We start from the raw sequence: 72089 nt of genomic DNA, 5'->3' as shown, positions 1-72089 counted from the left end.
GAAAGCCCAAGAGACGGGAGGACTTCGATGGCTCTGAGAGGAGAGAATGAACATCAGAGACAGGCATTGGCATAACATGACACAGCAGAATAATGTTGGTCAGCAACCTGTATTCCTAAGAGTGGATTTACACTTTCATTTCGTGGTTATCACCACGGTTTGGGTTTTAGTTTTTGATTCAGTGTTTCGTTATGTCGCCCAGACTAGTCTGGAATGTGCCTTCCTTTGCCTGTGTCTGCCAACAGAGTGGGCCACAGTAGCAGTTTCTGGCGTTGTTCTAAAACACTCCAACACAAAATCAGCTTAGATAAGAAAGGGTTTATTTGGCACAGGCTTCCAAGTCACAGTTCATCACTGGGGAAATCGGGGCAGGAACTCAAGGCAAGAACCTGGAGGAAGGAAGCCTGGAAGGAAGAGTGGACTCCAGCGTCCAAACACCGAGGAGGAGTCGCCGCCAGAGACCACCTCTCACACCATAGCTGAAGCAAAGGCATGAGGATTTTATTAATTCTGTCATGACAGGGTCCCTCAGCATTCAGGAAGCCGAGAGACCTCGAATAGTGTGCACAGGCTACTTTTAAAGGAGAAGGCCACAGAATCAAGGGGGGTTGTGAATGGCTCATTCAGAAGGGCTATTACCAATAATTGACTAGAGAGCTGTTGCCAGATCAGATGAGGTCAGAGGTCATTTTGACCCCGTTTCCCAGGGGACTGAATCAAAACGTACGTATATGGGTAATTGTTCAGGAACTGAGTACCTGCGTGTGTAGCTATAAGGTCCTTAGTTCCCAGGGGAGGAGGGGAAGCACTATGGCACGGAGGCTGAGAGGATTTAGAATAGTCAGAAATGGCTTCAGGATTGTCTTAAAGTCTTACATTAGCTAGTCCCTTCTCTGGCTTGCCCATAGGCTCGTGCTTCGCTGGTACTTTTATCTAACCTAGAGCCTCCTCCCTAGGAATGGTATTGCCTACAGCGGACCGGGACCTCTTTTGTGAATTAATAATCAGGGAAACCACACACACATGTGTCCAAAGACCAACCTCTTCATCTGATGTAGGCAGTTTCTCATTAGAGGCTTCCCTCTCAGTTGACACTGTGGTAGGTCGACATTAACACAAGGACAGCCACCATGTCTGTGAGGCTTCCATTTCTGGAGGGAGCTTTTATAAAATGAACAATATACAACATGAAGAACTTGATGTTCTCTGCAACCTTGATGGAGGTGATGTACTTCAGAAAAGAACTTCTCATGGTCTTCCCAAAGGTGACTCCATTGAGATAAAGACAGTAGGGAAGGATGCAACACACTAACGTTTTATTTTACCCTAGAAGTATAAATGATTCCTCAACACAAATATATGTCTTACAAAAAGCCATGGGAACCACTGCTGTATGAATTAGTGTCTTCGTGGGAGACACTAATGGACAATGGTAAAGAGTAATGGTAAAAGATAAGGATATCTGAATAAACCATGGATTTAGTAATTAGGAATGCCTTGATTGGCTCAACAATTGTGACACATCCACTCAAAATCGTAACAAAAGAATCAACCAGGTTCAGGGCATTTGGGAATATTCTGTCTTATTTTTGCAACTTTTTCGTAAAATAAATCTCTAAAATTAAAAAAAAATTCTTCAAAGCAAGTGGCCTTAATGGTGGTTTGGGGCTCTTAATGCAGGGTATGTGTCACGCTGAAGATTATGGATGGCCCATATATGAGATTTAAGGGTGTCTGGTTTATCCCCCACTTGGGAATATGCTGTATTAGTTTTAAATTGTAATCACTATGGTCAAAATCAAATTGAAAGGCTTTATTTAAGTTTCCAGTTTTAGTCCATCATGTAAGGAAATCAAGGAAGGAATCTCGAAGCAGAAATCAAAGCAGAGGTGTAGCAGAATCATAAAAACCCAGAGGCAGGTATTGGGGTCCAAGCTGAAGATCAGAAATACAAAGCAGCCAACCACTAGAGAGACCTTTGACCTCTACCAAGTCTTCAGACTCAAGGTGATGATCCTGTCTCCACAAATTATCAGACTCCACACTCCTGAGTTCCTGTCTCTCCCCCTTTATATTCCTCTCTCTGCTCTTCATATTGCTCCTGTCTCCCCTTCTCCAGTACTGGGATTAAACATGTGTGATTCCCAAACACTGATATCTGTTTCTGGATCAATCTTGTATAGCCCAGAATAGCCTTGAACTCAGAGACTTGCCTGCCTCTGCCTCCTGAGCACTGGGATTAAAGTTTTGCTCCCCCCACCCCACCGCGGTCCTGTATAGCTGAGGAGTGTGGCTGCTTTGCCCGCTTATTTTCAGGCAAGCTTTATTCATTTTAACACAAATATACCAGTATACAGAGGCCATGGCAGGAATGCTGCTTACAGGCTTGCTTTCCACGACTTACTGAGCTTCCTTGTTACACACCCTACCACCACCGGCCTGCTGATGGTTCTTTATACAAGGGCATTTAACCTGGAGTGGGAGTTATTAGACTCTCACCTGAGATTCCAGCTCTCCTCGAAGTATTTCCTTGTCATCTGTGTGTGATTCTGACCCAGTTACTTGTGTTTCTGTAGCCTCTGGAGACACTGGAGTACTGAGAGTGTGAACGGTCGACTGACGGGCAGGCACTTCCATCTATCTGGCTACAGAGAAGGAATCTTTCCTTGCTGCAGTCAGACTTTCTGTGGTGTCGCTGCTTTGCTCCTGTAAGTAACTCCTCATCTGTTAGCTGTAAGTTTTAAACTCTTTGGCTCACCAACTTGGGTTTTGGTGGAATAATACCTTGGTCTTTTGGAGCCCTAGCTGATTTGGAAAACACTTAGAACTCAGGATCAAAGTCAATGTTTTCAGAATACACCCCACCCACCTTTTTTAAAAAAAATAAATCCACTTTTTAAAAACCACATTTCTAACTGATTATTTTGTATCCCAATTAAAACTTCATCCTAGGATTTGAGGGGAAAGCTCAATTAACAAGGTGCTTGATTTGCAATCCCCAGAATGTACATAAAACTCCAGTTGTGGAATCCCAGCACAAAACTGTGGATACGTAATGTTCCTGGGGTTTACTGCTCAGACAGCTTACCCTATTTTGTGAGCTTCAGGCCAATGAAAGACTCTGTCTCAGAAAAAAAGTGGACAAGACACGAGAAAACACACTCAAACCTGTATATAGGCATCAACCTCAAATGTGCAGAGACACGCGTGACTGTGCACAGACACACGTACACACACACATTTGATCATCTGGTGTGGAGGTTCTCCTTCCTGGACACATCAGGAAATCATACTAGGAGCTTACATACCACACACACCACTACAACCTCACAATACCCCCACCCACACCCACACACACAAACACACAGAGCGAGGGAGAGAGAGTGAGTGAATTTTGGATCTTATGCTCAAATGCTAATTTGATTTGCCTGAAAGGAGGTTCAGGTATCAGTGCTAAGAAATCAGGTGATACTACCCTATCTAATTCAGGTATCAGTGCGAAGAAATCAGGTGATACTACCCTATTTAATTCCTGTCTCCTGACCCTACTTCCAGTTACCTCACTGGTTTTTCTTATGAAGCAGAGAGGATCTCTGTTTTTCTCTGGTCTTGACCTTAGCAGCACTCTTTCTTCCTTTCTTCTTTTTGTCTGTCTTTCCTTCATTCATTTCTTCATTTGATCCTTCTTCTTTTCGAAAGGGAAGAATTCCAATAGGATGCAGTAGTTGGTCAAGTACTCAAGAGTGTAAGCAGAGCAATCAAAGAGGCAAGTAATATAGCCAATTCGACATGCAGCAACCTAGATCCTGGTAGGCACAGGCCCTAAATTTCTCTTCTCACTGTCCATCTCTCCTTTGTGCTCTCCCTAGAATGGATACTTTTAGGAAAAGGCTGTGCTTCCTCAGAAGCCCAGGTTACCTATAATTCAATCTGTTATAAGTAAGTAGGTGTATAAGATGCAAGAATATGTAAAGAAGTTTAAGAAACAGCTGAAGTTTGTTAGGCATGGTGGTGCATTCCTTTAATCCCAGAACTCTGGAGGCAGAGGGAGATGAATCTCTGAGTTCTTGGCCAATCTGGTTTATAGAGAAAGTTCCAGATCAGCCAGGGATACACAGAAAAACTCAGATAAACAAGAATGAAGGAAGGAAGGGATGAAGGAAAGAAGGAAGGAAGGAAGAAAGAAAGGAAGGAAGGAAGAAAGGAAGAAGGAAGAAAGAAACATAGAAAGAAGGAAAGAAAGAAAGAAAGAAAGAAAAAATAAAGAAAGAAAGAAAGAGAAAGAAAGAAAGAAAAGACAAAGCTAACTTGAAAGTTTACTGGGGAAAGGGAAAGAGGAAGTCTTGAGGCTGTTTTAATCTGATCCAGCTAATATGTTCCACCGTCCCCCATTGTTGGTCACTTCCTGTTTGGAAGGTCCTGAGCTGGGCCTTCCAGAGTCTCCCACTGCCATCTCCTTCTCTCTTGATCTCAGGGAGGCCAACACCATTATCTTTATGCCATTTCAGGACCTTACCCTGCCTACCCATTGTTCTATGGCCTGTCTTTTGTGGTCTGTTGTTCTCTGCTAGAGCTCACCTTATGCCTAACAGCTTCACTGGCAACTGCCATCATACTCCAAATCCTAGGTCTTTTAGTCTCTTTAGTTCAGCACAATTGTGACTGGTTGGTGTCCGGACATCTGGCTCAGATCTTCGTTATTCCTCAGCTCATTTGGGGCAGTGCACCAGCTCTCAGAGAAGAAAGCAGCCAGTGACAACCAGCACAGGCTACCCAGAATCATGCTGAGTGGAAAGAGATGATGAAACAAGTACACCAGTCAGTGTGAGTCTAGCCATCTGGAAGTTTCTTTCTTGCTCATGTTTCAGGCCTGACCAACAATAATGCCCTTTAAGCAAGAATGGGCAATTCAGCCTACCTGGGACCGTGGAGACAGAGCGAGTTGATTTGGTCGTGACGTGAAGGGCACTGAAGCCGACTGCAGTAGTAGATGGATGGCTTCAGCCTGGGGAGGAGGCAGAATCCTCAGACCTTAAACCTGGAAGGTAAGAATGAGGGGTTATTCAGGCTGAGAAGGGCCCCAGGGATGCTGAACAGAGGGGAGAGCAGCAGGGTGTATTGCCAGTCCCTTCTGGCCAAGGAAAGGAGATGGTCCCTACAGAGCAGGTCCTGTCAGGTTCTCTGACTCCCAGGGGTGCCCATCTCTTGCCAGGAAGCCCTCCAGAATAGGAAGCAGGAAGCACAGGGCTAAGGCCCTTCCTGTGGTTCCTATCTCCTCAAGACTATGGCTAGATGGGTGGAGACTTGGTCTCAACCCGGAACACATGAATTCATGGATCCAGCACTGGTCTTCAGGAGCTTTGTGACATCAGTTTTATGCATCATAGCGCCCACTGTGGATAACGTGACAACAATTGCCAGGAAACGTATCTGAGCAGCTCCTCACAGTGACTGGGTGTCTTGTTCTCACATTCCTGGCTCTTCTCCTTTTCTGCTCATGGTCCTTACTGTCCTCACTCCCGGGCCCCACATGCACATTCCGTGTGTCATTCACATCCTCGAGCACCTGATGAAAATAGAGATCCTGGCGAGAAGCTTTTCTGTTCTTTTCAGGCTGGGTCAAGATTTCCAAGCACAGGTAGACTGTGTACTGGTCCACTGCAGGAAATTAGGGAGGCAGACAAACAATTTTCCGTGCACTTTCCCCTCACACACTCATATAATCTCTTTCATATACCCCTTCCAGTGAATAAAGTCTGAGAACCAGTACCTGGCACACCTGGGATCCCCTGCCTCGACTTTCTGATCCTTTTCCAAATCATAGAGCTGAGAGCAAGCAGTTGTCAGAGTCTAGGACATGAGCCGTGAATGTGCCATCTTGGGTGTTTCTCAGTTTCCTGTATCTACTGCCTCCTTCATATGGTTAAACACTGAGGGCCCAGGTTGCCTCCTGACCTCACAATGATCAGGATGACTAGGAGGCATGACTTAAACATGGGTAACATCTTAGTTGCTCTATGACTTGGGAGCTACTTCTTCAGTCTCTCTGGGCGTTTCGTTTCTTGTGTACAATGTGGATGGTAACAATACCTATGATATGGAATCACTATAATGGTGAAGTAAATATATAAATGTACAGACTATGTGGAGAACGTGTGTGTGTGTGTTTGTGTTTGTGCGTATATATGTCTTACTATGTAACACGGGTTGAATAGCCCAGGGTGGCCTCAGAGTGACAGATGGCTTTTCGTAGGTTCTTCAAACTGAACTCAGGTCTCTAGCTAATGGCACTATCCAGATCAACAGATATATCTTATTATTATTTCAGATTTTGTTTTTTTTTTAAATTTTAAGTGTGCAGATATTTTCCCTGCGTGTGTGTCTGTGAATATGCCCACTGAGGACATAATATGCTGTCATATGCCATGGAACTGGAATAACAGGCAGTTGTGAGCCACCATTTGGGGTCTTGGGACTGAAGTCAGGTCCTCTGCAAGAGCCATCTCCTCAGCACCTCGTCATCATATATATTTTACTTTTAATTTTTCCTTATTTTTAAATTTTACCTTTATTTCTATCATATTTTCCCCCTTCCCCAACTCCTCCCAACTTGACATCATGCTCTTTCTCTTGCTTAAAACAAACAAAACAGTCTGTTTATAAGTCAAAAACAAAATCATGAAGTCCTATTTATACTAGAAACTACTGGGCATGGGGCCTGTCCTGGGCTGTGTTTGCCATACCCAGTGTAACTCCATTGAGAAAATTGTTTTCATTCTCCAAGCAGCTATCAATCACAAATAGCCACTTGGCTAGGTGTAGGGCTTTGTGACCAGTTCCCCTCCTCCATGCTGAGATTTTATCTGGCTTGAGCTCCTGCAGATCTCTTTAGTGATGTCACAGTCTCTGTGAGGTCCTATGTGCATCAGCTCTGTTGGGTCTGGAGAACAATGTTGCTTTGGAGTCATCCACCTCCTCCGGAGATTCAGATAGATGCAGATTCCATGAGTCTTCACCCATGAGAGAGTGGGCTTTTAGTGGTGCAAGTGCTTTAGAATCACCCCTGTTCATGTAAAATCCTCACCCACAATTTGGTCTGACATGGGTTCCCTGCCCAGGAAAAGTGTCACCAATGCCATCACGGTGCTGTTAATGGGGACCACGGCACATGGTGGAGACTCCTCATGTGGCAATGGACAGGATACAAAGCTTACAGATCAGATTCAGTGAGTGGTAAGTGTAACAGCCTTCAAAGGCCCTGCCCTCGTGCTACAGGCCTGGGATGCTCCACACACTCCTCCAACAGTGCGACCTGCTGGGAGCTAAGTGCTCAAGCAGCAGACTTGCAAACTCCACCAACAATCTAAGTAGACTAAACTGAACTGAGGGCAGCAGCTATTCCCAGCAACTAGCAATAAATGAGTCTAAAGGCAGTGATAGATTCACCACTGTCGCCAGCATCTTTTTCTTCAACTTTAAAGAGAATTACTTATTTTTATTTTACGTGTGTTTGTGTTTGACCTGCATGATATAGGCCTGTGTGAGGGTGCCAGGTCCCCTGGAATTGTAGTGACATAAAGCTGTGAGGTGCCATGTGGGTGCTGGGAATTGAACCCGGGTCCTCTGGAAGAGCAGTCAGTGATGCTAACTGCTGTGCCATCCTCCCAGCCCTCAAACACACTTCTTAAACTCTCTATCTTACTGATAAGGTATTAATGTTCAGAAAATATTCCTCCTTCATTTGCAGTGTTTGATGCATTAACAGCTAACGTATCTGTTGTGACGTTCTAATCTTTATCATTTGCACTCTTATTTCCCTCATATTTTGTTTCTCCAATTCTTATTTTTAACTTGATATGTTTTAGTGATTATAAATTATATGTCCTTAGTATTTTATATTCTACCCAGTATTGCTTTTTGTCCCCTTTTTCCAGAAAGTAAATCTTGATGTTAGGTGTGGTGCCTCACACCTGTAATCCCAGGATCAAGATGGTTTCATATAAGATTGAGGCCAGGCCGTGCCATATAGTGAGGTTCAGTCCAGTATGGGATACAGGGTGAGATCATATGTCAATAGCAAAACTTTTTAACAATAGAAATTCATTTGCCATTTTCTAGTGTTCTTTATTATACAATACACTATAGTTAATTCATGTGCATATGTGTTAAACATTCCTAAAATATCATAATTTTCTTTTAAACATTCACATATATTTTACATTTTGTGCACATGTTTTTATGCATGTGTGTCACAATATACACATGGAGGTAGCGGGCAAATTTTAGGAGTCAGTTCTCCCTTTTCAGTGTACCAGGGAGGCAAACTCAGGCCATCTTGGTCCCTGCAAACATCTGTAGGCGCTGGGTCATCCTGCCAGGCCCTGTGTGTATTTTAAAGGAAAAAAAGTGGAAATAGGGAACTTTGTATTAAGATGACATTCAAGCCCTCTGATGGTCTTTATTTGTTGTTTCTGGTATTCTTTTCCTTCAGCCTGAAGAATTTCTGATTGTTTATATTTGTGTATTTCTGCTTTTTCTTGGAACTCTTACTTTTCTTTCTTTCCTAAAATATCTATGTCACCTTCAGGCATGAAGAATGTTTTCAATGGATAAGAGACTGATTTAACTTTTTCTGTCATCACCCTTTAGAGGAAGTTGCTATCTTGATGGGGAAGCTCAGCCAATCACTTTTATCTAGGGTGTGGCTGCTTGGGGCCAGGGAAGAAAACCTGGGAATCTGGGTGAGTTTGCTCTCTTTGGCTCCATTTGCATGGTGTTCTCCAGACCTGTTTTGGACATGGGAAACTTTACCCCAGTCGTGTGAGTTTTCCCGTTTTCAATTATTAAATTATATCTGTTGTTTTCAACTGGTTTGCTTAATTCTAGCATACTGGTCGAACAGAACACCACTTCCTTCTAGTCTCCAGGTCACTGATTAGAAAGTCACAGGTTTTTGAACAAAACATGTCATGCTTGATATGCGAACACCTCAAGTGTTGCCATCTTTTCAGTATGTGGTCTTGGGATTGCCGGCTATCCATGTATACAAATGAGGCTTTCCTCCTCTCTCACTCAACACACCCTAAGAAAGCAGGGCTCCCTCCCTACCTCCCTCAGTTCCTCCCTCTCACCAAGCCATAATTGTCGCAGCCCCTTGGCCCACATAGTCCTTTCACTGATCAGTCAGACACACTCTTTTTTTATTTTTGAATTGTGGGTGAAGTCAATTAATTGAGCTCTTAGATTATTATTATTATTAGTTTATTTGTGTGTGTGTGTGTGTGTGTGTGTGTTTTTTACATAGAGTTTCCCTGTGTCCCTGGAACTTACTTTGTAGACAAGGCTGGCCTCAGACTCACAGAGATCTAGCTGCCCCTGCCTCTACCTCTGCTTCCTAATGCCGGAATTAAAGGCCTGTACTAAACACACTTCCCCCCCCTAAGACAGGGTTTCTCTGTGTCTGTCGCTTTGCCTGTCCTGAAACTCACACTGCAGAACAAGGTGGCCTCAAACTCACAGCGATTTGCCTGTTTCTGCCTCTCCTGATTTCTGAGGGCTGAGAACTGAGAATAAAGAAATGTGCTGCCCTAAATATACTGCTGCTGCTGCTGCTGCAATTAAAAAAATAAATTAAAATAAAATAACCTGAGATAAACAAAGAAAAAATGAAAACACCTGTTTTTTCCTTCCTTCCTTTCTTTTTCCTTACTTGTTTTTTTCTGTTTTCTTCTTTTATTATTATTATTATTATTTTTGGTGCAGGGTTTCTCTATATAATACCTTTCACTCACTATATAAACCAGGCTGTCATCTTGGTAACATTATGGTTTTGTATTATGGTTTTGTTTTTTCTTATTTCTTGTCTGTAAATCAACAAATCAACATTTCTTCTCTCTCTCTCTCTCTCTCTCTCTCTCTCTCTCTCTCTCATTTAATTTATGTTTAATTTTATTTTTGGTTTGTGTTCTTGTTTTTATTTTCAAGGAAGGGTTTCTCTGTTGCTTTGGAGCCTGTCTTTGGAACTAGCTCTTGTCAACCAGGCTGGCTGGCCTCAAACTCCCAGAGATCCACCTGCCTCTCTGCCAGATATGGAACCAGTCATCTTGGTTAGTTCAAAAGCCACCCCATAAACACAGATACACAACACACACACACACACACACACACACACACACACACACACACACACGGAGGCACATCCAGAGAAACATAATTTTTTTTTTTTTGGTTTTTCGAGACAGGGTTTCTCTGTGGCTTAGGAGCCTGTCCTGGAACTAGCTCCACAGACCAGGCTGGTCTCGAACTCAGAGATTCGCCTGCCTCTGCTTCCCGAGTGCTGGGATTAAAGGCTTGCGCCACCACCACCCTGCGATGCCCCGACTATAAAAATGGGTTTCAGAAACCGGCCTTTTGCCACAGTGTCTGAAGCCCAAACTCTGCCTGTGGTCTCAGCTAGCTGATAAGCTTCTGTGACTCGCAGTGTGTTTTTATTTTTAAGTTTGTTTTTGGTTTATTAGACTTGGTGGTGTTCTCATCTTTGCATGACCCCCCCCCCCTCGACCCAACATTTAAGTGTCTTTCAACCATTTTAGATCCCTCTGTTGAGAGTTCTCTGTTTAGGTCTGTACTCCATTTTTTAAAATTGGATTATTTGTTCTTTGGATGACCAATTTCTCGAGTTCTTTGTGTATTTTGGAGATTAGTGAAGATCTTTTCCCATTCTGTAAGGCCGTCCTTTTGTCTTGTTGGCCATGTCCTTTGCTTTACAGAAGAAGCTTTTCAGTTTCAGGAGGTCCCATTGATTTATTTTGTTTCTCTCAGAGTCTGTGCTACTGGAGTTAGATTTAGGAAGTGGTCTCCTGTGCTGATGCATTCAAATGCTTTTTTTTAAAAAATAAATATTTGTTTATTATGTATACAATATTCTTTCTGTGTGTATGTCTGAAGGCCAGAAGAGAGCACCAGACCCTATTACAGATGGTTGTGAGCCACCATGTGGTTGCCTGGAATGGAACTCAGGACCTTTGGATGAGCAGGCAATGCTCTTAACTGCTGAGCCATCTCTCCAGCCCCCGTTCAAATGCTTTTGATATTTTTATTTTTATATTTTTTTATTGTGAATGAGGTCAATTATTTGAACTCTCAAATATTTTTATTGTTATTATCTGTTTGTTTATTTGTGGTTTTGCAACATGGGGTTTCCTTGTGTATCCTTGTATGCCCTGGGACTCACTTTGTAAACAAGACTGGCCTCAGATTCACAGAGATCCGCCTGCCTCTGCCTTCTAGTGATGGCATTAAAGGCTTACACTAAACACATTTTTTTTGAAAACAGGGTTTTTTTCTGTGTCACTTTGCCTGTCCTGAATCTCAATCTGCAGAACAAAGTAGCCTTAAACTCACAGTGATCTGCCTGCTTTGGTCTCCCTGATCTTGGAGGTGTTTTATCATCTATCTATCTATCTATCTATCTATCTATCTATCTATCTATCTATCTATCTATCTATCTATCTATCCATTCCTTTATTAGTTTATTTATTTCTTTGTTTTCTGAAACAGGGTTTCTCTCTAGCTTTCCTTCTTGCTTGCTTGCTTGATTTTTTTGCTTTCTTGCTCTTTTCCTTTTTCCCCCCTTCTTTTATTAGTTAGTTCTTGAGGCACGGTTTCTCTGTGTAACAGCCCTAGCTGTTCTCTCTCTCTCTCTCTCTCTCTCTCTCTCTCTCTCTCTCTCTCTCTCTCCCTCTCTCTCTCTCTCTCTCTCTCTCTCTCTCTCTCTCTCTCTCTCTCAAATAGGTTTGGTTTTGTGTTTTGCTTTATGAGACAGGGTTTCTGTGCTGCTTTGGAGACTGTTGTTAAAACTAGCTCCTTTCTTGTAGACCAGGCTGTCCTAAAACTCCCAATGATCCTGTTTCTGTTAAATATGGAGCCAGTGCTCTTGAATGCCTTTGTCTGGTGAGGTCAAAAGCCACCCCACCACAACCCTCCCCCCATAACACACACACACAAACTAAACACAGGCACAGGCACAGGCACACCCGAGACACATAAATAAACTTTTAAATTAAGAAGAGCCTGGAGAGCTAGTTTCGCGGCTCTTCCAGAGAAATTGGGTTCAATTCCCAGCACCTGCATGGCAGCTCATAGTGATTGTAAATTCAGTTTCTGGGTGATCTGACATCTTCAGACATTTGCACATAAAATAAAGTTAAGAAAATCATAAAAAAATTCCTTAAGAAATTGAAATTTAACTAAGCCCTACACAATTGGAAACACTCTCAAATAAAAGTAAAATAAATGGAAAAGAATGCAGTGCTAAGTGCAGTTATGAAAATGTTTTGAAATGTGATACCTTCCCTGTCTCCCCCACATACACAAGCCACACTGAGAGATTTAAATAAAATCTGGGTAATCATTTATGTACCTGGCCTATGTCAGAGGGGCAGGGGAAGCTGAAGCCTTGTCCTTTGGGCTCTAGGTTCTCAGTACTGCATCAAAAACTCGAGTGTATAGTGAGCCCATGTCTGTCCTGTCGGCAGCACTCAGGAACTGGGAATACAAGGATCAGGAGATCATCTTCAACAACCCAGCAAGTGCAAACCATCCTGGTGGGAAAGAGACCCTCAAAAAGAAATCAATAAATTGACATATTTATTTTTTTCTGTCGGAAGTGAAAATGTTCCAAATAATTCACTGCATCAGTATTCCTGGAAATGATATCAAAGTCAGAATTTTTTTTTAACATTTTATTTTATTCTTATTATTTTCATTTTTATTTTTTTGCTTTTTCGAGACAGGGTTTCTCTGTGGTTTTGGAGCCTGTCCTGGAACTAGCTCTTGTAGACCAGGCTGGTCTCGAAATCACAGAGATCTGCCTGCCTCTGCTTCCCAAGTGCTGGGATTAAAGGCGTGCGCCACCACCGCCTGGCGTAAATCAGAATTTTTCATGTTATTCCATGGCTGTTGTAATTTTCTCTGTGGCAGAAAGAGGCAAGCAGATCTCTGTGAGTTTGAGGCCAGCCTGGTCGTCTACAGTTCCAGGACAGGTGCCAGACCTACAGAGAATCCTTGTCTCAGAAAACCAAAAAAAAAAAAAAAATTTTCTCTGCGTCTCACGTGTGGTGTGTCTTTCTCTAAGCAGGCCCAGGAATCCTAAGCGCCTGTAGGTGATCTAGGAAATCTCCTGTAGCAGGGGCCCTGGCCTCCACTCCTGGCCCCTGAGGGCACCTGGTAAAAGTGAGAAGGCAGATTTCAGAGACTAGTAAAGTTCAAGGTCACCAGCCCTTCCCAACAGCTAGAACCTTTAAAGGGTGAGGCTACAACTTAATTGGCCTGCTTAGGTATGGGTATTTTTGTTGTGGTTGTTGTTTTACAGGGCAGGAACAGACATCCAAGTGGGAATTTTTCCACGGCTGTTTTAATTTTCTCAGACTCGGTATTTAGTATGAGAAGTGGGGTGTGGGATTGTACAAACACAACTACTGAAAAAGAACCCTAAGAAAGCAGGCCTCCCTCCCTCCCTCCCTCAGTTCCTCCCTCTCACCAAGCCATAATTGTGGCATCCCCTTGGCCCACATAGTCCTTTCACTCATCAGTCAGACATACTCTTTTTTTATTTTTGAATTGTGGGTGAAGTCAATTAATTGAGCTCTTAGATTATTATTAGTAGTAGTTTATTTGTGTGTTTTGTTTTTTTTTTTTTTACATAGAGGTTCCCTGTGTCCCTGGAACTCACTTTGTAGACAAGGCTGGCCTCAGACTCACAGAGATCTAGCTGCCCCTGCCTCTACCTCTGCTTCCTAGTGCCGGAATTAAAGGCCTGTACTAAACACACTTTTCCCCCCTAAGACAGGGTTTCTCTGTGTCTGTCGCTTTGCCTGTCCTGAAACTCACACTGCAGAACAAGGTGGCCTCAAACTCACAGCGATTTGACTGTTTCTGCCTCTCCTGATTTCTGAGGGCTGAGAACTGAGAATAAAGAAATGTGCTGCCCAAAATATACTGCTGCTGCTGCTGCTGCAATTAAAAAAATAAATTAAAATAAAATAACCTGAGATAAACAAAGAAAAAAAGGAAAACACCTGTTTTTTCCTTCCTTCCTTTCTTTTTCCTTACTTGTTTTTTTCTGTTTTCTTCTTCTTTTATTATTATTATTATTAATTTTTGGTGCAGGGTTTCTCTGTATAATACCTTTAACTCACTATATAAACCAGGCTGTCATCTTGGTAACATTATGGTTTTGTATTATGGTTTTGTTTTTTCTTATTTCTTGTCTGTAAATCAACAAATCAACATTTCTTTTCTCTCTCTCTCTCTCTCTCTCTCTCTCTCTCTCTCTCTCTCTCTCATTTAATTTATGTTTTATTTTATTTTTGGTTTGTGTTCTTGTTTTTATTTTCAAGGAAGGGTTTCTCTGTTGCTTTGGAGCCTGTCTTTGGAACTAGCTCTGGTCAACCAGGCTGGCTGGCCTCAAACTCCAGAGATCCACATGCCTCTTGGCCAGATATGGAACCAGTCATTTTGGTTAGTTCAAAAGCCACCCAATAAACACACACACACAACACACACACACACAGAGGCACACCCAGAGAAACATAATTTTTTTTTTTTTTTTTTTTTCGAGACAGGGTTTCTCTGTGGTTTGGAGCCTGTCCTGGAACTAGCTCTGTAGACCAGGCTGGTCTCGAACTCAGAGATCCGCCTGCCTCTGCCTCCTAGAGTGCTGGGATTAAAGGCTTGCACCACCACCGCCCTGTGATACCCCACCTATAAAAATGAGTTTCAGAAACCGGCCTTTTGCCACAGTGTCAGAAGCCCAAACTCTGCCTGTGGTCTCAGCTAGCTGATAAGCTTCTGTGACTCGCGGTGTGATTTTATTTTTAAGTTTGTTTTTTGTTTATTAGACTTGGTGGTGTTCTCATCTTTGCATGACCCACCCCCCTCTCGACCCAACATTTAAGTGTCTTTCAACCATTTTAGATCCCTCTGTTGAGAGTTCTCTGTTTAGGTCTGTACTCCATTTTTTAAAATTGGATTATTTGTTCTTTGGATGACCAATTTCTCGAGTTCTTTGTGTATTTTGGAGATTAGTGAAGATCTTTTCCCATTCTGTAAGGCCGTCGTTTTGTCTTGTTGGCCATGTTCTTTGCTTTACAGAAGCTTTTCAGTTTCAGGAGGTCTCACTTATTAATTGTTTCTCTCAGTGTCCTTTACATATTTACCTAAACGTGGTATTGCTGGGTCTTGAGGAAGGTTGTTTCCTAATTTTCTGAGAAATCGCCACACTGACATCCAAAGGGGGCTGTACCAGCTTGCATTCCCACCAGCGATGCAGGAGTGTTCCCTTTTCCCCACATTCTCTCCAGCATAAGTTGTCATCAGTGTTTTAGATCTTGGCCATTCTTACAGGTATAAAGTGGAATCTCAGAGCTGTTTTGATTTACATATCTCTGATGACTAAGGGTGTTGAACATTTCCTTAAGTGTCTTTCAGCCATTTTAGATTTTTCGGTTGAGAGTTCTCTGTTTAGGTCTGTACCTCCATGTTGTGAATTGGATTATTTGTTCTTGAGATGACCAATGTCTTGAGTTCTTTGTATATTTTGGAGATCAGACCTCTGTCTGATGTGGGGTTAGTGAAGATCTTTGCCCATTCTGTAAGGCCGTCGTTTTGTCTTGTTGACCATGTCCTTTGCTTTACAGAAGAAGCTTTTCAGTTTCAGGAGGTCCCATTGATTAATTTTGTTTCTCTCAGAGTCTGTGCTACTGGAGTTAGATTTAGGAAGCGGTCTCCTGTGCCTATGCGTTCAAATGTTTTTTTTTAAATAAATATTTATTTATTATGTATACAATATTCTTTCTGTGTGTATGTCTGAAGGCCAGAAGAGAGCACCAGACCCTATTTCAGATGGTTGTGAGCCACCATGTGGTTGCTGGGAATTGAACTCAGGACCTTTGGAAGAGCAGGCAATGCTCTTAACCGCTGAGCCATCTCTCCAGCCCCCGTTCAAATGCTTTTGATATTTTTATTTTTATATTTTTTTATTGTGGATGAGGTCAATTATTTGAACTCTCAAATATTTTTATTGTTATTATCTGTTTATTTGTGGTTTTGCAACACGGGGTTTCGTTGTGTATCCTTGTATGCCCTGGGACTCACTTTGTAAACAAGACTGACCTCAGATTCACAGAGATCCGCCTGCCTCTGCCTTCTAGTGATGGCATTAAAGGCTTACACTAAACACATTTTTTTTGAAAACAAGTTTTTCCTGTGTCACTTTGCCTGTCCTGAATCTCAATCTGCAGGACAAAGTAGCCTTAAACTCACAGTGATCTGCCTGCTTTGGTCTCCCTGATCTTGGAGGTGTTTTATCATCTATCTATCTATCTATCTATCCATTCATTTATTAGTTTATTTATTTATTTTTTGTTTTCTGAGACAGGGTTTCAGTCTAGCTTTCCTTCTTGCTTGCTTGCTTGATTTTTTTGCTTTCTTGCTCTCTTGCTTTTGTCCCCCTTCTTTTATTAGTTAGTTCTTGAGGCACGGTTTCTCTGTGTAACAGCCCTAGCTGTTCTCTCTCTCTCTCTCTCTCTCTCTCTCTCTCTCTCTCTCTCTCTCTCAAATAGGTTTGGTTTTGTGTTTTGCTTTATGAGACAGGGTTTCTGTGCTGCTTTGGAGACTGTTGTTAAAACTAGCTCCTTTCTTGTAGACCAGGCTGTCCTAAAACTCCCAATGATCCTGTTTCTGTTAAATATGGAGCCAGTGCTCTTGAATGCCTTTGTCTGGTGAGGCCAAAAGCCACCACCCACACAACCCCTCCCCACAACACACACACACAAAACAAACACAGGCACAGGCACACCCAGAGACACATAAATAAACTTTTAAATTAAGAAGAGCCTGGAGAGCTAGTTTCGCGGCTCTTCCAGAGAAATTGGGTTCAATTCCCAGCACCTGCATGGCAGCTCATAGTGATTGTAAATTCAGTTTCTGGGTGATCTGACATCTTCAGACATTTGCACATAAAATAAAGTTAAGAAAATCATAAAAAAATTCCTTAAGAAATTGAAATTTAACTAAGCCCTACACAATTGGAAACACTCTCAAATAAAAGTAAAATAAATGAAAAGAATGCAGTGCTAAGAGCAGTTATGAAAATGTTTTGAAATGTGATACCTTCCCTGTCTCCCCCACATACACAAGCCACACTGAGAGATTTAAATAAAATCTGGGTAATCATTTATGTATCTGGCCTATGTCAGAGGGGCAGGGGAAGCTGAAGCCTTGTCCTTTGGGCTCCAGGTTCTCAGTACTGCATCAAAAACTCGAGTGTAGCCGGGCAGTGGTGGCGCACGCCTTTAATCCCAGCACTCGGGAGGCAGAGGCAGGTGGATCTCTGTGAGTTCGAGACCAGCCTGGTCTACAAGAGCTAGTTCCAGGACAGGCTCCAAAGCTACAGAGAAACCCTGTCTCGAAAAACAAAAAACAAAAAAAAAAAACTCGAATGTATAGTGAGCCCATGTCTGTCCTGCCGGCAGCACTCAGGAACTGGGAATACAAGGATCAGGAGATCATCTTCAACAACCCAGCAAGTGCAAACCATCCTGGTGGGAAAAGACCCTCAAAAAGAAATCAATAAATTGACATTTTTATTTTTTTCCGTCGGAAGTGAAAATGTTCCAAATAATTCACTGCATCAGTATTCCTGGAAATGATATCAAAGTCAGAATTTTTCTTTTTTTTAACATTTTATTTTATTCTTATTATTTTCATTTTTATTTTTTTGGTTTTTCGAGACAGGGTTTCTCTGTGGTTTTGGAGCCTGTCCTGGAACTAGCTCTTGTAGACCAGGCTGGTCTCAAAATCACAGAGATCTGCCTGCCTCTGCCTCCCAAGTGCTGGGATTAAAGGCGTGCGCCACCACTGCATGGCGTAAATCAGAATTTTTCATATTATTCCATGGCTGTTGTAATTTTCTCTGTGGCAGACAGAGGCAGGCAGATCTCTGTGAGTTTGAGGCCAGCCTGGTCATCTACAGTTCCAGGACAGGTGCCAAAGCTACAGAGAATCCTTGTCTCAGAAAACCAAAAAAAAAATAATAATTTTTTCTCTGCGTCTCATGTGTCCTGTGTCTTTCTCTAAGCAGGCCCAGGAATCCTAAGCGGCTGTAGGCGATCTAGGAAATCTCCTGTAGCAGGGGCCCTGGCCTCCACTCCTGGCCCCTGAGGGCACCTGGTAAAAGTGAGAAGGCAGATTTCAGAGACTAGTAAAGTTCAAGGTCACCAGCCCTTCCCAACAGCTAGAACCTTTAAAGGGTGAGGCTACAATTTAGTTGGCCTGCTTAGATATGGATATTTTTGTTGTGGTTCTTGTTTTACAGGGCAGGAACAGACATCCAAGTGGGAATTTTTCCACGGCTGTTTTAATTTTCTCAGACTCGGTATTTAGTATGAGAAGTGGGGTGTGGGGTTGTACAAACACAACTACTGAAAAAGAACCCTAAGAAAGCAGGCCTCCCTCCCTCCCTCCCTTCCTCCCTCCCCCAGTTCCTCCCTCTCACCAAGCCACAATTGTGGCATCCCCTTGGCCCACATAGTCCTTTCACTGATCAGTCAGACATACTCTTTTTTTATTTTTGAATTTTGGGTGAAGTCAATTAATTGACCTCTTAGATTATTATTATTATTAGTTTATTTGTGTGTTTTGTTTTGTTTTTTTACATAGAGGTTCCCTGTGTCCCTGGAACTCACTTTGTAGACAAGGCTGGCCTCAGACTCACAGAGATCTAGCTGCCCCTGCCTCTACCTCTGCTTCCTAGTGCCGGAATTAAAGGCCTGTACTAAACACACTTTTCCCCCCTAAGAAAGGGTTTCTCTGTGTCTGTCGCTTTGCCTGTCCTAAAACTCACACTGCAGAACAAGGTGGCCTCAAACTCACAGTGGTTTGCCTGTTTCTGCCTCTCCTGATTTCTGAGGGCTGAGAACTGAGAATAAAGAAATGTGCTGCCCAAAATATACTGCTGCTGCTGCAATTAAAAAAATAAATTAAAATAAAATAACCTGAGATAAACAAAGAAAAAAAGGAAAACACCTGTTTTTTCCTTCCTTCCTTTCTTTTTCCTTACTTGCTTTTTTCTGTTTTCTTCTTTTATTATTATTATTATTATTATTATTGGTGCAGGGTTTCTCTGTATAATACCTTTAACTCACTATATAAACCAGGCTGTCATCTTGGTAACATTATGGTTTTGTATTATGGTTTTGTTTTTTCTTATTTCTTGTCTGTAAATCAACAAATCAACATTTCTTTTCTCTCTCTCTCTCTCTCTCTCTCTCTCTCTCTCTCTCTCATTTAATTTATGTTTTATTTTATTTTTGGTTTGTGTTCTTGTTTTTATTTTCAAGGAAGGGTTTCTCTGTTGCTTTGGAGCCTGTCTTTGGAACTAGCTCTTGTCAACCAGGCTGGCTGGCCTCAAACTCCCAGAGATCCACCTGCCTCTCTGCCAGATATGGAACCAGTCATCTTGGTTAGTTCAAAAGCCACCCCATAAACACACACACACACACACACACACACACACAGAGGCACACCCAGAGAAACATTTTTTTTTTTTGGTTTTTCGAGACAGGGTTTCTCTGTGGCTTTGGAGCCTGTCCTGGAACTAGCTCTGTAGACCAGGCTGGTGTCGAACTCACAGAGATCCGCCTGCCTCTGCTTCCCGAGTGCTGGGATTAAAGGCTTGCGCCACCACCGCGCAATGATGCCCCTACTATAAAAATGGGTTTCAGAAACCGGCCTTTTGCCACAGTGTCAGAAGCCCAAACTCTGCCTGTGGTCTCAGCTAGCTGATAAGCTTCTGTGACTCGCAGTGTGTTTTTATTTTTAAGTTTGTTTTTGGTTTATTAGACTTGGTGGTGTTCTCATCTTTGCATGACCCCCCCCCTCGACCCAACATTTAAGTGTCTTTCAACCATTTTAGATCCCTCTGTTGAGAGTTCTCTGTTTAGGTCTGTACTCCATTTTTTAAAATTGGATTATTTGTTCTTTGGATGACCAATTTCTCGAGTTCTTTGTGTATTTTGGAGATTAGTGAAGATCTTTTCCCATTCTGTAAGGCCGTCGTTTTGTCTTGTTGGCCATGTTCTTTGCTTTACAGAAGCTTTTCAGTTTCAGGAGGTCTCAGTTATTAATTGTTTCTCTCAGTGTCTGTGCTTCTGGGGTTCTATTTACCAAGCGTTCTCCTGTGTCAATGTGTTCAAGTGCATTTGGTGTTTTTATTTTTATATTCTTTTATTGTGGATGAAGTCAATTATTTGAACTCTCAAATATTTTTATTGATATTATCTCTCTATTTGTTTGCTTATTTGTGGTTGTTCAACTAAGGTTTCGTTGTGTACCCTTGTATGCCCTGGGACTCACTTTGCAGACAAGACTGGCCTCAGACTCACAGAGATCACAGAGAGTGATCTTCCTCTGCCTCCTAGTGCTGAGATTAAAGGCATGCACTAAACACCTTTTTTTATATATTTATTTTCCTAATAATTTATTTATTTTCATTTTACTGGCATTGGTGTTTTGCCTGCATGTATGTCTATCTGAGGGTGTCAGATCTTGGAGTTACCGACAGCTGTTGACTGCCATGTGGGTGGTAAGGAATTGAACCTGGGTCCTCTGGAAGAGCAGTCAGAACTCTTAACCACAGAGCCATCTCTCTCCAGCCCTCACCTTTTTTTTTTTTGAAAACGGGGTTTCTCTGTGTCACTTTGCCTGTCCTGAATCTCAATCTGCAGAACAAGGGAGCCTTAAACTCACAGTGATCTGCCTGCCTTGGTCTCCCTGATCTTGGAGGTGTTTTTATCATCCCTCTGTCTGGCTATCTAGCTATCTATCCATTCATTTAATTTTTTTTTGTTTTCTGAGACAGGATTTTTCTCTAGCTTTGGAGTCTGTCCTGGGTTCAGACCTGGTCACAGCTGTACCTGGAAACAAACCAAAACAAAAACAAAGCAAAGCAAAGCAAAAGCCAGGCAGGACTGTATGGTTGACCTTCCCTTTCCCCCTCCCCCATGGGCTCCTCAGAGGCGGTGAGGCCTCCTGCAGGGAATCCACAGAGCCTCTGCCCAAGGCTCTCCAGGGAACCCACTCTCTCCCTTTCCCCCAGCCCCAGGGCTGCCGGCCACATCTATCTCAGGCATATGTGGCGGGCACTCTGGCTATCCGGGACGTGACAGACACAGACACACAGAAGCAGGGAGGAATGGTGCCCACTCTCTCACTAGATGCAGGCATGCAGGAGGAACAATGAAAGAATGAGAACTGGAGAGATGGAATTTCTGGAATGTCCAGAAACCACTTGGTGGGGATCTAGTGCCCTCTTCTGGTGACAGGGAGTACAGCACAGATTTGGGTTCTTGTGCTCCTGAGACCTACCCCAATTTAATAGTGACATTAACCTATCATACCCTATGTATCACATATAGGCTTGCTTGATATCACACACATACACTGCCTGCGTTTCTGCCTGACCCCTGTGAAAGAGCCTGGTACCTTCAGAAGACAGAAGATGGGGTGTGGGTCTGTCTGTCTGTCTATCTGTCCATCTATTCTTCCATAAAGTATTTATTCCTTTTTTGTTTGTTTTGTGACAGGGTTTCTCTCTAGTTCTCTCTAATTGAGTCAGTCCTGGAACTAGCTCTTGGAGACCAGAACGAGTGCTGGAATTAAAGGCGTGTACCACCATTACCCGGTTAGAAGTCTTTTTAAAAAGTAGGCAATCAGAGCTACAAATTTCCTCATAGGACTGATTTTACTGTGTGCCAGGGTTTGTGTAGGGTTTTGCTTTCATTTTCTTGAGTGAATCCCCCGCCCCCCCGTCTCTCTTATTCTAGAGATCTGTTTTGTCTTCCATGAGCTCTGAGGGGCACTTGGCTTGAGTGTGATCCACACACAGACTTACTATTAAGGAAAGTTCAAGATCAAGATCCTTTCCTAACTCTGTGACCTTGCAACAGAGAAGTTTCAAGGGGTGTGAAGGGTGTGCCTACTGACACTGGAATTCATTTGATCTGCTAGGCAGCAAATGCTATGGATTGTGTATGTGTGTGTCTCTGTTAGTTTAGGTGTCTTTCCAGTCAACGTTGGTGTAATTACCGTGCGTCTGTATATTCAGTGCTGTGATCCTTTCAAATGGTTGTGAAGGGAGCCCTAGCCTAGGAATGACTTCAGTGAGGCGTTATTTTCCTATCCTAACTCTGTGACCTTGCAACAGAGAAGTTTCAAAGGGTGTGAAGGGTGTGCCTACAGCTCCACTGGCCTTCCTCGACGTGTACAGCTGTTGCCTTTCCTGTCAACATTCTTGTTGGAGTTGGGAAATTGCTGATTTGAACTCAGCCAATTTCATGGAATAGCCCTGGCTGTCCCGGAACTCATTTTTATAGACCAGGCTGTCCTTTTGGTGACGTTCTATTTTTTTTCTTCCTCTTATTTTTCTATCTGCAGTCAACATTGGTGTAAGGTCTGGGCACCTGTATATTCACTGCTCTGATCCTTCTCTCCTTCCTTCCTTCCTTCCTTCCTTCCTTCCTTCCTTCCTTCCTTCCTTTCTTGATCCCATTTCCTCAAGCTTTTTTTGATGTGTTCTTTATTCAGTTTGATGCATTTTGTTAATTATGTTTGCATCTTTGTTCATAAGTGAGAGTAGTTTGTAATTCTCTTTCTTTGTTCTAATATTGTGGAGTCAGGCTTTTGTAGTATGATCTAAGGATTCTCTGGATATCCTTGATGTCTGTTGTCATTTATCCCTTTTCATTTCTGACTGTGTTAATTTGGATTTTCTATCTCTGCTTTTTTATTAGTTTGCGTAAGAGTTTGGATAAGTGTTTCTCCACTTTCTTTATGTGCCATGAACTTTCTTCTTAGCACTGAATTCATAGTGTCCCATAGGTTTGTGTACTTTGTGGCTTCATTTTTGTTTAATTTTAGGAAGTCTTTAATTTCTTTCTTATTTCTTTTTTGACCCAGGGGTGGTTCAATAGTTTACTTTTCAATTTCCATGAATTTGTATGATTTCTCGTAGTATTGTTGTTAATTTCTAACTTTAAACCTGGTGATCCAATAAGACACATAGGGTTACTCCAATTTTTTCATATCTGCAGATGTTTGATTTGCTATGGAGTATGTGGTCATTCTTAGAGAAGGTTCTGAGGTGCTGAGAAGAAGGTATAATTTTGCGTTTAGGTGAAATGTTCTGTACATGTCTGTTAATTCCTTTTCATCTATGCCATCTGTTAGTTTCCTCATTTCTCTGTGAATTTTTTGTCTGGTAGACTAACATTGTGGTTAGTGGAATGTAGAAGTCTCCACTAGCAGTGTGCGGATTTTGATGTATGTTTTAAGCTTTAGTAATGTTTCTTTCTTTCTTTTTTTTTTGGTTTTTCGAGACAGGGTTTCTCTGTGGTTTTGGAGCCTGTCCTGGAACTAGCTCTTGTAGACCAGGCTGGTCTCGAATTCACAGAGATCTACCTGCCTCTGCCTCCCGAGTGCTAGGATTAAAGGCGTGCGCCACCACCACCTGGCTAGTAATGTTTCTTTTACATATGTGAGTGCTCTTGTATTAGGGGCATAAATGTTAAGGATTGAGACTTCAGTTTGATAGATTTATCTTGTTATGAGTATAAACTGTCTTTCTTCATCTCTTCTTATTTATTTCATTTTGAAATCTAATGTTAGATATTAGGATAGCTACACCTTTTTTTTTAGGTGCAATTAATCGGAAAACCTTTTCCTAATCCTTTACTCTGAGGAAATGTCTGTCTTTGAGGTTGAGGTGTGTTTCTTGTATACAGCAGAAAGCTGGCTCTTGTTTTCCTATCCATTTTCTTAGCCTGGGTCCTTTTATAGGTGAGTTGGGACCATTGATATTAAGTGCTATTAATGTCCAGTGGTTGTTAATACCTGTTCTGTTTCATTGAGAGTGGTTGTGTGTTTCCCTTCCTTTGGTTTTGCTGATGTGAGGTTATCTGTTGCTTGATTATTTTGTGTGTGAAGTGAGCTTCCTTGGGTTGGGGTTTTCCTTCTAGTACTTTCTGTAATGCTGGGTTTGTGATATATATTGTGCAAATCTGGTTTTGTCATGGATTATCTTGTTTCCTCCATCGATGGTGATGGAAATGTTTGCTGGGTATAGATATCTGTGCTTGCATCTGTGGTCTCTTAGTGTCTGCAGCATATCTGACCAGGGCCTTCTTGCTTTCTTGGTTTCCATTGAGAAGTCAGGTGTCATTCTGATAGATCTACCTTTATATGTTACTTGACCTTTTCCCTTTGCTGCTCATAATATTCTGTCTTTAGTCTATATGTTTTGTGTTTTAATTATTATATGGTGAGTGGACTTTATTTTTATCCAGTCTATCTTGTGTTCTGTAAGCTTCTTCGATCTTTGTAGGGCTATCTTTCCTTAAGTTTGTATCATTTTGTTTAATGTGTTTTCTTTGAGCTGGAGTTCTCCTTCTATCCCTATCATTCTTAGGTTTTGAGTTTTGATGTTTTCCCAGATTTCCTGGATGTTTTGTGTTAAGTATTTGTTAGATTTAATGTTTTCTTTGGCTGATGAATTTATTTCATATAGCTATGTTCAACCCCTGAGATTCTCTCTTCCATCTTTTCTATTCTGTTGATGCAATTCTTACAGTGGCTGTCTGAGTCTCTGGGAACTGTTCTTGGTCTGCTCTGTGTCTCATGCTCTCTTGCTCTGTTCTCCTGGGTTGCTCTCACAGCTTGTGCTTTAGAGTTCTGCTCTTCCAGAGGTCCTGAGTTCAATTCCCAGCAAACACATGGTGGCTCACAACCATCTGAAAAGAGATCTGGCGCCCTCCTATGGCATGTTAGTATAAACGGAGGCAGAAAGTTGTATACATAATAAATTAATCTTTAAAAAAAATAAAGAGGGAAACTGACAATAAAATACTTTAAAAGAAGGTTGACCATTTAACTTCTGAACAGGTTGTTAGTGGTAGTTAAGATGACTATAGTGATTAAGAATGTTAATAGGTATTTGATAAACCGATCTAGGTTTGGGTCTGAGTGTATATATCATATAGAAAATTCTATAATCGATCTAGGTTTGGGTCTGAGTGTATATATCATATAGAAAATTCTATAATTGATCATGTGACGAATAGGGCTACAGGTAAGAAAACGATTGAGAAAAGGTCAAATTTTAGGCTTAGTGAGAGTTTAACAGCTCTTGCATGCTTTCTGGGTAAATAAGGATATTTATATCCTATCTTCAGATTCACAGTCTGGTATTTTTTAAACTATATTAATACAGTGTGGAGCCCATAATTAGCTTAGGGTTAATAGTAAGTAGGACGAGAGGTAAAATATGGATAGCTATGAGTGTCGATTCTCGTGTGTGTGAAGGTTGTAAGTTATTTATATGGTTGGTTAGTTTACCCCGTTGTGTGGTGACAATTATGTAGATCGAGTAAAGGGAGGTAACAGGGATGTTTGTTCCTAGTAGAATAATGGATGGATTTGATCAAGAGAATAAGGAGATTGTAATTATTAGTTCTCCAATTCAATTGATTGTTGGTGGTAGGGCAAGATTAGCTAAACTTGCTATGATTCATCATGTGGCCATTAGAGGGAATCCTATTTGTAGACCTCGGGCTATGATTATTGTTGGACTATGGATGCGTTCCTAGTTTGTGTTTGCTAGACAGAACAATAGGGAGGATGTTAAACCATGGGCAATTATTAATGCTGTAGCTCCCATAAAACTTCATGGGGTTTGGATTATGATGGCGGCCATGACTAGGGCCATATGGCTGACTAAAGAATAAGGGATGAGCGATTTTAGGTCCATTTGTCGGAGGCAGATGGAGCTGGTTATAATTATTCCTCATAGTGACAATAGGATAAAAGGACAGGCTATATATCTAGTTACTGGGTCTAGAATTATAGAGATTTGTATGCCATATCCCCCTAGCTTTAGTAGAATTGCTGCGAGGATCATAGATCCTGCAATGGGGGCCTCGACATGGGCTTTAGGGAGTCCTAGGTGGACTCCATATAGGGGTAGTTTAACTATAATTATATAATAATACAAGCTAGTCATAGGATGATATTAGACCATGTTTGGTTGATTGGTGAGGAGTTTTTTAGTGTGATTAGGGTAAGGTTTAATGTTCCTGTTGAGTTTTGAATGCAGATTAAGGCAATTACTAGGGTGATGGATCCTACTAAGGTGTAAAATAAGAAGTAAATCCCTGCGTTAAGTCGTTCTGTTTGGTTCCCTCGTCGTGTCATAATAATAAGGGTTGGAATGAGGGTGGCTTCAAATGGGACATAGAATATGATGAGTTCATTGGCAGAGAATGTCATGATAAGTAGAGTTTGGAGGTACACTAGTAGGGAAATGTTTAGTTTTTTGATATGATTTTAGCTGGCCAGGAGTATTCGTGGAAGTTGTTAGGACTAGAAGTGGGACAGATAAGGGGTCTGCGGAGAATATGGTAGAGAAGCTCAGGCTGTTTTCATTGTTTTGTCATAAAAGGTTAATAGAGACAAGGTTAATTAGAAGGCTATAGGTTGTCACCATTGATCCATACTTTTTTGTCACTTGAAAGTCAGGTTAGGGGTAATAGTATGAATGATAGGAAAATAATTTTTAGCATTGTAGAAGGTTTAGGTTATGTACGAAATCAGAGCCATAGGTGTTTGAAATTTTTGCTAATAGGGCTAGCCCTACAGCTGCCTCACAGGCAGCAAATACTAAGATAAGATAATGATGGGGATTGGGAATATAATTATGGAGTGTGTGTTTAAGGGTGTGATAAATAAGGATAATATTATACCTTCTAGGCAGAGGAGGGTAGATAGTAGGTGCAATTGGAATATAAGGGTTCCTAGGAAAGAAAAAGTAAAGGACAGGGTAATGTTAAGTACGGCAGGTGTCATTTTTGGTAATTATGATATCATCATAATCTAATGAGTCGATATCATTAATGTCAATGAAACTAATTACCAGTTATTCTGTTCATTCTAAGCCTTTTTGTGTCCACTCATAAGCTAGGCCGAGGGCTAGGATTGTGATGAGGATAAATGCGATGATTGTTGGTATGTTTCTGTTGGGGAATTGTATCGCTCAGGGTAATGGAAGGAGTTAATGTGATTTCAAGATCGAAGAGTAGGAAGGTGATCGCTACTAGAAAGAATTTCATTGAGAAGGGTAGTCGAGCTGAGCTTATAGGGTCAAATCCGCATTCCTATGGGTTGGCTTTTTCAGTATAGATGTTAAAGTGAGTAAGTCAGAAGGCTACGGGAATTAGGGTTATGGCTAGGGTGATGTTTACTAGTAAGATAAGTATTATGTTAATTACTTTCTTTTAGGTTGCACTAGAACTAACTGATTGAAGTCAGATGTACTGATTATACTAAGAAAGTATGATCCTCATCAATAATCAGATACATATAGGAATAATCATGCTACGTCTACGAAGTGTCAATATCTTGCTGCTGCTTCGAAGCCAGAGTGGTGTTTAGATGTGAAGTGGTATTTTAATTGTCGTGGGAGACAAATAATTAGGAAGGTGGAGCCAATGATGATGTGGAGGCCATGGAATCCGGTTGCCGTGAAGAATGTGGATCCGTAAATTCCATCTGACATAGAGAATGGTGTTTCGAAATATTCTGAGGCTTGTAGAATGGTGACATAGACTCCCAGTATGATTGTGATAAAATAGGGCTTGGTGTGTGTTATTTCGTTTGCCTTCTATTAGGCTGTGGTGGGCTCATGTGATAGATACTCCTGATGCTCGTAAGACTGATGTGTTTAGGAGTGGAACTTCTAGAGAGTTAAGGGGTGTAATTCCTGTTGGTGGCCAGCAGCCCCCGAGGTCATGGGTTGGGGCTAGGCTTGAGTGATGGAATGCTCAGGAGAAACCTGCAAAGAGAAACACTTCCGGAGATGATAAATAGGATTGTTCCATAGCGTAGGCCTTTTTGTACAATAGGTGTGTGATGTCCTTGATAAGTGCCTCCTCGGATTACATCACGTCATCACTGATATATAGTGAGTGAATTACCTAGGAGTCCTAGTGATAGAAGGATAGCTGAACTGTAGTGGAATCATATAACTAAACCTGAGGTTAGCAGTAGGGCAGAGAAGGGCTTGGGTTTACTATATGGAAAGGATGAGTTTGGTGGGTCATTAGGTGTTATCATGTAGGTAGAGGCTTACTAGTAAGGCAAATACGTAAGCTTGAATTAGGGCTACGGCAAACTCTAGGAAAGTAAGAAGGGCTAAAATGATGAATGTGATTGTAGCTGTTGGTGGGCTAATGCTGTGAGAACTACTGTAGCACCATTGATTAAGTGAATTAATAAGTGACCTGCGGTGATGTTAGCTAGGGCTATGGGTTAGATGAATAAGCTGGTGGTTTCAATAATGATTAATATAGGAATGAGGGAGATAGTGGTACCCTGAGGTAGGAAGTGGGCTAACGAGGCTTTCGGTTTATGGCGGAAGCTGAGGATTACGGCTCCATCTCATATTGGGATTGCTATTCCTAAATTTGTTGATAATTGTGTTGTTGGGGTGAATGTGTGTGGTAAGAGTCCTAGAAGGTTAGTTGAGCCAATAAATATAATTAAGGATACTAGTAGGAGTGATCGTGTGCGTCCTTTGGGTGAGTGGATTAGCATTATTTAATAATGAGTTTGAGTAATTGTTGAAATGAGTGGAAGCGGTTTGAGACCAGTCGTTTGGAAGAAGTTATAAAGTATTGATGGGAGTATAATAAGTACGACAATTATTGTAGGGGTAATGAAAAAGGCGAATAAATTTTCATTCATTTTGATTCTCAGGGGTTGTTTTTTTTTAACATTTATTTATTTATTTATTATGCACACAATATTCTGCCTGTGTGTATGTATGCCTGCAGGCCAGAAGAGGGCACCAGACCCCATTACTGATGGTTGTGAGCCACCATGTGGGTGCCGGAACTCGAACTCAGGACCTTTGGAAGAGCAGGCAATGCTCTTAACCTCTGAGCCATCTCTCCAGCCCTTTATTTATTTATTTATTTATTTATTTATTTATTTATTTTTTGCTTGCTTTTATAAGTCTAATTGACTTGACTTGATGGAGTTTGTGGGACATTGTGAAGTGAGATTTTTAGCTGTATACGAATGAACAGTGTGATTGTCGTTGACAGGACCGTAATAAATCATGTGGATGTATCCAGTTGTGGCATTCACTATGGAGACTAACTATCTCTAACTTTAACTTAAAAGGTGAACGCTCTAAGCTTCGTAATGTAATTAGATTATTGATAAAGATCAATCTTCAATATCATTTGTGGCCCATTGTTTTTACTGTGAGGGCTAGGTTGTTAATTTCGTCTATTATGTACAAGATTTGTAAGGAAGGCAGGGCAATTAGAATCAGGATTATGGCGGGTAAGAGGGTTCAGATCGTCTCTACTTCTTGGGTGTCATACTGGTAGTTTCAATGCACAGGTCTAAAGACAGCCATTTACTGAGGCATATTGCTCCCCGAGATGATGGGAATTTAGGACAGAAGAGAAAAGGAGCTGTATGAAGTTTCACTTTATCCATTATAAAGGTATTATAAAACTTCCACTCCACATCAAGAGCCCCAGTGGATACTGTGGAGAACCTACTCTATAGTTAGTTCTGTTGTCTTTATGAGATTACTTATATCTAGTACTAAAAACACCATTCTAAGTGTCTGGTCATGAAAATTTATTAATTCTTCTACAATAGGTGAAGAAGCATCTTTTTAAAAATATTTATTTATTTATTTTATTTATTTATTATGTATAAAGTATTCTGTCTGTGTGTATGTCTGCACTCCAGAAGCGGGCACCAGACCTCATTACAGATGGTTTGTGAGCCACCATGGGGTTGCCGGGAATTGAACTCAGGACCTTTGGAAGAGCAGGCAATGCTCTTAACCTCTGAGCCATCTCTTCAGCCCCAATGAGGAGGAAGCATCTTGTAAGCCAATTTGGAATGGGTAAGCCATATAAGATAGATAGAGTTTAGTCTATAATTTAACTTTGACAAAGTTATGTAATTTATTTACTAATATTTCATTGAGAAAGACATAGAGGCTATGGTGCTGGCTTGAAACCAGTTTTAGGGGGTTCGAATCCTTCCTTTCTTATTTTACCTTAATGAATGTTGGCTCTTATTGTGGCCAATGTAAAGTAAGCTCGTGTGTCTACGTCAGGTCCTACTGTGAACAATAAATCCTAGGAATCCCATAGATATTATAGCTCAGACTATTCCTATGTATCCGAATGGTTCTTTTTTGCCTGAGTAGTAGGTTACGATATGGGAGATGATGCCAAAGCCAGGGAGAATAAGAATATGTACCTCTGGGTGGCCAAAGAATCAGAACAGGGGTAGATAGAGGATGGGGTCGCCCCCTCCATCTGGGTCGCAGAGAGTGGTATTTAGATTACGGTCTGTAAGGAGTATTGTAATTCCTGCGGCTAGAATAGGGAGGGAAAGGAGTAGAAGGACAGCAGTGATTAGGACGGATCAGATGAATAAGGATTAAACTGGTTCAAACTGGATAAAACCAGTGTAGACGCATTAAAAACGGGATCAAACTGGATCAGACCTGTTCAAACTGTTTCAAACTGGATCAAACCAGTGTAGACCGCTTATTGTGTCATAGCTGGTGGTTTCATATTGATGATTGTGTAGTAATGAAGTTAATTGCCCCAAGAATTGAGGGCATGTCAGGAGCCAATTTCCTCCTAAAATCATTACAGGAACCATCACCCTGGGGAGTCTGCAGAGAACCCCACACCCCTCATTGTGTTAGGAATCAAAGCCTACCCCACACCCAAATTGGCTGTTAATGAGAGCTATCTGTTAGCAGAACCCATCCCACATTCCAAACTATCTGGAGAACTAGGTGTGTCATCTCCTAGTTGCAACTTCTTGGGCTACAGTGACCTGACTGAAGGTAACCTGGCTACGTGATCAACGAGAACCACGTGACCAACGTGAACCACGCGGCAAGAGCCCAGACCCCTGTGCCCATCCCCCAACTCTTTACTCTATATAAGTTGTCCCCCATCTCTAATAAACGGAGGCTCTGACAAACTTTGCATGGCCTTCTTCCTGTCTCCTAGCCCATATCTTCCAGGTAGTGCCTCTCCGTGACCCTGGAATAACTGAACTGCCAGGTGGGCTACTAACCCTAGACTAAGTAGCCCGCCAAGGCAATCAACAGTGGCGCCCGAACCAGTGATGCGGAGCACGGTCAACTATCGGATGACAATGCGCAGTCCCGGGAAAACAGAAGGTTCTGCGGCTGTAGAACTCAGACAGATCTGCAGGACAAGGTAGGCGCAGGCTCACCGTCGTCCAAAAAGATATGGGACTTTCAAGGGAAGAGAAATTCATACAGGAATTTAATCAATCACTCAGGGAGAGAGGAGTAAGAGTCAAAAACAGAGATTTTTGCTTTATGTGTTTGCTTGTGGACTCAAAAGGGAGTCCCTCGAGATGCGAGAAGTTAGGGTACAATCCACACAGCTATGCCTGCCAAGCAGGCTGGCTGCTAGGGCTAGAGAGCCTATGTCTTTAATCCCCTGCCATATGGAGCAAAAGCTGACAGGCAGGTTTGCTATAAAGGAATCTAGACTCAAAAAGCTGCAGCTTCATTTAGGACAGTAAATATGCTTCTTTTCCATTTTAAAAATCTTGCTTCTTGGTCAAAAATCTTTAGTTTGTAGGTGTATAAGTTTATATCTAAGGTAGATTAATTTCAGCACTGTGTTTCTGTAGGAAAGTTTTAAAATCAAAGATTGTGATATATTCAGAGGATTTTTAGAATTGTTTAGGCTATCCTGAGTTTTTATTTCTTTTGTATAAGGTTGGAGATTGTTCTTTTGAGTTCTATATTGTTCTTTCGAGTTCTGTAAAAAGTTTTGCTATAATTTTAATGAACATTTACATTAAATCTGTGAGTTCTGTGAGGAATGTTGCTATAATTTTTAATGGACATTTACACTGAATCTGTAAACTGCTTTCAGTGAAATTGTCATTTTTGCTGTGTTTCTTCTGCTTCCGCAAGAAAGTAGGGGATCTTTCAAGATTTAAAGTTCTTATCCTACAAGTTTTTCCATTTGTACAGCCCACTCTTGGGTGGGAGTTGTATTGTTTCAGCTTGAGGTCCTTTCCTGCTGCCAGGTGTGGCTTCAAGGTGATCTGCTGAGACTCAGGCCTCTTAATTAACTTTATCAAGGGCCAGAGTTATACTCTAACAAATGATAATGGTTAAAAATAAAAAACATTTCCGCCTTCACAGGCAGAGATGATGGGACCCAAAACTTCTGTCCTGCTTGCTTGGAATTACTCCAAGATATTTTGTGGTATTCATGAATATTAAAAAGGATGATGTCTCATTTATCCTAGATGTAAAAGAGGTACATCTGGGTTATTTTCAGATTCTAGGCTATGATAAAATGGTTCTGCTATGGGCATGGCTGAGCACGTGTCCTTGTGGTTTGGTCAAACATCTTTGTATTTAGGCCCAAAAGGGGTATTGCTAAGTTTTGAGGTAGATATTTGCCTAATTTTAAAAAATAGACAAAATGAGGGTCCCTCAATGCTGGGGAGACTCTCACTTGGGTCTCTGGATGGCAAGGGCCCGGAGACCATCCTTGCTGAGGTCGCACACGTGGCCTTGGTTGGTGGGGGAGGAGTTCAACCCCCAGTGACCAGGAGAAAGAATTTTTTGAGGAAAGGGGCCACACCCCAGTGGTCTGGGAGGGTCATAAATTCCAAAAATCCTGTGGTGGTTGCAGGAGGACAGCTCTCCTGCCTCGGGACCACTCCCAAGGTTGTAATCCCCTAGTTCCTAAAACAGTACTGTGATAATTGCAGCTGGAAAACCTGTTTTTCGAGGTCAAGGCTTTGTCTTCAGCTGGTTCCTGGTGCAGGGTCGCTGAAGCGGCTAGCCCTGGATTTTTGGTTCTTCTCTTCCTGCTGGGAGAGTCTGGTTTATCCAGGATTTTCAATACTAGGTATGATCCAAAAGTGGCTGTGCCAGTATGCACTTCCAGCACCAGTTTACACTTCCAGCAATAAAAGTTTTTTCTTTACCCACATTTTCTTAAGCATAAATTGTTAATAATAATTTTTAATCTTGGTCATTTCTACAAGGATAAGATAAAATCTCGGAGTTTTGGTTTGCATTTCTCTGAGGGCTAAAGGTTGTTATGTTTGAGCATTTTTAAGTGTCTCAGTCATTTCTAAGTTCGTCTGAGAGTTTTCAGTTTAGGTCTATAACAAATATTTTTTGGGATTAAAATTTTTAATAACTAATTTCCTGAGTTCTTCATATATTTTTGGAATGGATTTATGATAAGTAAAGATCTTTTCCCACTATATAGTCTTGTTATACAAAAGTTTCTCAGTTCAGGAGATTTATGGTTTCTCCAAATGTTTATGCCACTGAGGCTGTGTTTGAGATGTGGCAAAGTGTGCTTCAAAAATTTTTCTCTGTGAGGTTCAACATAATTTTTATATGCTGAGGCCTTTGGCTCATTTAAACTTAAGTTTTGTACGTGGAGATGGATGTAGATCTATTTTCATTCTTCTACATGTTGGTGTCTAATGAGGCCAGCATTATTAGTCAAAAAATGCTTCATTTTTCCATTTTCGTATCTGCAAGGCAGACTTAAAACTTGAGAGGAGGATATCTTATAAACTTTTAATTAGATATACAATGGTTAAAGCCCTAGTTATAATATTCTTATGAAAGACCTTGAGCCGCTAGGTAAAATTCTTACAAAAAACAATTTCCAATAAAAAGCTTAAACAAGCTGCCTAACAGGTATTCAAGCAGGTAAAATATAAATCAACAGGTAAAGTATACAATAATCAACAGATACAGTATATTAATTATAATTCACCTATGACAAATGTGTATATTAAATGTAAAACTTATTCTACAACAGTTTTATAAAAAATGCTGTTTATGGCTAAACCTTCTCAGTTTTGCCAGTTAAGATATTAAACTCTTAATTTAAAACAGTAGCCTGTCTGATACAAAAGGGCAGGATAAAAGCTGAAAAATTGTTTGACAAAATATTGACTATAATCAATGTTTCTTATACTAAATAATAGATTCATTGATAATTTTAAGACTGATTCCTGGACAATTATGTTTGCTCAATTCAAAGGCAAAAACAATAATCTTTTCCCAGATCATTGCTACAATTCACACAACTGTATTTTGCTAATGTTATAGCAAAAAAATCCCTTAAAGGATTTTATGCTAAATTTTACAAATGGCTTTTCCAATGGAAGAGCTGCATATATGGCTAATAAAAAAGAAATTGTGGAGCGTAACAAGGCTCCTTGAAAGCAACTCATAAAAGGTTGCAAGCAGATCCTAACGCAAACGGATCTGGCGTGATAACACCAAGCTGACCTTTGCTAAGGCAAGGTGGAAAAGCCCTTGCAATGCATTATGAAAAAACCCGACCTATATATATTTGGGGTCGAGGATATGTTTATGCTTTTTTCACAGAAAGAAAATGAAAGCTGGATCTGATGTCGAGGCTGCAGATGCCCAGAGAGGAGTTCCAGAGGAGACTGGGGAGAGGTCCTTGGTCCGGCCTTTCCTGCCCCCAAGGAGAGGAGTGCCTGATAACAGAACCTGCTACCCCACTCTGCAGGGTGTCAATTCTGCCCCTAGAGAGTCCAGGGAGACCCGCCTGAGATAAGTGCCAGGATGTGCTTCAGATAGCTGAATCCAGCTCACCTCACTCAGGAATCCCACCTGCCCTAAAGCACAAATGCTGAGCTGCTTCTGATGCGGACTAAACATCAGACAGTTTTAATCTTTGGGACACAGAACTCATTTTAATTAAAATATTAACCTCTCTTCACTTAAGAAGGGGGAAGATTAGGGTTCCTGTCACTGTTGTTCAGAGACTGGAACTGGTGGTATTTGATAACAACAATGTATATCATTGTGCTCTTACTGCAATTGATCTAATGATACTTATAACTGCTTATAGATGTTGGGAAAAGTTTGACACATGCTGTAAAATGTTTGGGTTTAATGCATATGTTAAAAAATTTAGATTTAGATCCCTTTTACACTGCCCTAATTGTTGGCAGGCAGCACTCATAATCTTATTGTGGAGTAGGCATTTAGGAAGGAGGATACCTAAGGCCAGATTAAAAGGTGAATACTGGGTTTGGAAAATGCCCTTTCTTCTTGTCTGGAAGATGGAGTTATTGGTGCCCAAAATTATATCATTATATTTTGTTTGAGGAGCTACTCACAGTCTTTTCATTAATGATAGACACAGGGGCCCAATGACGGGAGTTAGTGTGGACCCTCACCTGAACAGCACACCATACAGAGGCTGTACTGGCCGGCTCAACAATGGCATGGTGCCAGGCACGAGGAGTGCCCTCCACATGGCCTAAGACAGGGTCGACCTGTGATCTGTTTATTTTAAATCTCGCTAGATACCTTTCATTTGAGGAGCTCCAAGGACGGGTGACTTGTGGCAGGAAATCCCCCAACCTAAGACAGGATACTGGGAATCCTAGGATGGGTAAGGGGGATAAAGATCTGGTCCCCACTCGACCTAAGAATCATAAGGCACCCCTCTGTTCCCAGGAGAGGTAAATTGCTTCACCATTCGAGAGGAGGGTCTCTCCTTGTCCCAGTCCCTTCCCCTTTAGATCTGACACCTTGGTTGGACTCTGACCTGATGCCCTTCACTTAATAGCTGCCTGTCTTTATAAAAGGAAGGGGGATCTGTCAGGAGCCAATTTCCTCCTAAAATCATTACAGGAACCATCACCCTGGGGAGTCTGCAGAGAACCCCACACCCCTCATTGTGTTAGGAATCAAAGCCTACCCCACACCCAAATTGGCTGCTAATGAGAGCTATCTGTTAGCGGAACCCATCCCACATTCCAAACTATCTGGAGAACTAGGTGTGTCATCTCCTAGTTGCGACTTCTTGGGCTACAGTGACCTGACTGAAGGTAACCTGGCTACGTGATCAACGAGAACCACGTGACCAACGTGAACCATGCGGCAAGAGCCCAGACCCCTGTGCCCATCCCCCAACTCTTTACTCTATATAAGTTGTCCCCCATCTCTAATAAACGGAGGCTCTGACAAACTTTGCATGGCCTTCTTCCTGTCTCCTAGCCCATATCTTCCAGGTAGTGCCTCTCCGTGACCCTGGAATAACTGAACTGCCAGGCGGGCTACTAACCCTAGACTAAGTAGCCCGCCAAGGCAATCAACAAGGGCACACGTGCTATTTGTAGTGAAAAAAATGGTTAGGTCAACTGATGCCCCAGCATGTGCTAATGGAATGTAAAAACAGTTCAGCCTGTTCCTGCCCTGGCTTCTACTATTGCTGATGCCAGTAAAAGGAGAAACGATGGGGGTAAAAGTCAGAAACTTATATCGTTTATTCGTGGGCATGCTATATCTGGGGATCCGATTGAACGTGGGACAAGTCAGTTGCCGAAGCCACCGATTGTCATTGGCATAACTATGAAGGAAATTATTACGAATGCGTGGGCTGTGACAATTACGTTATAGATTTGGTCATCGCCTAATAGGGCGACTGGTAGAGAATAATCAGCGGTTCATGAACATAGGTAAAATGGCTGAGTAAAGCATTAGACTGTAAATCTAAGCACAGAGGAGAAAGCCTCTTTTGACCAGGCCTTAAGGTGATAATCACATCGAATTGCAAATTTCGAAGGTGTAGAGCAATGACTCTACTGAGGCTTCTTTGGCCCCCTTTCTGATAGGCGGGAGAAGTAGATTGAAGCCATATTAGGGTGTTAATTAGCTGTTAATTAAAAGTTTGTAGGTTTGAGTCCTTTCTATCTAGTAGAGGATTTAGCTTAATTAAAGCAATTGATTTGCACTCATTAGATGTAAGATGTAGTCTTGCAGTCCTTATCAGAAGTTAAACTTTGTGGGTTTGCTTAGGGCTTTGAAGGCTCTTGGACTAACTATCCTAAACTTCTGCTATAGAAGTAAGGGAGATAGGGGAAGTATTAGTGTGCTAATGACGATTATTGGTGATAACATGTTGTTGCTTTTTGTATGGTTTTGGTGAATGTATATTTTGGAGTTGTTATTGCTTGGGAAGGTGGTTAGTGAGGTTGAATAAATTAGTCATATATAAAAGAATAGATTGATTAGGGCGGCCATTGCTATTAATGTATCTAAAGATAGGTTGTTTTTTATGAGTTCAGTGATAATAGCTCATTTAGGTAGAAACCATGTGAGTGGTGGCAGTCCTCCTGTTGATGATAAAATTAATGAAATTATAGGTAGGGCTATTGGTCTTTTATTTCACATAAGTGAAATGGATGTGATTGACGTAAATGAGTGGGCGTGGAAGATAAAAAAATATGGGGATAGGTATAATGATGTAGATTAGGAGGTTTAGGGTTGTTAGTGATGGGTTGTAGGGTAAAATAGAGACTATTCAGCCTATGGGCAATGGATGAGTAGGCTAGGATTTTTCATGTTTGTGTTTGGTTAAGTCTGTTTCATGCTCCAATTAATACTGAAATAATGGCTGATAAAATCATTAGCTTAGGTGCTGGAGAGATGGCTCAGAGGTTAAGAGCATTGCCTACTCTTCCAAAGGTCCTGAGTTCGAGTCCCGGAAACCCCATGGTGGCTCACAGTCATCTGTAATGGGGTCTGGTGCCCTCTTCTGCCCTGCAGCATACACACAACGGTCAGGCTGGGATTTGGAGTCACAATGGTTCTTGTGTATAGATAAGAGATTGGATTGAGGTAGACTCATTTATTTTATTTTTTTTATTTTTTATTTTTATTTATTTATTTATTTTTGGTTTCTCGAGACAGGGTTTCCTTGTGGCTTTGGAGCCTGTCCTGGAACTAGCTCTGTAGACCAGGCTGGTCTTGAACTCACAGAGATCCGCCTGCCTCTGCCTCCCGAGTGCTGGGATTAGACCCATTTATTAAACGGACGGATAAGAGAATGATTGCTATTGTCACTTCATATGCCACTGCTCGCAGGGCCCCGAACATTGAGTATTTGGAGTTGGATGCTCAGCCTCATCCTAGGATGGAGTATACTGAAAGGCTTGATGTGGCTAAAATAAATAGGATCCCCAGTTTTAGGTTCACTAGGGGATGTGGTACGGGGAGTGGAATTCATAGGCTTAGGGCTAGTGATAGAGATAATGTTGTGGCAATAATAAGTAGGGTTGTAGAGGTAGCTATGGGGCGTAGGGGTTCTGTAATGAATAATTTTATAGTGTCTGCAAATGGTTGAAGAATTTCATAAGGGTCCTACGATGTTTGGGCCTTTTCGTAGTTGTATGTAATCTAGGATTTTTCTTTCAATAAGGTAAGAAATGCTATATCAACTAGTACTGGTACTAAGAGTATTAGGATATTGATGAAATACACTATTAGGGAGAGGATTTGAACCCCTGGGGACACGGTTTTATTTTTTTTTATTTTAGTTTTTTAAATTTATTATTTTATTTTTACGCAATTTCCTGGCTCTGCCACCCTAATAAAACCCTTGTCTAGGGTGTTGTTAAACAAACTTACTAAATTAAGATAATTTCATATATTAGTTTTAAGGCGCTTAGGTTAAGTAGGCCTCATTTCTCTTTTCCATTCGTACAGGGAGAAACAGTTAATAGATAGAAACCGACCTGGATTACTCCGGTCTGAACTCAGATCACGTAGGACTTTAATCGTTGAACAAACGAACCATGAATAGCTGCTGCACCATTGTGATGTCCTGATCCAACATTGAGGTCGTAAACCCTAATTGTCGACATGGGCTCTTGAATAGGATTGCGCTGTTATCCCTAGGGTAACTTGGTCCGTTGATCAAATAAAATAGGCAATGAATCAATCAATTTTAGATGATCGCTAAATGTTCTTTCTCACCATTTCTTGCATCCACCAATTAATGAATCAAGAATCAGGATAAAGAACCAAATTACAATAGTTGAACTACTGTGACAAAAATAGAACTGGATAAAATGGTGTTCCCCTGCCTAAAAGAACTGTTATTTTACATATTTAAGATGCACAGTCTTAGATAAAATGTGTTACTAATCCTTGGTGTGCTCTAATATATAAATCACTAAACTTTGGAGCACATCACACCATAAACCTGTTTCACCTTTTATATTAATTTTTGTGGATTATAATTACATCATCACTTTCTTCTAAGACTTTCCAGAAATGAGAAAAATCATGAATTTTGCTTTATCAAGAGTTGCTGTTTGAATGTGACTTAGGTTTGGCTTCAGAACATCTGAGCTATGAGGGAAAGGGTTGATTACAGTGGTCAGTGACTCTGTAATGGAACACACATGCCATGGACACCATAATTTGGAAGGGGAACAGGGAGTGCTCTGAGAGCCTGGAAGAGTTTCTACTAAAATACCAATTTTCCAGACTGGAGCCCTGTGTTCCCCTAGGGTGGAATGGCAGAGCTGGGAAGGGCTGTGCTGGCTTTGTCATTTGATTTCTGCTCATCTAGTAGGGCAACTGCGACTGTCTTGAGGCTCAGCTGGGCAAGTCTAGCTCTTGTGTCCAGATTGCAGGTACGAAAAGAATGCATTACCACATATAGCTTGAAAATAATTTTTATGGTCTACATCTCCTGTTCTTATCATGGCCAAGGAGGCCAGAAGATGGTGTCAGAAGCCCTGGTACTAGAGTTACAGATAGTAGTGAACTTCTATATGTACCAGGAATAGAATCTGGATGCTCTGACAGAATCTTCAGTGCTCTTAACTGGTAAGATATTTTCTAGACTAAGTTTTCTATTCTTGATTTTACTGTCCAAGGCAGCCCAGTCAGGCTCAAACAACCGATGCTGGTTAAAAAGTAAAAAATGTCCTCTATATGAGAAAATAAATCTCAGGAAGGGATGAGCTCTCTAACTGTTTATCCAATACAACATGATCAGCCAATTATCCATCTATACACAATCAACAAAAATGGATGCATCCGTTTGTCTTCATGTGTTTGAGCATATGGATTCACCCAAACTTAACAAGGAAGAAATTGGAAGGGATTTGGGAATGGAGGGAATGAAGAGATAAAAAGGGAAAATGATGCAATATTTTTTAATTATCATTTTATAGTGGTTTCTGGCTGTCTGGCTTGCTTAGACCCAAAATAATCACAAAAAACTGTATTGATTAAATAACTGCTTGGCCCATTAGCTCTAGCTTCTTATTGGCTAGTTCTTACATATTAATTTAACCCATTTCTATTAATCTGTGTATTGCCACATGACTGGCTTACCAGCTAGATTCCAACCATGCTATAGACCACGCCAGTTTTCTTCATCCATTAACCAATAAAATTAACACATAGACAGAAGGACCTTCCTCACCAGTATGGAAATAAGTTTTAAATAAAAAGAGGGACTAAAGAGACGGTTCAACAATTAAGAACACTGGGTGAGGGCTGGAGAGATGGCTCACAGGTTAAGAGCACTGCCTGCTCTTCCAAAGGTCCTGAGTTCAATTCCCAGCAACCACATGGTGGCTCACAGCCATCTGGAATGAGGTCTGGTGCCCTTTTCTGGCATACACACAGACAGAATATTGTATACATAATTAATAAATAAATATTTTTTTTTAAAAAAAAGAACATTGGGTGTTACAGATCCCAAGGTTCCATTCCCAGAATCTACATGGTAGCTAACCATTTGCTGTAACTTCAGTCCCAGGCATCTTCTGCCTTCTTCTGGCCTCTGTAGGTACTGTGCACAGACAGATGCTGGGAAAACACCCTTACAACTATTTAGGTGAATAGAGTTCATCATAGCCATCCATCCGAGAACAGAGTATACAGTGCCGTTAAGTGACCTTTCCTTGATTTTTTTTAAATTTATGTTCTCTATCTTTTGTATCTGTGGCATTGTGGCATTGGTACAGTTATCTTTTAGATCAAACATCAAGATGGACAGGCCACATAGGCTCCCTCTGATGTGTGTTTTACCTAATATCCACCTATAAGTGAGTAAATATCGTATTTTTCTATGTGATTCTGGGTTTCTTCACCTAGGATATTGGTGAATTCTAAATATTTATTTATTTATTATGTATACAATATTCTGTCTGTGTGCATGTCTGCAGGCCAGAAGAGGGCACCAGACCCCATTACAGATGGCTGTGAGCCACCATGTGGTTGCTGGGAATTGAACTTAGGACCTTTGGAAGAGCAGGCAGTGCTCTAACCACTGATCCATCTCTCCAGCCCCATGGATATTTTTTTTTAGCTGGGTAGAACACAGGAAACACCAACTGTCAGGTAAGGAGCCTAGTCGCCAGAACATGAACCAATTGCCTTAACCAAGATAGGGTGCCCAGGCTTTCAGCTCTTTTTTAATAGTTTTTACACCACTCCCCTTGGGCTGGAAGTGGCTATGGGACTACATTTCCCATGGTGCCCTGTGTCAGCGGCAGGAAGTGGCCAACCAAGACTCCATTTCCCAGCACTCCTGGCGCCCGTGACAGGAAGTGGTGACAGGACACTGGGGCCCTCGTGGGTGAGGGGCGGGGACACAGAGGTGATTGACAGGAGGGAGGGTGGGGACACAGATTTTACAAAACTGTCAATTCTGTGTATCCATTTCCGGATCCTGTGTGTTTTGTCAGTGACTGAGGTATGGGCAGTTTGTTTCCCATAGGCTGGTTTTGTCAATAAGAAGACAAGATCAAACTGGATCAGACCTGATCAAAGTGGATCAAACTGGATCAGACCAGTATAGACTGCTTCAAAACCGGATCAAACTGGATCAGACCGGATCAAACAGGTTCAATCTGGGTCAAACCAGTGTAGACTAGTTCAAAAGTGGATCAAAATGGATCAGACCGGATCAAACTGGATCGAACCAGTGTAGACTGGTTCAAAACCGGATCAAACTAGATCAGACCGAATCAAAAAGGTTCAAACTGGTTCGAATGATTGTGTCTTACTACCACAGAACTCTAGAAATAAATTGAATGGCATTTTCTACAGCTCTTCGAAGAGCTTGAAGACTATTTATACAAAATATAAACTATGTATCTAAAGAACCTCATTCGTCTAACTATAAATATGACCGACATGGATGACTGTTGATCTATAACTCTTAATCCCTATCTAAGAATAAATAAATAAATAGTAAATATATATATTACAGTATTATATTAAAGAATATACAACTGTGCCATCAATGCGAACAATTACCTCCAAATGTAACCAATGGATATCAATACATAAACAATATATAAGTATCTTAGTCATAGGTAGAAATGTACACTGTAATATGATATCCATATATCAACACAATATATATCAGTGCACAAAGATGTTTTAAACATAGGTATTAGCATGCATGCATACAATATTCAACATAATTTAACTTTGTATCCATATTCAAAAATCTATACCAGCCGGGCGGTGGTGGCGCACGCCTTTAATCCCAGCACTTGGGAGGCAGAGGCAGGCGGATCTCTATGAGTTCGAGACCAGCCTGGTCTACAAGAGCTAGTTCCAGGACAGGCTCCAAACCCACAGAGAAACCCTGTCTCGAAAAAACAGAAAACAAAACAACAAAAATCTATACCAATGTAATTATCTATAAACAATAACTCACCAATACCGTTATTACCTATCCAAATTTCCATCTTTTTTTTTTCAAAAAGATCCCTGAGCTTATAAAATTCCTCACGCAACCCTCAACTGTATATTAATTATAAGCAACCCCTAAGGATCCCGTGATAGTAAAAAAATCATGGTTAAATTTCAGCATCAATGTCCTTTAAAATTGCAAATGGTCTCTGAGTATTGTGTTGAGGTCTGCCAAAATATAGGCTTCTTATTTCCTAATTCAATTTCTGACTTATCCTCCCAATTTTACACCTGAATGCTGAGGTTTCCGATTTCTGCCATTCACAGATGAAGTGTTATTTCTAGAAATACCTTGGCTTTGATTCCTTTTTAGGTGTCCAAATTTACCACGATTAAAACATTTGGTAGGTTTATGTCCCCTCATCGCTTTAGAAATTGCTAATCCTATCCAAGATTCATCATCGTAATTCGAGGTCCTAAAAATTAAAAATAATTTCCTCAATCATTTCAAAGTTTTGTATCATTGCCTTTCTTAAATCCTGAATCTCCTTACCTGCAATGTGTCTCTAGGGATTCCAGTAAGGTATCAATTTTTTGTTCCCCATTCTGCACCTGTGAGTCCAAGGTCTCCATGTTTCCTTTGAAAGAGAATATATCGGGGCTGGAGAGATGGCTCAGAAGTTAAGAGCATTGCCTGCTCTTCCAAAGGTCCTGAGTTTGAGTCCCGGCCACCCCATTCACAACCATCTGTAGTGAGGTCTGGTGCCCTCTTCTGGCCTGCAGGCATACACACAGAATATTGTATACATAATAAATATAAAAATTAGAATATTGCATACATAATAAATGAATATAAATTAGAATATTGTATACATAATAAATAAACATAAAAAGTAGAATATTGTATACTTAATAAATAAATAAATATTAACAAAATAAAGATAATACAGCCTCCTTGAATTGCCCCTGGATACCATGTAAGTTACCATCCTGGAAGTCTATCCTGTCCGTTTCCTTGTCAAAACTCGGCAATAACTTCTCAAAGTCATATTCAACAGTGTGCGACCTTTCAGGTAAATTCCTAGTACCATTATCTTAAAAAGTCAATTTGGGCTATCATGGAATCTGTGCTATCTATTGATGCCACATACTTCCACAATGAAAAAGAAACCTGCCGTTTCCCTGTCAGCCAGCAGAGGGCGCTGTTTCTGAGTTGCCACTGGAACCCTGACAAATCCTGTTTTAAAATAAATATGCTCTTTTATTTGATGGAATACTGGTAAAAAAACGAGTCAATTGAGAGGTCACAGAGAGAAAATCCATAGGCCGGGCACTGAGCACAGGAAGTCAGAGAGTTTCTAGTGGCCAATAGGCAAGGCAGCCTGGCCTCCCTCCCTCCCTCAGTCGTGGCCTGTGCCTTGTGCGAGGAGCCAGCAGTTTGTTTGAAATTATCATGCCGCAGCTTTTCTTGCCAGGAATTTCTAGGAATAATATCTCCTCTGGGAATCACAAAGATAGGAGACTTCGGCCTTCAAGGGTCAGAGGTAGGTCTGTGATTTCAAGGTTTGGCAGCGCACGCCTTTAATCCCCATGCCTGGGACGCATAGCCTGGCAGATCTCTGAGTTCTAGGGGTGGTGGCACACAATTTTATTTATTTATTTATTTAAAATATTTATTTTATTTTATTTCTTTATTTTAACTATTTATTGAGTTATTTATTTCCAGTATTTATTTTAAATATTTATTTATTATGTATACACTATTCTGTCTGTGTGTACGCCTGCAGGCCAGCAGAGGGTGCCAGACCCCATGACAGATGGCTGTGAGCCACCATGGGGTGGCCGGGACTCGAACTCAGGACCCCAGGAAGAGCAGGCAATGCTCTAACCACTGAGCCATCTCTCCAGCACCAAGAAAATTTTTCAAATGATTTACAGTGTGTAAAAAATAGGGGCAGGCTAAAATGGGCAGTTCTTAAAGTGAAAAATCAAAAAAAAAGAGGGAGTTGCTGGGTGTGGTAGTACACACCTTTAATCCCAGTGCCTAGAGGGCAGAGACAGAAGGATCTCCGTGAGTTAATTAAAATTAAATTAAAATCAAGATACACAGAGAATCTGGATACTCTATGCTATCATGCTATGTTTTCATTGTTTGAGTCGTGATAAGTAGCAACCGCGGCGAAAGGATATTTTTTTATCTGTGCTGCTAAATTAATTCAAGATAAATATTTTTAAAAGACCTTGAATGAAATTCAAAAGGAATGTTGCTCTGGAGAAGAGATTTTGCTTCTGAAAACGAGAGGCTGTGGGTTCATCCTGAGTTTCAAAGAAATAACTCTGAATTTTCTTTGGGTCCTTAAAAGATTCTCAGTGCCCCCAACCAGTGGGAATTAATCCAGGAATACTACGCACATGTTCCCAAAAAAAATGCAGTATGGGTATTTCCCCCTGTTTATCAAAAAAAAAAGAAAGAAAAGAAATTTTTTGGTTTTTTTATATAAAGTTAAATATTGTTTTCTCAAGGTCTGTAAAAAAATTCTCTTTCGTTTTAATGGGTGATGTATCGAATTTATAGATTGCCGTTTCTATCGCTCCCATATTTACTTTGTGGATCCAATTCATCCAAGAGCATGGGAGATCTTTCAATATTTTTGGGTCCTTTTCAGTTTTTCTTCAAAGCCTTAAAGTATTGGCACATGGACCTTTCATTATTGGTTATTCTAAAATCAAGATACTTTATGCTATTTGTCACTGTTGTGAAATATGAGGTTTCCCTTATTTCCCCCTCTGCTTATCTATCCTTTGTGTATAGAAGAGGTATTTATTTTTTATTTTTATTTATTTTTTTAAAAAATTAATTTATTATGTATACAGTATTCTAATTTTTATATTTATTTATTCATCATGTATACAACATTCTAATTCTTATATTTATCTATTTATTCATTATGTATACAATATTTTGCTTCTCTTTCTATTTTTATATTTATTTATTATGTATACAATATTCTAATTTTATATTTATTTATTATGTATACAATATTCTAATTTTATATTTATTTATCATGTATGCAATATTCTAATTTTTATATTTATTTATCATGTATACAATATTCTAATTTTTATATTTATTTATTATGTATACAATATTCTAATTTTTATATTTATTTATTTATTATGTATACAATATTCTGCCTGTGTGTATGCCTGCAGGCCAGCAGAGGGCAACAGACCTCATGACAGACGGTTGTGAGCCACCATGGGGTTGCCAGGACTCGAACTCAGGACCTTTGGAAGAGCAGGCCGTGCTCTAACCACTGAGCCACCTCTCCAGCCTCTCCCCCCTTTTTATTTATTTTTTCATTTTTCGAGACAGGGTTTCTCTGTAGCTTTGGGTTCCTGTCCTGAAGCTCGCTCTTGTAGACCAGGCTGGCCTTGAACTCACAGAGATCCACCTGCCTCTGCAAAATTTTTTTTGTGGCATATTAAATGCACTTTGTTGCCAGGTATGTGGTCAATTTTGGAGAATTTTCTCGAGATGCTGAGCGGGTATATTCTTTACTATTTGGGTTGAATGTTCTACAGATGTCTGTTAAGTCCATTTATTTCATTATCTCCATTATTCCTCTTATTTCTCTGTTTGGTTTGAGGCATACATTGATTTCTAGTGATGTGGGTGCTTTTATATTACTGAAATTTATATTTGGAATTCATACTTCATCCTGATGAAATATTCCTGCCATGAGTACAAAGTTTCCATCTTATTCTCTTTTGATTGCTTTAAACAAATTAAGTTTGAAGTCATTTTTGTTATATATTACTAATTAGTATTAAACCTTTTTCCTTAGCTGCTCTTATTATTTTTTCTTAATACTGTATCTTTTTTGTTTTGATTATTATGTGGTGAGGCTTTTTTTCAGTCTATTTGGTGTTCTGTATTTTTCTTTTACCTTAATAGTAATATTATTTTTTATGTTGGGAAACATTTATTCTATAATTTTGTTTAATCCATTTCCTCCATTTCATTTTTCAAGTCTTCAACTCTTTCCATTACCGGTTTGATTGCTATTTCTTGGCTTCCTTTCCCAGGGTATCTTTGATGGATTTCTCATCTCTTCAGAGTTGTTGTTATTCTTCTCATGCATTTATTTAAAGTTGTTTTTCACATTGTGTCTTTTGGTCCCTGTCTCCTTTATAATTTTACGTTTAAAGTCTATTTCTTCTACTTCCTCCAGATTAGGGTGTTCAAATTCTCCTGTTGTATATTCCCTGGGTTCTCATGCTATCACGCTGTCTTTCACATTTTTGGAGGTGTTTGTGGATTTTTTTTCTTTTTCTGCCTTTTTTTATTTCTCTTAGCTCTGGAGTCTCATTTATCCACTCCAACCTGGAGTAGGCTGTGGTGGTGGTAAAATTTTAAAATTAAAAAAAAAAACGAATTTTACCTCAACACCCCGCAGAGGGATAGGAGCCCTCAGTGTGTTGTCATAGGAGCGGCGGGGCCGCCTCCTGCCCACCCGGCTAGCTTTCCACCCGAAATAATTACACAGAAACTGCATTCTTTTAAAAAACACTGCCTGGCCCGTTAGTTTCAGCCTCTTAACCCATTTCTTCCTTTTTTAAAAAAAAATATTTATTTATTATATATATAATATTCTAATTCTTTTTATATTTATTATGTATGCAATATTCTAATTTTTATATTTATTTATTATGTATACAATATTCTAATTTTTACATTTATTTATTATGTATACAATATTCTGCCTGTGTGTATGCCTGCAGGCCAGCAGAGGGCACCAGACCTCATTGCAGATGGTTGTGAGCCACCATGGGGTGGACAGGACTCGAACTCAGGACCTCTTAGAAGAGCAGGCCGTGCTCTAACCACTGAGCCATCTCTCCAGCCCCCTCCCCTTTCATTTTGTATTAATGGAGTTTTTATTTCCTCACTTTGAGGCAGACTTGTTGGCAATCCCAAATCATAAGAATGAGAATATAAAAATGTAAGTTCCAGAAATGGAAACGTAGAATTAAAGAAAAATATGATTTTAACCATAGGAGAATGAGAGCAGACTGTTAGACAGATGCTGGAACTTTACAAGGGAAGACAATATTCAGATTAATGGAGATGCGTTAATATACGATTTAGCCATAAATACGCTTAAGCTGTTGTCCAATGAGTATTCCAGGTAATGTGGTTTCTGTTTTATTATTTAATTATTTAGATCTGAGCATCCGGGAATATTCCAAGTAATGTGGTTTCTGTTTTACTATTTAATTATTTAGGTCTGAGCATTTGGGAATATTCCAAGTAATGTGGTTTCTGATTTATTATTTAATTATTTAGGTCTGAGCATCCGGGAATATTTCAAGTAATGTGGTTTCTGTTTTATATTTATTTATTTAATATGTATACAGTATTCTAATTTTGATATTGATTTAGAATGTACACAAGATTCTAATTTTCATATTTATTTATTATGCACACAATATTCTACTTTTTATATTTATTATGCACACAATATTCTAATTTATATATTTGTTATGCACACAATATTCTAATTTTTATATTTATTATGTATACAATAATGTAATCTTTATATTTATTTATTTAATATGTATACAATATTCTAATTTTATGTTTATTAATTATGTATAAAATATTCTAATTTTTACATTTATTTATTATGTATACAATATTCTAATTTTTACATTTATTTATTATGTATACAATATTCTAATTTTTACATTTATTTATTATGTATACAATATTCTAATTTTATATTTACTTATTATGTATACAGTATTCTATCTGCGTGTATGCCCTCACGCCAGCAGAGGGTGCCAGACCCCATCACAGATGGTTGTGAGCCACCATGGGGTGGCAGGGACTCGAACCCAGGACCTCTGGGAGAGCAGGCCGTGCTCTTAACCTCTGAGCCATCTCTTCAGCACCAAGAAAAGTTTTAAAATGATTTACAATGTGTTAAAAATATGGGCAGGCTAAAAGTTGAAGTTCTTAAAGTAAAAATCGAAAAATAAGGAATAAAGAGAGTTGCTGGGTGTGGTAGCACACGCCTTTAATCCCAGTGCCTGGAGGGCAGAGACAGACAGATCTCCGTGAGTCAATTAAAATTAAATTAAAATCAAGTACAAAAATACAGATACACGGAGAATAGTGACACTCTATGCTATCATGTTATCTTTTCATGGTTTGAGTCGTGAGGAGTGGCAACCGCGGCGAGAAAGGATATTTGTTTATTAATGAATTACTTAATTCAAGGTAAATATTTTTGAAATACCTCGAATGAAATTCAAAAGCAATGTTACTCTGGAGAAGAGAATTTGCTTCTGAAAACGAGAGGCTGTGGGTTCATCCTGTTTTTCAAAGGAAATAATCCTAAATTTTCTTCGGGTCCCTATAAGATGATCCGTGCCCCAAACCAGTAGGAATTATCCAGGAATACCACGCACACATTTCCCCCCAAAAAAATCACTGTGCGTATTTTCCCCTGTTTTTCAAAAAAAAAAAAAAAGACATTTTTTGGTTTTTTTTTTTTATAAAGTTGAATATTGTTGTTTCCTCAAGGTCTGTAAAAATTTATTTTACGTTTTCACGGGTAATGTATCAAATTTATAGATCGCCATTGCTGTAGCTCCCATATTTGTTGATCCTACTCCTACAAGACCTTGGGAGATTTTTCAATATTTTTGGGTCCTTTTCAGGTTTTCTTCAAAGCCTTAAAGTCTTATCAAATGGATTTTTCATTATCAGTTATGGTGACCCCAAGTTACTTTATGCTGTTTGTCACTGTTGTGAAATACAAAGTTTCTCTTGTTTCTCCCTCTGCTTCTCTATCCTTTGTGTATAGAAGAGGTGTTTATTTTTTTATTTTTATTTATTTTTAAAAAATATTTATTGATTTATGATGTACACAATATCCTAATTTTTATATTTATTTATTTATTATGTGTACAATATTCTAATTTTCCAGGTGGGAAGCAGATGCGGCGCCGCGGGGACACAGAGCTCTGTCCACTCCCCCCCCCCCGCCTGCACTGATTGAATACAAACGATCTATTTATTATTCAACATAATTAATCGTCCATGATATTAACTAGTTTTAAATATGAATCTAATTAACATCGATAAAATAGGCGGATGATTGAATATAGATGCAGAGCAGTTGGGGGGGCTGTAAGTGGGGGAAATTGGCAGGCACAGGGGATCATGGGAGATGTAGTCCCGCGGAGCACCGGGCAGGCAGGAAGGAAGGAGCCCGGCCTTTGAGGCCAGGGACATCGTGCCGGACCGAGTCCATCCCTCACTACAGTCAAAATGGACGCCCCGGGGAATCATGGGAGATAGCAGCGGGCAGGCAGGAAGGGAGGAGCCCGGCCTTTGAGGCCAGGGACACCCTGCTGGACCGAGTCCATCGCTGACTACAGGCAACATGGTTGTCATGGGGAATCATGGGAGACATAGTCCCGCACAGCAGCGGGCAGGCAGGAAGGGAGGACCCCGGCCTTTGAGGCCAGGGACATCCTTCTGGACCGAGTCCATCGCTGACTACAGGCAAAATGGTCGTCACGTGGAATCATGGGAGATGTAGTCCTGCGGAGTAGTGGAGTGGCTCCCCACACCCCGCCCCACCCCTAGCCACGCCCTAACCTTAGGCCTAAACCAAACCCTAAGCAAGCCCCAATCACAGCACCGCCCACCCGGTAGCAATGCCGCACCCCTGGCCCCGCTTCAGCCCTAGCCATGCCCACTCCTAGCACCTCCCACACCTAGCAATGCCTCACACCTGGCCCCGCTTCAGCCCTAGCCACGCCCCACTCCAAGCACCGCCCACCCCATAGCCATGCCACACACCCGGCTTGGCCCCAACGCCTAGCCACGCCCACTTTTGCACCGCCCACCCCATAGCTCTACCGCACCCCTGGCCCTGCCCCAAACCCTGGCCACGTCCACCCCTAGCAATGCTGCACCCCTGGCCCGCCCCAAACCCAAGCCAGGCCAACTCCTAGCACTGCGCACCCCTGGCCAGCTCCCAACCCCAGCCACGCCCACTCCTAGCCCCGCCCACTCCTGTCCCCGCCACCACCCCTGCCCCCGCCCACTCCTAGCAGTCTTTTATTTCATCGATATTGAAATAGAAATATAATAATCCCTGCTGGGCCTCTACCTGCCCAGCAGGGACATCCTGCCGGACCGAGTCCATCCCTGACTACAGTCAAAATAGACGCCCCGGGGAATCATGGTAGATAGCAGTGGGCAGGCAGGAAGGAAGGAGCCCGGCCTTTGAGGCCAGGGACATCCTGCTGGACCGAGTCCTTCCCTAACTAAGTCAAAATGGATGCGCCGGGGAATCATGGGAGACAGCAGCGGGCAGGCAGGAAGGAAGGAGCCCAGCCTTTGAGGCCAGGGACATCCTGCTGGACCGAGTCCATCGCTGACTACAGGCAACATCGTCGTCACGGGGAATCATGGGAGATGTAGTCCTGCGGAGTAGTGGAGTGGCTCCCCTCACCCTGCCCCACCCCTAGCCACGCCCTAACCTTAGGCCTAACCCAAACCCTAAGCAAACCCCAATCACAGCACCGCCCACCCCTTAGCAATGCCGCACCCCTGGCCCCGCCACCAACCCTAGCCATGCCCACTCCTAGCACCGCCCACACCTAGCAATGCCTCACACCTGGCCCGCCCCAAACCCAAGCCAGGCCAACTCCTAGCACTGCGCACCCCTGGCCAGCTCCCAACCCCAGCCACGCCCACTCCTAGCACCGCCCACCCCTGGCCCCACCACCACCCCTAGCCCCGCCCACTCCTAGCAGTCTTTTATTTCATCGATATTGAAATAGAAATATAATAATCCCTGCTGGGCCTCTACCTGCTCGTTGACAAAGTCTCCGTTTACCTTTCATAATTAATCCAGAGATCTTTTCTCCATGAGTTTTCATTCTTTGATCCAGTTTGAACCAGTTTGATCCGGTCTGATCAGGCTTGATCCGGTTTTGAACCTGTCTACACTGGTTTGATCCAGTTTGATCCAGGTGCATCCGGTCTGATCCAGTTTTTTTTTTACTTGGTTTTTGTCTTAAGAAGAGTCATTCTAAAATAGCATCTTCCCTCTGGATTAAATTAAATTTAAAATTAAAAATTAAAATTATTAAAATTAAAATTCCTGTAGGAGAAATTCAGGAAAGCAATACGAATAGAAGACCACGAAGATTTGGATCCACCCTATTTACATGTTTTTTCTGTAATTTTTTCCTAAACCGTCTTCATTTCCCTTTCCGCTTCTGCTGTTAACTCTCTGGGACTCTGCAAATCTTTGTCGCTATTTGAATTTTTGATTAAATGAATTTTTTTGGAAATCGTTAAGCGTCCCTACCCTGTCTCTCTTAATTTTTTCCCTTCTGTGCCCCTAATTTCTTTAAACCCATTCTGTCACCCGGGTAATTAATTTCATTAATTAATTTCAGGAGCTGTTTGGGATCCCCATCTAGGCAAAAAATATCTTTGCTGACTCAAACAATCTTTCTAAAGTAAAATCTACAAACTCTAGCACTCGGGTTCACGTGGCAATAAAGTTTTGTGAGAAATAAAGAAAACCTGTTTGGCGTGTTTTTTTTCCGTCATCATTATTATTTTTTTTATTATGAAATAAATATTAAAACTTTTTTTGAGTCAAATAGCAAAATGCAATCCGTAGAATGGTATTTTATAGATTTATGGAATCGCTTGCGTGTGATTTCCAAGGCTTCATTTACAACGTATCGACTCATGCTCGTGCGGTTGAGCGTTCCCAGTGGGAGTGCAGTCGACTTTTATCTCCCAGTTTGCTGAGCGTTAATATGTGTAGGCACTGGGAAGGCAAATTTTTCTCCATCCTTTTCTTTTTTAAAATATTTATCGATTTGTACACAATATTCTAATTTTGTATTTATTTATTATGCACACAATATTCTAATTGTATATTTATTTATTATCTATACAATATTGTAATTTTTACATGTATTTATTATGCATACAATATTCTACTATTTATATGTATCTATTATGTATACAATATTCTAATTTTTATATTTATTTAAAATGTACACAATATTCTAATTTTCATATTTATTTATTAAGTATACAATATTCTAATTTTATATTTATTATGTATACAATATTCTTATTTTATATTTATTATGCACACAATATTCTAATTTTTATATTTATTATGTATACAATATTCTAATTTTTATATTTATTTAATATGTATACAGTATTCTAATTTTGATATTGATTTAGAATGTACACAGATTCTAATTTTCATATTTATTTATCATGCACACAATATTCTAATTTATAAATTTATTATGCACACAATATTCTAATTTATATATTTGTTATGCACACAATATTCTAATTTTTATATTTATTATGTATACAATATTGTAATCTTTATATTTATTTATTTAATATGTATAAAGTATTCTAATTTTGATATTGATTTAGAATGTACACAAGATTCTAATTTTCATATTTATTTATTATGCACACAATATTCTAATTTATATATTTATTATGCACACAATATTCTAATTTATATATTTGTTATGCACACAATATTCTAATTTTTATATTTATTATATATACAATAATGTAATCTTTATATTTATTTATTTATTTAATATGTATACAATATTCTAATTTTATGTTTATTAATTATGTATAAAATATTCTAATTTTTACATTTATTTATTATGTATACAATATTCTAATTTTTACATTTATTTATTATGTATACAATATTCTAATTTTTACATTTATTTATTATGTATACAATATTCTAATTTTGTATTTACTTATTATGTATACAGTATTCTGTCTGCGTGTATGCCCTCACGCCAGCAGAGGGCGCCAGAACCCATCACAGATGGTTGTGAGCCACCATGAGGTGGCAGGGACTCGAACCCAGGACCTCTGGGAGAGCAGGCCGTGCTCTTTACCTCTGAGCCATCTCTTCAGCACCAAGAAAAGTTTTAAAATGATTTACAATGTGTTAAAAATATGGGCAGGCTAAAAGTTGAAGTTCTTAAAGTAAAAATCGAAAAATAAGGAATAAAGAGAGTTGCTGGGTGTGGTAGCACAAGCCTGGAGGGCAGAGACAGACAGATCTTCGTGAGTCAATTAAAATTAAATTAAAATCAAGTACAAAAATACAGATACACGGAGAATAGTGACACTCTATGCTATCACGTTATCTTTTCATGGTTTGAGTCGTGAGGAGTGGCAACCGCGGCGAGAAAGGATATTTGTTTATTAATGAATTACTTAATTCAAGGTAAATATTTTTGAAATACCTCGAATGAAATTCAAAAGCAATGTTACTCTGGAGAAGAGAATTTGCTTCTGAAAACGAGAGGCTGTGGGTTCATCCTGTTTTTCAAAGGAAATAATCCTAAATTTTCTTCGGGTCCCTATAAGATGATCCGTGCCCCAAACCAGTAGGAATTATCCAGGAATACCACGCACACATTTCCCCCCAAAAAAATCACTGTGCGTATTTTCCCCTGTTTTTCAAAAAAAAAAAAAAGACATTTTTTGTTTTTTTTTTTTTAATAAAGTTGAATATTGTTGTTTCCTCAAGGTCTGTAAAAATTTATTTTACGTTTTCACGGGTAATGTATCAAATTTATAGATCGCCATTGCTGTAGCTCCCATATTTGTTGATCCTACTCCTACAAGACCTTGGGAGATTTTTCAATATTTTTGGGTCCTTTTCAGGTTTTCTTCAAAGCCTTAAAGTCTTATCAAATGGATTTTTCATTATCAGTTATGGTGACCCCAAGTTACTTTATGCTGTTTGTCACTGTTGTGAAATACAAAGTTTCTCTTGTTTCTCCCTCTGCTTCTCTATCCTTTGTGTATAGAAGAGGTGTTTATTTTTTTATTTTTATTTATTTTTAAAAAATATTTATTGATTTATGATGTACACAATATCCTAATTTTTATATTTATTTATTTATTATGTGTACAATATTCTAATTTTCCAGGTGGGAAGCAGATGCGGCGCCGCGGGGACACAGAGCTCTGTCCACTCCCCCCCCCCCCCGCCTGCACTGATTGAATACAAACGATCTATTTATTATTCAACATAATTAATCGTCCATGATATTAACTAGTTTTAAATATGAATCTAATTAACATCGATGAAATAGGCGGATGATTGAATATAGATGCAGAGCAGTTGGGGGGGCTGTAAGTGGGGGAAATTGGCAGGCACAGGGGATCATGGGAGATGTAGTCCCGCGGAGCACCGGGCAGGCAGGAAGGAAGGAGCCCGGCCTTTGAGGCCAGGGACATCGTGCCGGACCGAGTCCATCCCTCACTACAGTCAAAATGGACGCCCCGGGGAATCATGGGAGATAGCAGCGGGCAGGCAGGAAGGGAGGAGCCCGGCCTTTGAGGCCAGGGACACCCTGCTGGACCGAGTCCATCGCTGACTACAGGCAACATGGTTGTCATGGGGAATCATGGGAGACATAGTCCCGCACAGCAGCGGGCAGGCAGGAAGGGAGGACCCCGGCCTTTGAGGCCAGGGACATCCTTCTGGACCGAGTCCATCGCTGACTACAGGCAAAATGGTCGTCACGTGGAATCATGGGAGATGTAGTCCTGCGGAGTAGTGGAGTGGCTCCCCACACCCCGCCCCACCCCTAGCCACGCCCTAACCTTAGGCCTAAACCAAACCCTAAGCAAGCCCCAATCACAGCACCGCCCACCCGGTAGCAATGCCGCACCCCTGGCCCCGCTTCAGCCCTAGCCATGCCCACTCCTAGCACCGCCCACACCTAGCAATGCCTCACACCTGGCCCCGCTTCAGCCCTAGCCACGCCCCACTCCAAGCACCGCCCACCCCATAGCCATGCCACACACCCGGCTTGGCCCCAACGCCTAGCCACGCCCACTTTTGCACCGCCCACCCCATAGCTCTACCGCACCCCTGGCCCTGCCCCAAACCCTGGCCATGTCCACCCCTAGCAATGCTGCACCCCTGGCCCGCCCCAAACCCAAGCCAGGCCAACTCCTAGCACTGCGCACCCCTGGCCAGCTCCCAACCCCAGCCACGCCCACTCCTAGCCCCGCCCACCCCTGTCCCCGCCACCACCCCTGACCCCGCCCTCTCCTAGCAGTCTTTTATTTCATCGATATTGAAATAGAAATATAATAATCCCTGCTGGGCCTCTACCTGCCCAGCAGGGACATCCTGCCGGACCGAGTCCATCCCTGACTACAGTCAATCATGGTAGATAGCAGTGGGCAGGCAGGAAGGAAGGAGCCCGGCCTTTGAGGCCAGGGACATCCTGCTGGACCGAGTCCATCCCTAACTAAGTCAAAATGGATGCGCCGGGGAATCATGGGAGACAGCAGCGGGCAGGCAGGAAGGAAGGAGCCCAGCCTTTGAGGCCAGGGACATCCTGCTGGACCGAGTCCATCGCTGACTACAGGCAACATCGTCGTCACGGGGAATCCTGGGAGATGTAGTCCTGCGGAGTAGTGGAGTGGCTCCCCTCACCCCGCCCCACCCCTAGCCACGCCCTAACCTTAGGCCTAACCCAAACCCTAAGCAAACCCCAATCACAGCACCGCCCACCCCTTAGCAATGCCGCACCCCTGGCCCCGCCACCAACCCTAGCCATGCCCACTCCTAGCACCGCCCACACCTAGCAATGCCTCACACCTGGCCCGCCCCAAACCCAAGCCAGGCCAACTCCTAGCACTGCGCACCCCTGGCCAGCTCCCAACCCCAGCCACGCCCACTCCTAGCACCGCCCACCCCTGGCCCCACCACCACCCCTAGCCCCGCCCACTCCTAGCAGTCTTTTATTTCATCGATATTGAAATAGAAATATAATAATCCCTGCTGGGCCTCTACCTGCTCGTTGACAAAGTCTCCGTTTACCTTTCATAATTAATCCAGAGATCTTTTCTCCATGAGTTTTCATTCTTTGATCCAGTTTGAACCAGTTTGATCCGGTCTGATCAGGCTTGATCCGGTTTTGAACCTGTCTACACTGGTTTGATCCAGTTTGATCCAGGTGCATCCGGTCTGATCCAGTTTTTTTTTACTTGGTTTTTGTCTTAAGAAGAGTCATTCTAAAATAGCATCTTCCCTCTGGATTAAATTAAATTTAAAATTAAAAATTAAAATTATTAAAATTAAAATTCCTGTAGGAGAAATTCAGGAAAGCAATACGAATAGAAGACCACGAAGATTTGGATCCACCCTATTTACATGTTTTTTCTGTAATTTTTTCCTAAACCGTCTTCATTTCCCTTTCCGCTTCTGCTGTTAACTCTCTGGGACTCTGCAAATCTTTGTCGCTATTTGAATTTTTGATTAAATGAATTTTTTTGGAAATCGTTAAGCGTCCCTACCCTGTCTCTCTTAATTTTTTCCCTTCTGTGCCCCTAATTTCTTTAAACCCATTCTGTCACCCGGGTAATTAATTTCATTAATTAATTTCAGGAGCTGTTTGGGATCCCCATCTAGGCAAAAAATATCTTTGCTGACTCAAACAATCTTTCTAAAGTAAAATCTACAAACTCTAGCACTCGGGTTCACGTGGCAATAAAGTTTTGTGAGAAATAAAGAAAACCTGTTTGGCGTGTTTTTTTTCCGTCATCATTATTATTTTTTTTATTATGAAATAAATATTAAAACTTTTTTTGAGTCAAATAGCAAAATGCAATCCGTAGAATGGTATTTTATAGATTTATGGAATCGCTTGCGTGTGATTTCCAAGGCTTCATTTACAACGTATCGACTCATGCTCGTGCGGTTGAGCGTTCCCAGTGGGAGTGCAGTCGACTTTTATCTCCCAGTTTGCTGAGCGTTAATATGTGTAGGCACTGGGAAGGCAAATTTTTCTCCATCCTTTTCTTTTTTAAAATATTTATCGATTTGTACACAATATTCTAATTTTGTATTTATTTATTATGCACACAATATTCTAATTGTATATTTATTTATTATCTATACAATATTGTAATTTTTACATGTATTTATTATGCATACAATATTCTACTATTTATATGTATCTATTATGTATACAATATTCTAATTTTTATATTTATTTAAAATGTACACAATATTCTAATTTTCATATTTATTTATTAAGTATACAATATTCTAATTTTATATTTATTATGTATACAATATTCTTATTTTATATTTATTATGCACACAATATTCTAATTTTTATATTTATTATGTATACAATATTCTAATTTTTATATTTATTTAATATGTATACAGTATTCTAATTTTGATATTGATTTAGAATGTACACAGATTCTAATTTTCATATTTATTTATCATGCACACAATATTCTAATTTATATATTTATTATGCACACAATATTCTAATTTATATATTTGTTATGCACACAATATTCTAATTTTTATATTTATTATGTATACAATATTGTAATCTTTATATTTATTTATTTAATATGTATACAGTATTCTAATTTTGATATTGATTTAGAATGTACACAAGATTCTAATCTTCATATTTATTTATTATGCACACAATATTCTAATTTATATATTTATTATGCACACAATATTCTAATTTATATATTTGTTATGCACACAATATTCTAATTTTTATATTTATTATGTATACAATAATGTAATCTTTATATTTATTTATTTATTTAATATGTATACAATATTCTAATTTTATGTTTATTAATTATGTATAAAATATTCTAATTTTTACATTTATTTATTATGTATACAATATTCTAATTTTTACATTTATTTATTATGTATACAATATTCTAATATTTACATTTATTTATTATGTATACAATATTCTAATTTTATATTTACTTATTATGTATACAGTATTCTGTCTGCGTGTATGCCCTCACGCCAGCAGAGGGCGCCAGAACCCACCACAGATGGTTGTGAGCCACCATGAGGTGGCAGGGACTCGAACCCAGGACCTCTGGGAGAGCAGGCCGTGCTCTTAACCTCTGAGCCATCTCTTCAGCACCAAGAAAAGTTTTAAAATGATTTACAATGTGTTAAAAATATGGGCAGGCTAAAAGTTGAAGTTCTTAAAGTAAAAATCGAAAAATAAGGAATAAAGAGAGTTGCTGGGTGTGGTAGCACAAGCCTGGAGGGCAGAGACAGACAGATCTTCGTGAGTCAATTAAAATTAAATTAAAATCAAGTACAAAAATACAGATACACGGAGAATAGTGACACTCTATGCTATCATGTTATCTTTTCATGGTTTGAGTCGTGAGGAGTGGCAACCGCGGCGAGAAAGGATATTTGTTTATTAATGAATTACTTAATTCAAGGTAAATATTTTTGAAATACCTCGAATGAAATTCAAAAGCAATGTTACTCTGGAGAAGAGAATTTGCTTCTGAAAACGAGAGGCTGTGGGTTCATCCTGTTTTTCAAAGGAAATAATCCTAAATTTTCTTCGGGTCCCTATAAGATGATCCGTGCCCCAAACCAGTAGGAATTATCCAGGAATACCACGCACACATTTCCCCCCAAAAAAATCACTGTGCGTATTTTCCCCTGTTTTTCAAAAAAAAAAAAAGACATTTTTTGGTTTTTTTTTTTTTTATAAAGTTGAATATTGTTGTTTCCTCAAGGTCTGTAAAAATTTATTTTACGTTTTCACGGGTAATGTATCAAATTTATAGATCGCCATTGCTGTAGCTCCCATATTTGTTGATCCTACTCCTACAAGACCTTGGGAGATTTTTCAATATTTTTGGGTCCTTTTCAGGTTTTCTTCAAAGCCTTAAAGTCTTATCAAATGGATTTTTCATTATCAGTTATGGTGACCCCAAGTTACTTTATGCTGTTTGTCACTGTTGTGAAATACAAAGTTTCTCTTGTTTCTCCCTCTGCTTCTCTATCCTTTGTGTATAGAAGAGGTGTTTATTTTTTTATTTTTATTTATTTTTAAAAAATATTTATTGATTTATGATGTACACAATATCCTAATTTTTATATTTATTTATTTATTATGTGTACAATATTCTAATTTTCCAGGTGGGAAGCAGATGCGGCGCTGCGGGGACACAGAGCTCTGTCCACTCCCCCCCCCCCCCCGCCTGCACTGATTGAATACAAACGATCTATTTATTATTCAACATAATTAATCGTCCATGATATTAACTAGTTTTAAATATGAATCTAATTAACATCGATGAAATAGGCGGATGATTGAATATAGATGCAGAGCAGTTGGGGGGGCTGTAAGTGGGGGAAATTGGCAGGCACAGGGGATCATGGGAGATGTAGTCCCGCGGAGCACCGGGCAGGCAGGAAGGAAGGAGCCCGGCCTTTGAGGCCAGGGACATCGTGCCGGACCGAGTCCATCCCTGACTACAGTCAAAATGGACGCCCCGGGGAATCATGGGAGATAGCAGCGGGCAGGCAGGAAGGGAGGAGCCCGGCCTTTGAGGCCAGGGACATCCTGCTGGACCGAGTCCATCGCTGACTACAGGCAACATGGTTGTCATGGGGAATCATGGGAGACATAGTCCCGCACAGCAGCGGGCAGGCAGGAAGGGAGGACCCCGGCCTTTGAGGCCAGGGACATCCTTCTGGACCGAATCGTCGCTGACTACAGGCAAAATGGTCGTCACGTGGAATCATGGGAGATGTAGTCCTGCGGAGTAGTGGAGTGGCTCCCCACACCCCGCCCCACCCCTAGCCACGCCCTAACCTTAGGCCTAAACCAAACCCTAAGCAAGCCCCAATCACAGCACCGCCCACCCGGTAGCAATGCCGCACCCCTGGCCCCGCTTCAGCCCTAGCCATGCCCACTCCTAGCACCGCCCACACCTAGCAATGCCTCACACCTGGCCCCGCTTCAGCCCTAGCCACGCCCCACTCCAAGCACCGCCCACCCCATAGCCATGCCACACACCCGGCTTGGCCCCAACGCCTAGCCACGCCCACTTTTGCACCGCCCACCCCATAGCTCTACCGCACCCCTGGCCCTGCCCCAAACCCTGGCCACGTCCACCCCTAGCAATGCTGCACCCCTGGCCCGCCCCAAACCCAAGCCAGGCCAACTCCTAGCACTGCGCACCCCTGGCCAGCTCCCAACCCCAGCCACGCCCACTCCTAGCACCGCCCACCCCTGTCCCCGCCACCACCCCTGGCCCCGCCCACTCCTAGCAGTCTTTTATTTCATCGATATTGAAATAGAAATATAATAATCCCTGCTGCGCCTCTACCTGCCCAGCAGGGACATCCTGCCGGACCGAGTCCATCCCTGACTACAGTCAAAATAGACGCCCCGGGGAATCATGGTAGATAGCAGTGGGCAGGCAGGAAGGAAGGAGCCCGGCCTTTGAGGCCAGGGACATCCTGCTGGACCGAGTCCATCCCTAACTAAGTCAAAATGGATGCGCCGGGGAATCATGGGAGACAGCAGCGGGCAGGCAGGAAGGAAGGAGCCCAGCCTTTGAGGCCAGGGACATCCTGCTGGACCGAGTCCATCGCTGACTACAGGCAACATCGTCGTCACGGGGAATCCTGGGAGATGTAGTCCTGCGGAGTAGTGGAGTGGCTCCCCTCACCCCGCCCCACCCCTAGCCACGCCCTAACCTTAGGCCTAACCCAAACCCTAAGCAAACCCCAATCACAGCACCGCCCACCCCTTAGCAATGCCGCACCCCTGGCCCCGCCACCAACCCTAGCCATGCCCACTCCTAGCACCGCCCACACCTAGCAATGCCTCACACCTGGCCCGCCCCAAACCCAAGCCAGGCCAACTCCTAGCACTGCGCACCCCTGGCCAGCTCCCAACCCCAGCCACGCCCACTCCTAGCACCGCCCACCCCTGGCCCCACCACCACCCCTAGCCCCGCCCACTCCTAGCAGTCTTTTATTTCATCGATATTGAAATAGAAATATAATAATCCCTGCTGGGCCTCTACCTGCTCGTTGACAAAGTCTCCGTTTACCTTTCATAATTAATCCAGAGATCTTTTCTCCATGAGTTTTCATTCTTTGATCCAGTTTGAACCAGTTTGATCCGGTCTGATCAGGCTTGATCCGGTTTTGAACCTGTCTACACTGGTTTGATCCAGTTTGATCCAGGTGCATCCGGTCTGATCCAGTTTTTTTTTACTTGGTTTTTGTCTTAAGAAGAGTCATTCTAAAATAGCATCTTCCCTCTGGATTAAATTAAATTTAAAATTAAAAATTAAAATTATTAAAATTAAAATTCCTGTAGGAGAAATTCAGGAAAGCAATACGAATAGAAGACCACGAAGATTTGGATCCACCCTATTTACATGTTTTTTCTGTAATTTTTTCCTAAACCGTCTTCATTTCCCTTTCCGCTTCTGCTGTTAACTCTCTGGGACTCTGCAAATCTTTGTCGCTATTTGAATTTTTGATTAAATGAATTTTTTTGGAAATCGTTAAGCGTCCCTACCCTGTCTCTCTTAATTTTTTCCCTTCTGTGCCCCTAATTTCTTTAAACCCATTCTGTCACCCGGGTAATTAATTTCATTAATTAATTTCAGGAGCTGTTTGGGATCCCCATCTAGGCAAAAAATATCTTTGCTGACTCAAACAATCTTTCTAAAGTAAAATCTACAAACTCTAGCACTCGGGTTCACGTGGCAATAAAGTTTTGTGAGAAATAAAGAAAACCTGTTTGGCGTGTTTTTTTTCCGTCATCATTATTATTTTTTTTATTATGAAATAAATATTAAAACTTTTTTTGAGTCAAATAGCAAAATGCAATCCGTAGAATGGTATTTTATAGATTTATGGAATCGCTTGCGTGTGATTTCCAAGGCTTCATTTACAACGTATCGACTCATGCTCGTGCAGTTGAGCGTTCCCAGTGGGAGTGCAGTCGACTTTTATCTCCCAGTTTGCTGAGCGTTAATATGTGTAGGCACTGGGAAGGCAAATTTTTCTCCATCCTTTTCTTTTTTAAAATATTTATCGATTTGTACACAATATTCTAATTTTATATTTATTTATTATGCACACAATATTCTAATTGTATATTTATTTATTATCTATACAATATTGTAATTTTTACATGTATTTATTATGCATACAATATTCTACTATTTATATGTATCTATTATGTATACAATATTCTAATTTTTATATTTATTTAAAATGTACACAATATTCTAATTTTCATATTTATTTATTAAGTATACAATATTCTAATTTTATATTTATTATGTATACAATATTCTTATTTTATATTTATTATGCACACAATATTCTAATTTTTATATTTATTATGTATACAATATTCTAATTTTTATATTTATTTAATATGTATACAGTATTCTAATTTTGATATTGATTTAGAATGTACACAGATTCTAATTTTCATATTTATTTATCATGCACACAATATTCTAATTTATATATTTATTATGCACACAATATTCTAATTTATATATTTGTTATGCACACAATATTCTAATTTTTATATTTATTATGTATACAATATTGTAATCTTTATATTTATTTATTTAATATGTATACAGTATTCTAATTTTGATATTGATTTAGAATGTACACAAGATTCTAATTTTCATATTTATTTATTATGCACACAATATTCTAATTTATATATTTATTATGCACACAATATTCTAATTTATATATTTGTTATGCACACAATATTCTAATTTTTATATTTATTATGTATACAATAATGTAATCTTTATATTTATTTATTTATTTAATATGTATACAATATTCTAATTTTATGTTTATTAATTATGTATAAAATATTCTAATTTTTACATTTATTTATTATGTATACAATATTCTAATTTTTACATTTATTTATTATGTATACAATATTCTAATATTTACATTTATTTATTATGTATACAATATTCTAATTTTATATTTACTTATTATGTATACAGTATTCTGTCTGCGTGTATGCCCTCACGCCAGCAGAGGGCGCCAGAACCCACCACAGATGGTTGTGAGCCACCATGAGGTGGCAGGGACTCGAACCCAGGACCTCTGGGAGAGCAGGCCGTGCTCTTAACCTCTGAGCCATCTCTTCAGCACCAAGAAAAGTTTTAAAATGATTTACAATGTGTTAAAAATATGGGCAGGCTAAAAGTTGAAGTTCTTAAAGTAAAAATCGAAAAATAAGGAATAAAGAGAGTTGCTGGGTGTGGTAGCACAAGCCTGGAGGGCAGAGACAGACAGATCTTCGTGAGTCAATTAAAATTAAATTAAAATCAAGTACAAAAATACAGATACACGGAGAATAGTGACACTCTATGCTATCATGTTATCTTTTCATGGTTTGAGTCGTGAGGAGTGGCAACCGCGGCGAGAAAGGATATTTGTTTATTAATGAATTACTTAATTCAAGGTAAATATTTTTGAAATACCTCGAATGAAATTCAAAAGCAATGTTACTCTGGAGAAGAGAATTTGCTTCTGAAAACGAGAGGCTGTGGGTTCATCCTGTTTTTCAAAGGAAATAATCCTAAATTTTCTTCGGGTCCCTATAAGATGATCCGTGCCCCAAACCAGTAGGAATTATCCAGGAATACCACGCACACATTTCCCCCCCAAAAAATCACTGTGCGTATTTTCCCCTGTTTTTCAAAAAAAAAAAAGAAATTTTTTGTTTTTTTTTTTTATAAAGTTGAATATTGTTGTTTCCTCAAGGTCTGTAAAAATTTATTTTACGTTTTCACGGGTAATGTATCAAATTTATAGATCGCCATTGCTGTAGCTCCCATATTTGTTGATCCTACTCCTACAAGACCTTGGGAGATTTTTCAATATTTTTGGGTCCTTTTCAGGTTTTCTTCAAAGCCTTAAAGTCTTATCAAATGGATTTTTCATTATCAGTTATGGTGACCCCAAGTTACTTTATGCTGTTTGTCACTGTTGTGAAATACAAAGTTTCTCTTGTTTCTCCCTCTGCTTCTCTATCCTTTGTGTATAGAAGAGGTGTTTATTTTTTTATTTTTATTTATTTTTAAAAAATATTTATTGATTTATGATGTACACAATATCCTAATTTTTATATTTATTTATTTATTATGTGTACAATATTCTAATTTTCCAGGTGGGAAGCAGATGCGGCGCTGCGGGGACACAGAGCTCTGTCCACTCCCCCCCCCCCCCGCCTGCACTGATTGAATACAAACGATCTATTTATTATTCAACATAATTAATCGTCCATGATATTAACTAGTTTTAAATATGAATCTAATTAACATCGATGAAATAGGCGGATGATTGAATATAGATGCAGAGCAGTTGGGGGGGCTGTAAGTGGGGGAAATTGGCAGGCACAGGGGATCATGGGAGATGTAGTCCCGCGGAGCACCGGGCAGGCAGGAAGGAAGGAGCCCGGCCTTTGAGGCCAGGGACATCGTGCCGGACCGAGTCCATCCCTGACTACAGTCAAAATGGACGCCCCGGGGAATCATGGGAGATAGCAGCGGGCAGGCAGGAAGGGAGGAGCCCGGCCTTTGAGGCCAGGGACATCCTGCTGGACCGAGTCCATCGCTGACTACAGGCAACATGGTTGTCATGGGGAATCATGGGAGACATAGTCCCGCACAGCAGCGGGCAGGCAGGAAGGGAGGACCCCGGCCTTTGAGGCCAGGGACATCCTTCTGGACCGAATCGTCGCTGACTACAGGCAAAATGGTCGTCACGTGGAATCATGGGAGATGTAGTCCTGCGGAGTAGTGGAGTGGCTCCCCACACCCCGCCCCACCCCTAGCCACGCCCTAACCTTAGGCCTAAACCAAACCCTAAGGAAGCCCCAATCACAGCACCGCCCACCCGGTAGCAATGCCGCACCCCTGGCCCCGCTTCAGCCCTAGCCATGCCCACTCCTAGCACCGCCCACACCTAGCAATGCCTCACACCTGGCCCCGCTTCAGCCCTAGCCACGCCCCACTCCAAGCACCGCCCACCCCATAGCCATGCCACACACCCGGCTTGGCCCCAACGCCTAGCCACGCCCACTTTTGCACCGCCCACCCCATAGCTCTACCGCACCCCTGGCCCTGCCCCAAACCCTGGCCACGTCCACCCCTAGCAATGCTGCACCCCTGGCCCGCCCCAAACCCAAGCCAGGCCAACTCCTAGCACTGCGCACCCCTGGCCAGCTCCCAACCCCAGCCACGCCCACTCCTAGCACCGCCCACCCCTGTCCCCGCCACCACCCCTGGCCCCGCCCACTCCTAGCAGTCTTTTATTTCATCGATATTGAAATAGAAATATAATAATCCCTGCTGCGCCTCTACCTGCCCAGCAGGGACATCCTGCCGGACCGAGTCCATCCCTGACTACAGTCAAAATAGACGCCCCGGGGAATCATGGTAGATAGCAGTGGGCAGGCAGGAAGGAAGGAGCCCGGCCTTTGAGGCCAGGGACATCCTGCTGGACCGAGTCCATCCCTAACTAAGTCAAAATGGATGCGCCGGGGAATCATGGGAGACAGCAGCGGGCAGGCAGGAAGGAAGGAGCCCAGCCTTTGAGGCCAGGGACATCCTGCTGGACCGAGTCCATCGCTGACTACAGGCAACATCGTCGTCACGGGGAATCCTGGGAGATGTAGTCCTGCGGAGTAGTGGAGTGGCTCCCCTCACCCCGCCCCACCCCTAGCCACGCCCTAACCTTAGGCCTAACCCAAACCCTAAGCAAACCCCAATCACAGCACCGCCCACCCCTTAGCAATGCCGCACCCCTGGCCCCGCCACCAACCCTAGCCATGCCCACTCCTAGCACCGCCCACACCTAGCAATGCCTCACACCTGGCCCGCCCCAAACCCAAGCCAGGCCAACTCCTAGCACTGCGCACCCCTGGCCAGCTCCCAACCCCAGCCACGCCCACTCCTAGCACCGCCCACCCCTGGCCCCACCACCACCCCTAGCCCCGCCCACTCCTAGCAGTCTTTTATTTCATCGATATTGAAATAGAAATATAATAATCCCTGCTGGGCCTCTACCTGCTCGTTGACAAAGTCTCCGTTTACCTTTCATAATTAATCCAGAGATCTTTTCTCCATGAGTTTTCATTCTTTGATCCAGTTTGAACCAGTTTGATCCGGTCTGATCAGGCTTGATCCGGTTTTGAACCTGTCTACACTGGTTTGATCCAGTTTGATCCAGGTGCATCCGGTCTGATCCAGTTTTTTTTTACTTGGTTTTTGTCTTAAGAAGAGTCATTCTAAAATAGCATCTTCCCTCTGGATTAAATTAAATTTAAAATTAAAAATTAAAATTATTAAAATTAAAATTCCTGTAGGAGAAATTCAGGAAAGCAATACGAATAGAAGACCACGAAGATTTGGATCCACCCTATTTACATGTTTTTTCTGTAATTTTTTCCTAAACCGTCTTCATTTCCCTTTCCGCTTCTGCTGTTAACTCTCTGGGACTCTGCAAATCTTTGTCGCTATTTGAATTTTTGATTAAATGAATTTTTTTGGAAATCGTTAAGCGTCCCTACCCTGTCTCTCTTAATTTTTTCCCTTCTGTGCCCCTAATTTCTTTAAACCCATTCTGTCACCCGGGTAATTAATTTCATTAATTAATTTCAGGAGCTGTTTGGGATCCCCATCTAGGCAAAAAATATCTTTGCTGACTCAAACAATCTTTCTAAAGTAAAATCTACAAACTCTAGCACTCGGGTTCACGTGGCAATAAAGTTTTGTGAGAAATAAAGAAAACCTGTTTGGCGTGTTTTTTTTCCGTCATCATTATTATTTTTTTTATTATGAAATAAATATTAAAACTTTTTTTGAGTCAAATAGCAAAATGCAATCCGTAGAATGGTATTTTATAGATTTATGGAATCGCTTGCGTGTGATTTCCAAGGCTTCATTTACAACGTATCGACTCATGCTCGTGCAGTTGAGCGTTCCCAGTGGGAGTGCAGTCGACTTTTATCTCCCAGTTTGCTGAGCGTTAATATGTGTAGGCACTGGGAAGGCAAATTTTTCTCCATCCTTTTCTTTTTTAAAATATTTATCGATTTGTACACAATATTCTAATTTTATATTTATTTATTATGCACACAATATTCTAATTGTATATTTATTTATTATCTATACAATATTGTAATTTTTACATGTATTTATTATGCATACAATATTCTACTATTTATATGTATCTATTATGTATACAATATTCTAATTTTTATATTTATTTAAAATGTACACAATATTCTAATTTTCATATTTATTTATTAAGTATACAATATTCTAATTTTATATTTATTATGTATACAATATTCTTATTTTATATTTATTATGCACACAATATTCTAATTTTTATATTTATTATGTATACAATATTCTAATTTTTATATTTATTTAATATGTATACAGTATTCTAATTTTGATATTGATTTAGAATGTACACAGATTCTAATTTTCATATTTATTTATCATGCACACAATATTCTAATTTATATATTTATTATGCACACAATATTCTAATTTATATATTTGTTATGCACACAATATTCTAATTTTTATATTTATTATGTATACAATATTGTAATCTTTATATTTATTTATTTAATATGTATACAGTATTCTAATTTTGATATTGATTTAGAATGTACACAAGATTCTAATTTTCATATTTATTTATTATGCACACAATATTCTAATTTATATATTTATTATGCACACAATATTCTAATTTATATATTTGTTATGCACACAATATTCTAATTTTTATATTTATTATGTATACAATAATGTAATCTTTATATTTATTTATTTATTTAATATGTATACAATATTCTAATTTTATGTTTATTAATTATGTATAAAATATTCTAATTTTTACATTTATTTATTATGTATACAATATTCTAATTTTACATTTATTTATTATGTATACAATATTCTAATATTTACATTTATTTATTATGTATACAATATTCTAATTTTATATTTACTTATTATGTATACAGTATTCTGTCTGCGTGTATGCCCTCACGCCAGCAGAGGGCGCCAGAACCCACCACAGATGGTTGTGAGCCACCATGAGGTGGCAGGGACTCGAACCCAGGACCTCTGGGAGAGCAGGCCGTGCTCTTAACCTCTGAGCCATCTCTTCAGCACCAAGAAAAGTTTTAAAATGATTTACAATGTGTTAAAAATATGGGCAGGCTAAAAGTTGAAGTTCTTAAAGTAAAAATCGAAAAATAAGGAATAAAGAGAGTTGCTGGGTGTGGTAGCACAAGCCTGGAGGGCAGAGACAGACAGATCTTCGTGAGTCAATTAAAATTAAATTAAAATCAAGTACAAAAATACAGATACACGGAGAATAGTGACACTCTATGCTATCACGTTATCTTTTCATGGTTTGAGTCGTGAGGAGTGGCAACCGCGGCGAGAAAGGATATTTGTTTATTAATGAATTACTTAATTCAAGGTAAATATTTTTGAAATACCTCGAATGAAATTCAAAAGCAATGTTACTCTGGAGAAGAGAATTTGCTTCTGAAAACGAGAGGCTGTGGGTTCATCCTGTTTTTCAAAGGAAATAATCCTAAATTTTCTTCGGGTCCCTATAAGATGATCCGTGCCCCAAACCAGTAGGAATTATCCAGGAATACCACGCACACATTTCCCCCCAAAAAAATCACTGTGCGTATTTTCCCCTGTTTTTCAAAAAAAAAAAAGAAATTTTTTGTTTTTTTTTTTTTTATAAAGTTGAATATTGTTGTTTCCTCAAGGTCTGTAAAAATTTATTTTACGTTTTCACAGGTAATGTATCAAATTTATAGATCGCCATTGCTGTAGCTCCCATATTTGTTGATCCTACTCCTACAAGACCTTGAGAGATTTTTCAATATTTTTGGGTCCTTTTCAGGTTTTCTTCAAAGCCTTAAAGTCTTATCAAATGGATTTTTCATTATCAGTTATGGTGACCCCAAGTTACTTTATGCTGTTTGTCACTGTTGTGAAATACAAAGTTTCTCTTGTTTCTCCCTCTGCTTCTCTATCCTTTGTGTATAGAAGAGGTGTTTATTTTTTTATTTTTATTTATTTTTAAAAAATATTTATTGATTTATGATGTACACAATATCCTAATTTTTATATTTATTTATTTATTATGTGTACAATATTCTAATTTTCCAGGTGGGAAGCAGATGCGGTGCCGCGGGGACACAGAGCTCTGTCCACTCCCCCCCCCCCCCGCCTGCACTGATTGAATACAAACGATCTATTTATTATTCAACATAATTAATCGTCCATGATATTAACTAGTTTTAAATATGAATCTAATTAACATCGATGAAATAGGCGGATGATTGAATATAGATGCAGAGCAGTTGGGGGGGCTGTAAGTGGGGGAAATTGGCAGGCACAGGGGATCATGGGAGATGTAGTCCCGCGGAGCACCGGGCAGGCAGGAAGGAAGGAGCCCGGCCTTTGAGGCCAGGGACATCGTGCCGGACCGAGTCCATCCCTGACTACAGTCAAAATGGACGCCCCGGGGAATCATGGGAGATAGCAGCGGGCAGGCAGGAAGGGAGGAGCCCGGCCTTTGAGGCCAGGGACATCCTGCTGGACCGAGTCCATCGCTGACTACAGGCAACATGGTTGTCATGGGGAATCATGGGAGACATAGTCCCGCACAGCAGCGGGCAGGCAGGAAGGGAGGACCCCGGCCTTTGAGGCCAGGGACATCCTTCTGGACCGAATCATCGCTGACTACAGGCAAAATGGTCGTCACGTGGAATCATGGGAGATGTAGTCCTGCGGAGTAGTGGAGTGGCTCCCCACACCCCGCCCCACCCCTAGCCACGCCCTAACCTTAGGCCTAAACCAAACCCTAAGGAAGCCCCAATCACAGCACCGCCCACCCGGTAGCAATGCCGCACCCCTGGCCCCGCTTCAGCCCTAGCCATGCCCACTCCTAGCACCGCCCACACCTAGCAATGCCTCACACCTGGCCCCGCTTCAGCCCTAGCCACGCCCCACTCCAAGCACCGCCCACCCCATAGCCATGCCACACACCCGGCTTGGCCCCAACGCCTAGCCACGCCCACTTTTGCACCGCCCACCCCATAGCTCTACCGCACCCCTGGCCCTGCCCCAAACCCTGGCCACGTCCACCCCTAGCAATGCTGCACCCCTGGCCCGCCCCAAACCCAAGCCAGGCCAACTCCTAGCACTGCGCACCCCTGGCCAGCTCCCAACCCCAGCCACGCCCACTCCTAGCACCGCCCACCCCTGTCCCCGCCACCACCCCTGGCCCCGCCCACTCCTAGCAGTCTTTTATTTCATCGATATTGAAATAGAAATATAATAATCCCTGCTGCGCCTCTACCTGCCCAGCAGGGACATCCTGCCGGACCGAGTCCATCCCTGACTACAGTCAAAATAGACGCCCCGGGGAATCATGGTAGATAGCAGTGGGCAGGCAGGAAGGAAGGAGCCCGGCCTTTGAGGCCAGGGACATCCTGCTGGACCGAGTCCATCCCTAACTAAGTCAAAATGGATGCGCCGGGGAATCATGGGAGACAGCAGCGGGCAGGCAGGAAGGAAGGAGCCCAGCCTTTGAGGCCAGGGACATCCTGCTGGACCGAGTCCATCGCTGACTACAGGCAACATCGTCGTCACGGGGAATCCTGGGAGATGTAGTCCTGCGGAGTAGTGGAGTGGCTCCCCTCACCCCGCCCCACCCCTAGCCACGCCCTAACCTTAGGCCTAACCCAAACCCTAAGCAAACCCCAATCACAGCACCGCCCACCCCTTAGCAATGCCGCACCCCTGGCCCCGCCACCAACCCTAGCCATGCCCACTCCTAGCACCGCCCACACCTAGCAATGCCTCACACCTGGCCCGCCCCAAACCCAAGCCAGGCCAACTCCTAGCACTGCGCACCCCTGGCCAGCTCCCAACCCCAGCCACGCCCACTCCTAGCACCGCCCACCCCTGGCCCCACCACCACCCCTAGCCCCGCCCACTCCTAGCAGTCTTTTATTTCATCGATATTGAAATAGAAATATAATAATCCCTGCTGGGCCTCTACCTGCTCGTTGACAAAGTCTCCGTTTACCTTTCATAATTAATCCAGAGATCTTTTCTCCATGAGTTTTCATTCTTTGATCCAGTTTGAACCAGTTTGATCCGGTCTGATCAGGCTTGATCCGGTTTTGAACCTGTCTACACTGGTTTGATCCAGTTTGATCCAGGTGCATCCGGTCTGATCCAGTTTTTTTTTACTTGGTTTTTGTCTTAAGAAGAGTCATTCTAAAATAGCATCTTCCCTCTGGATTAAATTAAATTTAAAATTAAAAATTAAAATTATTAAAATTAAAATTCCTGTAGGAGAAATTC

This window comes from Microtus pennsylvanicus, chromosome 15 (genome assembly GCF_037038515.1).
Source record: "Microtus pennsylvanicus isolate mMicPen1 chromosome 15, mMicPen1.hap1, whole genome shotgun sequence".
Classification (NCBI taxonomy): Eukaryota; Metazoa; Chordata; class Mammalia; order Rodentia; family Cricetidae; genus Microtus; species Microtus pennsylvanicus.
The sequence above is the reverse complement of the archived record's forward strand: the minus strand, read 5'-3'. Positions refer to the sequence as shown.